The sequence below is a fragment of the Protopterus annectens genome, chromosome 1.part0, assembly GCF_019279795.1.
Source record: "Protopterus annectens isolate FY-2018-M chromosome 1.part0, PAN1.0, whole genome shotgun sequence".
NCBI lineage: Eukaryota > Metazoa > Chordata > Ceratodontiformes > Protopteridae > Protopterus > Protopterus annectens.
The window spans coordinates 1,909,553,191-1,909,625,279 of NC_056725.1; positions in this window are offsets into that span (position 1 = coordinate 1,909,553,191).

Consider the following 72,089-nt stretch of genomic DNA (forward strand, 5'->3'; position numbering starts at 1 on the left):
GTTAGCACATTTATTCCATCCTCCCACCCTAAAGTTGATTTATATGAGGAAAATTACTATAAAAAACCTTTATCATGAATATAAAAACTTGAAAGAAATGACTAAATATAGTAATTTAACTGCAGATGATAAAAGTATATTAAATGTAATAATGAACGATTTAAACATTAGGGTGATGAAACCAGATAAGGGGGTGGTATAGTTCTATGCGATAATTTCCGATATATTAAGAAAATGTATGATATCTTACATCACTCTGGCAATTATACTCCTATCTCAATCAATGAACTCAATATAGCATATCATAGGATAGATTCTTACATTGAGGAATATTATATTGAAGGGAGAATTACCAAAGATGATTATGATTTTTTAAAGGTTCAGTATCCTAAATTAGCCTCTTTTGTGGGTATACCTAAGGTACACAAGGACAGAATTGACCCCCCCATTTAGACCAATAGTTTCTGGAAGTTATTCTAAAACTTTCCCTATAGGGAGATATATTGATGCAAAATTGAAATGTATATATGAAAAAGTACCCCACATAATGAAAAATTCTTGGAACTTCCTTAGGAATTTTCCAACAGATATAGATCTCGATAAGGTTATATTTTTAACCATTGACGTAATAGATCTTTTTTCTTGCATCGCAAGAGACGATGGACTTGAAGCTTTCACTAATAGCATCAGGAAATATTCCAGAATGGACTGAGAAGATATATGTTTACTACAAGAAATGATGTCAATAGTTCTTGACAACAACTTCATTCATTTTGAAGGAGAGCTTTTTAAACAGACAAGAGGTGTAGCGATGGGAGCCGCTTGCGCCCCAATCTACGCTAATTTGGTGATGCTATACTTGGAAGACAAGTTTTTATTTAAGAGTGAATTTTATCAATATGTCAAATATTATTCGAGATTCTTAGATGACATTTATATTTTATGGGGGGCAGATATAAAAACATTAGAGTTGTTTATTCAATTTCTTAATTCTAGTAGTGATTATTTAAAATTCACCTACTTTTATAACAACACAGGTGTACCTTATTTGGATACTTTAATAAAGTATGAAGCATATCTACTTTCTTCATCTATTCATAGAAAAGATACATTTTCTAGTAGTTACTTGCACTATACGAGCTGCCATCCTGAGAAATAAAAAAACAATGTATTTAAAGGTCAATGCGTACGAGTAGCACGTATGACCTCAGATGATGATGATTTAAGGACAGATTTAGAGTATATTAGGAAGCTATTTTTAGAAAAGAGGATATCCTAGTAACATGATGGATACTACAATACAATATATTTTAAATTTACGTGATATTAGATATCAACCATTGTTAGGTAGTAAGAACAGATTTCCAGGACAGGAATCAAGTATATTACATGTCAAGAGGAATATGGAATCTAACAATATTATTAACTTTCAAAAATCATGCGTGGTTCAATATAATATGGCAGTTAGTTATGTTAAATAAATTATACGTGATTCTTGATATTTCATTTTTAATGATGTTCAAATCACTAAGATTATTGGTACAAAACCTAACTTCATTTTTAAAATGGGGAACAATATCAATCAAATGGTAGAAATCAAGAAAGATGTAAAGACAGATAAGAAATTTGCTACAGGTAGGAGTTTAAAATGTGGTGCCTGTAATCAGTGCAAGCACATGTCCCATGAGAGAACAATTTATTTAAATAATGAGTTAAGAAGCTGTATTAAAAGTAAGTTGGGTAATTGTAACAGTAAGTTAGTGGTCTACTTAAGTATATGTCAAAAATGTCCCAGTTTTTACATTGGTAAAACTGAGAGACATCTTAAAAGAAGAATTTATGATCACATGTATAGCATAAAGACAAAGGACAAGAACAATGCATTATACAGGCACATTTTAAATGAAGGAGATGATCATTTTTTTTTTAATTTGTTATTTTAGAAATAGTAAAATCTGACCCAAAAGGAGGGGATGTGAAGAGCTTGTTAAGTTGCAGAGAGATCTGGTGGCAAATGTATTTTGATGCCACCCCCCCCCCTAGGCCTAAATGATCATATATCTATAAAACCATTGTTGTGTATCGCAACCAATAATAAATAACAAACAATCAATAATTTATAATAATAAATTTACTATAAACATATGTGTATTAGAATTTTTAGATTCATTTAGTAGTTTTAGATACATTTAGCATTTTAAGAAGTTTAATTTTATAGTATTTTTATCAAGCATACAGATATTTATTAGAGATATTGTTAACTTTCAGTGGAAAAATTTTCTAATGTAATACATATATACATTCATATTGTAATCTTTACACATAAAATTATATGAACATCAATAATTATTCACTTTGCCATTTAGACATTTATACTATATTTTACTATATATTAGATTTCAAATTAGCATAGACATCAGACGTTGTACATTATATATATTGTTATTAGTGAATATTATTAACACAATATTATTATAGACATGACTATTTCATAACACACAACCAAATCTTGTATAACTTCTGTAGCAGTTTCCAAGTACCAGCAACAGATTACAGTGATTGGACAACATTTGTATCATACATATATACACACTCATCAGTGACTTTATTTGTATTGTTTTTATACGCAATGTCACTTTAAATGTTTGAATGTTTTTGGCGCCAAAAAAGGTATTTAAGTACCGAAATCATTATGTATTATGAGTTCTGAGGAAGCCCTGTTACTGTGGGTGAAAGCGTTAAACTCTTGTGTTGTTGTTTCTTTTGTAATAAATTCCAGTGATTCATTTAAACGCTGGTCACTACTAGTTTGTTCTTGGCCTTGTCGCTTTGGCACTCATTGGTGTACTCGCAGATTTTTGTTACATAGTTACGCAGAATTGTTTTTCTTTCTCGTTGAAATATTCATTCACCACTAAGCAAACCATATAAACATTATGTTTACAATGACTTTGACAGCATAAATCCATTTAGAAAGGAAAGCAGTACACAAAATGTAGACGAAAATAAAAATAAATAAATAAATAAATGCTTACAATATATTACCACTCAAGTTTTCAATAATCATGCGTTCTAATGTCATACATAGTATCCCTAAAATAGTTACTGAGGATGGAAATGATAACGCTACAGGAGGATACTAGATATACAATGAGATATGGGACAGCTAGCAAAAATAAAGAATATAATCAGGAAGTTTCCCAAGCAGTCATGTGGAGGCAGGAAAATAATATATATATACATATATATATATATATATATATATATATATATATATATATATATATATATATATATATATTTATATATATATATATCTGGGTCTAGGACTATTCAATGAAAGTACAGTTCACTGAAACTCAAATGACTGTGCACAAATCACTGAAAGCTCAATTCACTGAAAACACAAAACATATCGGGGGGTGTGGGGGGTGTAGCCCCCCTCACATGTTTTGGATATATATTAAGTTCAGAAAACAGTCATTTATTGGAATTGCAAGTATCCATGTATATAGTTCAAAATATTTAAAATAGGTGGGGCGCTACACCCCCCCTTACTATATATACTAATTCCAGGGTCGCACAACAGTGGGGAAAAGGCCACATATAACTTTCACTGAAATGTGTTTCAGTGAATTGTATTTTCAGTGAATTCAGCTTTCAGTGAATTGTGCACAGTGAAATGTGTTTCAGTGAAATATGCTTTCAGTGAATAGTCCTAGACCCATATAGATATATATATATATATATATATATATATATATATATATATATATACAGATGTATGTATATACAAGTGATTATCATAGGCTGGGGTGAAATAATCCATGAGAAGAAGCGCAAACACCCATTACTCATAAGTAAATAAATGGAGTGAATTGGGCATGGATATGGAGCTTGAGTGTACTATGCAATAACATCAGGGTACCAATTTAACTCACTGATAAAGAAACACATGGCAGAAGAGGGCAGGGATAGGGTCCTAGAGTCTGTGTGTAAATAGCTATAAAGATGAAGTTATTATGTATTATAGTAACAAAAATGCACTTAAAAGCCAAAAAGATGAGCTATGCTGTTTGCTATCACAGCAGTAAGGGTGATTTCTATGAAAACTACTTGGGAAAGTGCACACTTACTTGGTAAAGATGGTATAGATGCAGAATGTCTAAACAAAGACCCAGCACCCAACATTGGGGGCACAGGAAAAAAGTAAGGGAACAAGTCTATGAAAGACATAAAAAATTCTCAGAAGCAAGATGGATAACAAATGTATCAATAACAGAAAAGGAGACAGAATCCCATTCATAAAGCAAGACAAAATTAATACTTGGTTTGTTCAATGATATGACTGGTTTGATATAAAAAGAAAAATATAGGAAAGATGAAATGTAACCAAGTATTCTGCCATCAGAGCCAGATATGAGTACTTTAAGATATCCAAAAGGTCAAAATGTCTCCAAGAGTCATGATACTTTACAACTCCATATCCTTATTTTATTATAAATCAGATTATATACACCAAACTGCCTAAACTGGCAGCTATATGTTTGAATTTCTGACAGCAACATTATATGTAAATGATCCTGCAGTGATGTGTTAACTGTTTGATTACTGCCTGCTTCAGAGAGATTCCTGTGAAACTAAGATGTCATAGCCAGCTGTCCATTCAAACTGGAATGCACATAATGCATTTCTGGGCATTGAAATCCAGGTACATTCTGTCTATAGGTTTGTCTGTTTGGAGTGGGCTAGAAGAGACCATACCTCTCAAATTCCTAACATCTGGACAAAGAAAATAATGTGGCTACAAAGTCCCAAAAAGAGATACAGGTTTTAAATATTGCTCTTCTAAACTTAGAATGTTGTTAGAATAACAGGTTTTGTATTAGCTTGCATTTTCTTAATGATATGAAGTCTAAAACTCAAATGTATGTCATTATTTAGTGACTTCATTTCTCTGTAGCCTACAGAAATCTGGTCAGTTGAGAGGTATGGAACAGATCACCAAATGACTTAAGATAATTGTACAAACTAAGATATACTCTGTCAATAACAACAGAGTTGTGGTGATTTCCAACATGGTTTACACTGCTGACATTAAAAGCAACATTTATAGCCATTTGTCATGTGCTTTTTAATGAAAAATTCCTTAAAAGTAGTTTTGTTACCTAGGCTAGCTTTTTTCATTGCTTTCTTATTTCTTTTTTACTTTATTCTCTGCTTTATACTATCATAGGAGTCTGTAGAGGTGCTATAATATTAAAGCAAATCTCCAAACAGTAACTTGATAAGCTTTGCAGCATAATTTTGTAAGTAGGTGTAAGAGAAAATAACCTAGACTTGAAGATGAACCAGCCATTGCTCTTTCAGACAAATTCTAAGGAACATATTAGTTCTCACTCTATTGTGAAAGGATACCATTTCTAGAAAAATGTGACAATGATGTCTTAATTTATTTGTATTATTGCAACACTATTTAGTCATACACTAGAGTCTACTAAGCATGGCATACTTTTTAGTTTGCTGTTTCAACATCTCCAAGATAATATTTCCAACAAAGTGGCAAACAGTATTAGGCAATGTAGAAGAATATATGTTTTCTGTTACATCATGTGCAATAGAGCATCAGAAACTTAGCATACAGAATACGAGAGAAACTGTTTATAATCAGGGGCATATCTGAAAGTGTTTGTGACCTCAATATTTCACAAAACCACAACACAGCATTTATACTTGCTACTTACCAAATCCCTCCAACCCTCTTGTCCCACCCGAAAACTATAAAAACACATATTTTCTTTGATTCTATAGGTCAGTCATGAATCACAGAGAAAGATTTCAGTACTCATCTTGCAAAATAACAGTTTCCCATAGGTGTCCTAACATTAGTTTCATATATATATTTTCAAGCATCCCTACAACAACAAATCAGTGCCTTTATAATGACATCAATATTTGCTATATACTTACAAATTTTAAGATATAACATGTGAAGACAAACCAACAAACTAAAAACTACACTTCAAAAAGGCCTGAAGAAAAATTAATAAATAAATAAACAACAAACCAAGAACTCCACAGATAAAAAAAAAAACAGACTGCATAATAAAGTGAAAAAAATTGACACATGAAGTACTCTTATTTTCCACAAAAGAGTAAAGCAAAGTAAAAAATGAAAAATAAAAGTGACTTCTATATATTTACCTGGAAATTCATAAATAATTCCAACACTCCTTATGTTAAGAGCTACAATATAAAGATCCTTTGTTAGATATTCAGTATTTTGTGATTCTGAGACACATTAGCCACACTAATGCCTAGTTTACATGCCGTTTAATTGTTGTTAACTACTGTAAGTGCAGATCACAACTTTCTGTGTTAGTTAACACTGGCAGTGGACACATTGTTTGTGCAGTCACCCCCCATACATACTCTTTTTGATCTTACTCAGTGCACAAATTCAAACACATGCACAAATATACTACATTCTCCATACCTGTCTCTGTGTTGTGCACTCTTTCCTGCCCTCGTGCATTACAGGTCCTGGTGACCTAATGGCTAACGCATTAGCCTCCTAAGCCAGGGATTGTGTGTTCAAGTCCCATCTGAGGTGATTTAATCTTATCTCTGTAACACAAGGGTAAGTGGAGCTGCTGTGAGTTAAGCTACAGAACACATATGACTTCAAGCGGTTATTAATGCCAGACATTCGGGTTTCATACTTCTGTCCTTTAGTACACCCATGGTAGTGCAACAGCTGTTATACAAGTGTATTTCTGGGCCAGATCTCCAAAAGAGTTGCTCTCAGTGTAAGTCCATCCTGATTCCAAAAAACTTGTTTTCAGTGTAAGTGACTAGCTTTGTTGTAAGGCCTATAAGCAGCCAGATTCCAGAAGACCTACTGTCAGTGTAAGTGGTCATTTACACTGATAGCAAATATTTTGTAATTTGGTCAAGTTCATATGTGGAATAATCCAAGTTCATCCATGATTTTGTTCTACAATTAATTTTGGTTGACTATTCTTCTTGCACTATAAGGTTGAGAGGTATGCTTAGTGTTCCATCTCCCTCTCTCACATACATGATGAACTGTTGCAGGCATTGAATGATGACCAACATCCTCAATACAGTGGGCAGGATTCACGAAGCCTCTGTGTAAGAGTTATAACTCATACACGGAGGCTGCAGTTAAACGGAGTGATGTCAGCATGCTTTGCATATTCATGAGAGCATGCTGAATCACACCTAAGGCTAACACGGTCCATGTAAGACAGTAGGGGGCGTGTCCGTAGGCCGAGCCCTGTAAGCGGACACGCCCCCAGAAGAGGAAAAGTGCCCAAAGTAAACACCCACAACAGAGTCCACGGAAATGTGAATAAACAGAACACAACACATGCCCCCACAGACTATGAACAGAAAACATATAAATAAACATGTTATATATTTTTTTTAAATTGTAAAGTTGTTTAACCGTGAGTGCACTCGTTTGCGTGGGCGTGCCCGTAGCACAGCTACAGTTAGCAGTCAGTGGGAAAGCATATAAGAACTAAATATGTAAAATAAGCCAGAAAGCAATAGTGTAGTGGTAGAGATGCTGGCTGAAAAGCAGGCATTCATGGTTCGAGCCCCCACAACACCAATTTTTTTTATTTTTAGCAAAATAAGCACGGAACAAGTCCCTGACAAATATGTACACATAAAACCACATTTTATGTAAAATGTAATGAAATAGCCCATTTATATTGAAGAAATGTGAGGTAACAAAAGAATAAAAAATGCCATATGTGCCCATAGCTGAGCTACAGTTTAACAGGGTGAGTGCATCTGCCCGTAGATGAGCAGTGGTTTAACTGGTGCAAAATGAGTGCCCATAGCTGAGCAGTGTTTTAACACGCTAAATCTATGTGCCCCTAACTGAGCTGAGCATAATATGCGTGCTGATAGCCAAATGAGGCTTAAACCAGTGTACCCCATTTGCGCGGAGCTGCGCACCGCGCAAACAAGGTAACCGACGGGCAACATTGAGCAAGCCGTATCAAAACTGCCTTTACACAGACACACCCCTCAGCATGTCTAGACAGTCATGAAAAATAAAAAGCAGTGGCCAGGTTTGAACCCAGGATACTATACACCATAGTCAAGGTACCAAACCACTAGGCCATGACAGCAGTACCTAGAAATGCAATAATAGCTAATATATAGGAATGAATACAAACTGAAGCATGACAATGCAGGTTTACTGAAGATGATACAATTCCAAAATGGCCAATCACAGATATGTGCAGGAAAAACAGACTATATAAGCCCCATAGGCGGGAATACACAGCATAAACGATTGTAGAACTGAACTGCAGGCAGAATGACAGGAGTAGGAGAGGGTAGTTGCTTTCGAGCACAGAAGTGGGGCGTTGAGGAGTCCAGGTACATGGTCTGGCTACTAGTCCACAATCATGAGGCCCAACTCATGCAAGGCCAGGTCCTCTGGGGAGCATACAGGGTTGAGGCGTGGCACCGGTTGGCTCATGATCTCACCAGTGCCACAGGGATTCCAAGGAGTGGTGAGCATGTCCGTCACCACCATGCGGACCTGAAGAGATGCAAGCAGGACCAACTGAACCTTTGGATCCAGGAGGCCCGGCAAACACCCAATGCCCCACTACTGAGTAAGTTACATTTAATTATGTATGTAAGAAATTAAACTAGCTGATACTATGGAGATGTGTATTCCAATATTACTTCATTTATATTACAGCTGCAGGTGTCCGTTCTGCGAACCGCAGAGCCTAAGGCGATAGGCTGGTGCGGTTGCGTCACCAGGCAGGTCAGTAATCCACTACCAGTAACTGTAAAGAAATATAAAAGTATGACAGTCAGCAAAAGAGTGCAGTGTAGTCACTAAGGAATAAAATGTGTAAGTAACAGTGTGAAAGTGTCTGCAACTATTGCTTGATTACAAAAGTGTGTTTCAGCCTGTAAGTTAAACCAAAATATGAAACTGTCTGACATAAATTCTGAAATAAAAATGCCCCACCTGTAAGAAAATAGTACACAACCTGCAGCAGGCTGAAAAGTATAGCTGCAGAAGATGATGAAATCACATGTGTGAAATATATCCCTGTTGAAATACTGAAACATGACAAAAGTGAGACTGCTGGAAAGGATTGTAATAACTACAGGTAAAACATGTCAATAAAGCCTAGAAGTAAGTACCATCCTGAATAGTAAAATGAAAGCAAGTGAGAGAGTGTGAGAAAGTGTCATGAATCCAGCAATACAGTAGTAATAACCCCTGAATAAAGTATACTGCAGTCAAGACAGAATGAAATGCATGTGAGAATCAAAACCAAACAGCGAAATCTGTTCAAAGTGTTGCTGCATCTGGAATGTGTATCCCAAAATCTGGATATGTTGCTCTCAGTCTGCAATATGCAGATAGGATGATTGTCTGATATACCAAACTTCCACACTTGTCTACAGTTATATAAAGCAAATGTAGCAGGATGATGTAGCTGAACAAAGCTAGATATGAATGTGTATGAAGAACAATAAAATGTATATTGATGTTGCAGTAACAGTCCTATCACCAAGTTGAAATAGTTATATAGGAAACTGTAGTTAGAACAGTAGTGTGTATATATCTGTAGCTATTAGAAATGTACAGCATATGTATTGGTATTTGAAGGTGTTAATATTATTTTCTTCACCCCACCCTATAACCACATATAACCCATTCCACGTGAAAATGGTATGTGCAATCACAATTAACACCCCTGAACGTTTGTCCTGTTGGGTCATATATATTTGCATGTCCGCTGATGCATCTGCCCTGTTCATACATCCAAACCTGATGGCCTGTTGCTACCAATTAACCCTGCATGTTGTTGGACTGTGTATTGCTGTTCAAATTATGCATGTGTTATGCACGCTGTTCAATGGTGTGAATATCTGGGTGTTTGGTTAATGGGAATACTAATGCATGCTGTTACAACTAATTGTGAATGGTATTATATGTCACTAACCCAAACTGTCATGACATAATGCAAAACATAGGACGACAGGGAAGGCGGGTTCCAGCGGACCCACCTCTCCCACCTCAGCTGGCGAGTGCACCTGGCACTAGTGCTGAGTCCGGACCCTCCTCCGGTGGCCCTGTGCCACCTGCGGGTGGAAGCACTGCAGGGGATGGGGCTTGCCCCCCCTCTGCAAGTGTGGCCGGAGGAGAACCACCACTCACCCTCCGTAACGTCCGGACTGTGGTGCGTAGGGAGATTCGGGACTCTGTTCTTGAGCCCCTACGCCAGCTTGAGGCATGGGTGGCACAACTAACGGGCATGCCTGTTGCCCGGCCTACATAGCCCCCAGCACAGCCCCATCCTGGGCAGTGAAGGAACAGTGGCAACTGCCTATGGGTGGGGATATCAGTTCCACTGTTGCCATCTGTGGGCTCATGGGCACTGGATATCCAAACCTCCGTCCACGTCAATTGTGTAACCCCCCCACACGTGTCATACACCGCCCCTGTATGTGTCTTGTTTGTCTTGTCTGTTTACCTACCCAACCTACCTCCCCAGCTGTACCGACTTCCTTCACCTGACATACCACTCTCACCTGAAAAAAAAAAGGGCACTCTGTACCCACAAAAAAATTACGCCCCATACATAGCTGCCCATTCCGCACACATGTCTGCTGGACATGGAATCTATCAATTACAATTGGCTGTACAACAAGTATTATTGTTTTCCTGACACCTCTCTCAGGGGTGGAAGGTTTCAAATGTCACACCAAATTACATACATATGCACAGCTGTTGCTGATGAAGAAATGGGCAGCTATGGGCCTTACCTACATCCCTCCTGCAAATCCCAAGCTTGTTTCCCTACTGTCTTACCCTCTTTGTGACCCCTTTTTCACCACTTTCCTGTCTCCCCATTTTCTTTTCTTTCAAAGAAAATAGCGCAGGTGTGTGCTAGAGTAAGCACTGTTAAGCGGTTGTGCACTTCTGTGCGCGGAGCTAACCGCCAGTGTGCATGCGTGAGCTCCGCACGAACCCGTGCTAACCCGGTTACAACTGCCTAAAAGTGCCTTAGTCACTTTGATTAACAGGTCCTGCACTCAGTTCAAAAGCAAAATCCCATTGTCAGTCCCGAACCCAGGACCTTGGAAACACTAGTCTGTATGACCTACCACTAAGCCATGACTCTTATACAAGAACATTGTGCTAAAATAAATATAACATGTAATAGTAGGGATGAATGTCCACCACGACACACACACATGCAACATATGGGAGTAGTAGTATATCACTACACATGTGCCATATATTGCTGACATAGTCTGCTGATATCCTGTTTGTGTTCTCTTCCAGGGAGATGGCACATCAGCGTAATCCCACCTACTCTATAGCGGAAGACGAGGAGATCCACCAGAGCCTGGTGCGAGAGTATGACATCCTGTTTTCCCGCACCAGTCAGAATCAGCAGGAGAGGGCTGCACTGTGGCAAGACCTTGTCCGTAGGGTAAATGATATTGGCACGCATAACAGGACATATGAGCAGGTACGACATCACTGCAGTGATTTAATCCAAAGTGTCCGTCAGCGTGCATCAGATATCCACAGGCAACAGGTTGCCACAGGAGGTGGGGCGGCCACACATCCCCTCCTCACCAGACTAGAGGGGCTACCCCTAAGTGTTGTGGCTCCAGCCCCAGAACAGCAACAGCAGTACACCTGCATTATGATGGAGGCTGGTTCCACACAGCAGCACGACATGGAGCGTGCAGGTAATATGCCATATGTACACTTGACTGTTCTGTACACTGTATCATATTCAATATCAATGGCACAGTTGTGCCCACTGACATTAATCTCATCATTTCTGCAGGTCTCTCTGGGATTAAAGCAAGGCAGGCCATCCATGCTGGTGAGTGTGTTTAACATAACCTATAATAGTCCTGATAATGCTAGTAACAGTAGTGTAACTCAGTAGTGCTCTGTGTGTATACTGCAGGGTGTGCATGTGTGCATGTGTGCAGGTGTGCCTGTGCCCATGTGTGCATGTGTGCATGTGTGCATATGTGCAGGTGTGCCTGTGTCCACGTGTGCATGTGTGCATGTGTCCACGTGTGCATGTGTGCATGTGTCCACGTGTGCATGTGTCCATGTGTGCATGTCTGCATGTGTGCCTGCGTGCATGTGTGCATGTGTGCCTGTGTGCATGTGTCCACGTGTGCATGTCTGCATGTGTGCCTGTGTCCATGTGTGCATGTGTGCCTGTGTCCATGTGTGCATGTGTGCATGTGTCCATGTGTGCATGTGTGCATGTGTGTAGAAGTGCATCACTGGTAACAATGTCTGGAGACTGTAAACTGTGTTTCCTGTCTTCCTCCCACAGGTTCTGGTGCTGCTCTGGTGACCTGCAGCAGGGAACCTGAATCTTGTGCCACGGGTACTGGTAATGATGATATTTGTGTAATGGTACAGGAAGGTGTGTCAGGGTCCGCCATTGGTCAGCCAATTGACAGCACACAGCTGTCAACCCCATCATTGCGCACAGTCATCCTGCCAGTACATCCTTTATCACCATTGTCCCTAGGTGATGGACAGGATACAGTGGGCATAGACCAGGGTAATGTGGTACCTGTGGCACATGCGTCCCCACACAGCAGCCATGGGCAGGGTCCTCTGATGGTACCACACAGACAGCTGCCCTTGGGTTCTTGTGGGAGCATCCGTGGGTGTACTGCCTCTGACCGACGTGCCCAAAGAGGTCTGTCAACCTCAGCTATGTTTCGGACTGTCATGCAGGCACAGTCGCGTATGGAAAGGTACACCAGACAGGGTCTGAGGGAGCTGAGAGCATGTTGCACAGCCATGACAGACAGTATGCATGACATTGCGGATGCTATCCGTAATTTCACCAATGTCATAGACAGACGTTGTGGGGGCATATTACAGCAGTTCCACAACCAGATGTCCATGAGCCAGGGCAATGGTGGGCGTTTGCGGCATCGACATGGCCGTATGCCGGCAACAGCAGCAGCTGGCAGTCGGCACGGACGACAACAGGCTCGCGCACGACCCCATAGTGCCAACAGCAGCCCCAACAATGCTGGGTCTGTGCTGTCATCGGAATGCCCCAGGAGACCACGTGCACGTGGCTCTGGACAGTCCCAACAGGGACCTGTGTCCAGTCAACACACTCCCGCTTCTGATGACAGTACCCAGTCTGGCTTAGTACTGGATACAGTCCGTAGCACCCCTGCCAGGCACAGGTACCATGTCCATGCCCACAGACACTGATCTGTATGACCTGCCAGGTGCAGTCTGTGGCTGTCCACAAACCCCTGTATATGGCAGCCATGAGGTGGAACTGTGTGCATGCATACACACATGCGAAATGTTAACACCTAGGGTGACCACATACATGCACACATCAGTGGCTGACTCAGGCATACCTAATCCACACCCTGTGCATATGATGACACTGTGCCACCTCCTGCAATCTCCAACATCATTGCGGGAACAGGTAAACACATTGCTGATGCACAGGGTGACTACATAGAAGTGTATTAGTAGTATCATGTTGGTAACAGTACAGTGTGCTGCTATGACTGTGTGTTTATCCCAGCATGCCTGCTGCAGTAACTGTAAGAATGTCCTGAATTGTTATCTGCACCCATAGTACATACCAAAGTATAACAGCTGCACATAATTGCATGCCGGTGGTAAGGTTGTCAACAGATAGCCGCATACATGGGTAGCACAGGGGGAAAGCTAATGCAAGTAGTGATATGCAATGGTGGACATGTACAGTAATGGTGTCAAGTTGCCCACAACGACTATGCAATGTGGATGTTCGCGCATGTAGATATGTGTGCAGTACCAATGTAATCCAAATCACAAATAACTATGACATAATATCAGTTCTACCATGGGCATCTGCGCTGTGTATTCCTGGGTACATGTTGATAGTGCCTACATATTTGCATTGCTACTTACTGTTATTGTTAACCCTTCTTTGTTCTACAATGCACTACTTCCAGCCCTGTTTACTGTAGCTTTGTTTGCATTGCATGTTCACTTGGGGTTCCCTGGAACACTGCTTACACCTGCAATGCAGAGTTACAGTGCTTCTGTAGACTCCTAGGGACATCTGCATAGCGTACAATACGTATGTCAACTTTACACATGACAGAACGTCACTGTCTGTCTTGTACGCATGTACGTTGCCTGTGACACATTGCACTTGTCTTACCTGGCATTTACCCACATGTGCAGTCATATATGCCAGTGCTATGAAACAGTAGCGGTACACCCACACATACACACCTTCAGTCTGTTGCTCCCCATTGGCCCTATGTGTTGGTACTCACCATGGCAATCACACTACTAGGGTAGCATGTGCAAAGGTAACCTATGAATCACCTCTATGGTCCAGTTGTGGTTTATGTGAGTCATGTGTCAATGTCACAGCTGCCACATGTATGCAGTCAGCCATCACCCTTGGCCAGGAACGTACAACACATGTGTGGGATGCGACCACACAGCCAATCTGGGGACTGGGCTCTCTGAACCCAGAAATGCCATACAGTGTCAGGTGGCATGTCATATATGCTGCATCCTGGACAAACTTCAACCCCAATCCCTGCTGCTACTATTGATAATACCCCTGAAGATGTTTCTGATAGTTTTGACCAATTCTTTACTGAGACATTTCAGGCCCTAGCTAGCCATCTACCTCCTAGCTCCCCTGGTGCTGAAAGTAGCACCCCTAGAAACCTAATTGCATTCAGCTGCCAACCAGTCGCCACTTCACTTCTCCGTACCTTGATTGAAACAGTGAAACCCACTACACTTTCTGCTGATCAACTCCCTGCCGAGTACCTATCAAAATCAGATGATGCTATTGCTTACCCTGTCTCAAAGGTAATCAAACGAACCATGGTAGAATCTAAATTTCCCACCATCTGGAAAATATATGTAATCCCACTTCACAAAGTAGGCAGCTCTACTGAATTCTCCACTTATAGGCCAATAGCTATACTCTCTCCACTTGCAAAGATTATGGAAACTTTAGTTATAGACAATTCATGCACCACCTAATCCAAAATCGCCTTATGGCAGACACTCAGCATGGCTTCCGTCCTCATCACAGCACTACTTCAGGCTTCCTAGCCTTTACTAACACCATAAACCATACTTGCAACACTAATTATATATCCTCAGCCCTCTTTTTGGATCTTTCCAAGGCATAAGATATGGTTGATCACCAACTTGCAATCCACACCCTGCCAACATTCTGTCTAGATACTGGAGCCTTCCAATGGTTTCATTCCTACCTGCATGGTCGACAGCAGGCTGGCCTCTGGCAGAACAAACTCTCTAACCTTCTACCTAACACCCTCAGAGTACCACAAGGCTCTATACTAGGGCCCTTGCTGTTCTCCATCTTCATTAACGACCTTTATACTGTCATCCCAAAAGTCAGCTGTATCCAATATGCTGAAGACTCTACTCTGATCTGCTCAGCCACATCTCCAGTAGAGTTATGGTCAGCTACCCAGACCACCTTTAATACAATAGAAAACTGGCTTTCTGAACATCGTCTGATCCTAAATCCCAAATAAACTAAACTGCTGTTATTTCACCAACACGTAGGTCTACCGCTTTCACCTTTACCATAGCATCAACTGATGGCACAATAATCTTTCCTGACCCATCTACTAAACTATTAGGTGTCATCATAGACAATAATCTCAAATGTGACCTACATGTTAACCAAATTATCAAAGCCATCAATAGAAAACTAGGGTCACTTTACAGAATAAAAGCCTTCCTAGCCCCTCCAGCTAAAGGTGCCATAGCTCGCTCACACCTTGTTTCAACCCTTCTGTATGCATCCCCTCTACTCTCGAATATGAACAAGACTGTCCTTAACAAACACTCAATTTGCTACAACCACATTGCCAGGTTTGCCACTGGGCTGCCTTTTAGGACACATCATTGCAGCAATCTAAATCAGCTTGGTTGGCTTGCAATACCCAGCCTAATACAGTATAACCAACTGATTATGGCCTATAAAATCCTCTATAATCTGGATAATACTCCTGCACTTCAAATATTATCACCCCCTATAACAATCCTAGACCACTTCGATACTCTAACAAACTACTAATTCAGACTAGCAAATTTAATAACACAGCCAGTGATTCTCTCTTTGCAAACTCTATAAGTAGATCCTGGAACTCACTTCCAGCTGATATTACCCTACTTTCCACCTTAGGTCAGTTTAACACTAGACTCAAACAACATTTGTCACTTAACTGGCTATGTCAATTTATCAAGCCTGGCTAACTCGAATGTGTAAAATCTGTGAACCAGTTTACTCTGCAATTTAATTTAATCCTGACTTGTGCTCAGGGCTAACATTAACCTGTGGAATATGTTTAACTTGCTTACTTATGTAATCTCTGTAAATAATCTGTTTGTAATATGTAATGCTGGTATTATGTAATGCTGTATCTGCTTACCCTTGTAGCTTTTCTCCCCGGGCCTCCCCTGGAAATGGACATGCATCCAGTCAGACTATCCCGGTCAAAAAATGTAGGATAAATAAATAAAATATATTACAGTGACTACAATACAAGTCAGACATTGACATGCACTGACAGCATGCTGAACACACTGGGGCATACGTGGGGACTCAGAATAGCATCCTGCCTGAGCATCACACACCTCCGCAGCTGGCACACAGGCATATGTTCCGTCGGAACAGAGCACATGCCACACATGGCACACACATCACCTGTGCCACACACTCACAGCCTGTAGGGCTACACAACACACCTGCTACAGACGTGTCAGGTACCTGTCTTGGGTGCTGCACTGGGGTCCCGCTCAACAGGCTGTATCTGGTGAAGGTCACAGTGATATGCCTCAGGGGCACTATGGTCCACCACAGAACACATGCATACAGGTCAGTCAGAGGCATGGACACATATGACTCACTCATTGACCATGCCAGTATGGCTGACCTGAGACATACCTCCCTGGACTACATGATAGGGAACATAGAATGGATCTCTCAGCATGTGGCACAGGCCAGTATGAGCCTGATCTTGGTTGCCAACATACCCTCACCAGGTATGCTACCACTATATGTGGGAAGGGTGTTGTATGTCTACATTATGCTCAGTCTCCACTGTCATTCATAGGGTATCCGCTGGCTGTCAATGTGTGCTTACATGCTAGGGAAGCCACAATGATGTGCAAGGGTCATCTTGCATGTGACACCCATGGCCCGATGTATAATGGCAAAGCTCCTTGGTACACACATACTGCCTTATGCTGCAGGACATGGTTTACATAGCCACCTCCGTGGGTATCACACAGGTTAGGACACTAACAGTGCTGCTACACAACAACAGCAGTGTACACCGGAAGATGCATGCACCAGACACTGTCCTCAACACGGTGAACTGCAATGTCTGTGCAGTACCAGATTCCTGATTCATGGCTCACAGGTGTTACCCATCACTGACAGGTTATGCCCCATACCATGCCTGTCATCCCCTACACATGTAACACACATGGACAGGGGGGTGGTATCCCAAAGTACCACAGATACACACACCTCCAGGTTGTTGGCACAGCACAAAGATTCAGGGCCTAATCATGTGCAGCTAACAGTGTGTCAGACTGCCATCTGGTTCATAGCCTGGCACACACAACCCTCCCATACACAGGAAGACCACCTATCCTCCATAACAACACTGGCAATATGACAGTCTCAAGAACTGTGTTTATATGGCTGGACTGCATCCAGCCAAACATTGTGCGTGAGCATTACTGTAGCTACAACACACTAGTTGAAGGGTTCACAGCATATGGTCACTGAATTGCAGTGGAATGACATGTTACCACTACCACAACAGGTGGGAACATGCAGCACCTGTACATCAACTACATGTACACTATATGGCCCAGACCAGATGTGTATGCCCTGCTGTAGGTATTACACCACATACACTCACACTGTATAGAGACATACCACGTGTGGACCCTGCACAGTAAGACACAGTCATATTGGTATACATTGCAAATACCATTTATCCACTCGAGGCATGTGTCAGACATGGTAACTATTGTAGGTCACAGGTATTTATGTGTATGTGTCACACACATACATCATGTGTGCAATGCCATTGCTGGCTAAGGCAATGGCATGCATTGTTATGTACAAAGACTCACACAAGGTCATACTGTGTGACACAACCACACGTGGCAGTTGTGGGTTACCAAAACATACCTATCTGTTCTCTGACAATGGTAATAGACATAGTAGCAGAGTGCACTATTGGCATTACTAGCCAACTAGCCCTGTTTGGCTGTGTGATAGTGTGGTGACATCCCCTGTGTTTACTGGGGGAATATGCAGCATCTGTGTATTGTAGTATTTGCCAAAAGGATCTGTTTTCTTACACTTGCATTTACACATACTATTATCCCCACACACACACACACTTGCAGGATTCATTCCCCTACCTAACTAAGTCATGACACGTGAGAGAGACGCATTAGCGAAGTGCATTATTCGGATTACTAGATAGTCCGTTTTCTCTGGCTGTACTTATAGGGTGCTGGCAACATCAGTATTTTGAAAGGGTAATGTGCATCAGGTAGTGTGATCTCCTGATTGCCAAAACTAACATGTTTTTTATACGGAAATGCACACACACAAACTCCCCACATCCACACACACAAACATGCCATTTTCAGGTTTCAAACTCCTACCTAACTACATTACGACACTTGGGTGAGACACATTAGCAGAGTGTGCTATTCGTATTACTGGGAGGCTTCCCTTCTCCTGCTGTACTTATAGGGTGCTGACATCATCTGTGTTTAGAAAGGGGAATGTGCATCCTGTAGTGTGTTCTCCCATTTTCCAAAAGGGACATTTCCCTCACACAAAATTGCAAACACACTAACCCCCCTCATCCAAACACACACACTTACCATTTGCAGGATTCACACCACTATTTAACTATGTTATGACACTCGAGACAGACGCATTAACAGAGCGCACTATTCGCATTACTGGGAGGCTTCTCTTCTCCTGCTGTACTTATAGTGTGCTGACATCATCTGTGTTTAGAAAGGGGAGTGTGCATCCTGTAGTGTGTTCTCCCAGTTGCCAAAAGGGACATTTCCCTCACACAAAATTGCACACACACTAACCCCCCTCATCCAAACACACACTTGCAGGATTCAAACCACTACCTAACTATGTTATGACACTCGAGACAGACGCATTGGCGGAGCGCGCTAATCGCATTACTGAGAGGCTTTCCTTCTCCTACTGTACTTATAGGGTGCTGACATCATCTGTGTTTAGAAAGAGGAGTGTGCATCCTGTAGTGTGTTCTCCCAGTTGCCAAAAGGGAAATTTCCCTCACACAAAATTGCACACACACTAACCCCCCTCATCCAAACACATACACTTGCCATTGGCAGGATTCAAACCACTACTTAACTATGTCATGACACTCGAGACACACACATTAGCAGAGCGCGCTATTCGCATTACTGGGAGTCTTCCCTTCTCCTACTGTACTTATAGGGTGCTGACATCATCTGTGTTTAGAAAGGGGAGTATGCATCCTGTAGTGTGTTCTCCCAGTTGCCAAAAGGGACATTTCCCTCACACAAAATTGCACACACACTAATCCCCCTCATCCAAACACACACACTTGCCATGTGCAGGATTCAAACCACCACCTAACTATGTTATGACACTCGAGGCAAATGCATTAGCAGAGCGAGCTATTCGCATTACTGAGAGGCTTCCCTTCTCCTACTGTACTTATAGGGTGCTGACATCATCAGTGTTTAGAAAGGGGAATGTGCATCCTGTAGTGTATTCTCCTAGTTGGCAAAAGGGATACTCCTGTCAAACAGTCTTGAACACACACTAACCCCCCTCCGCACACACTGAGCATGTATAGGATTCAAACCCCTACCTAACTAAGTTATGACACTCAAAACGGATGCATTAGCTGAGCGCGCTATTCACATTACAGGGTGGTTTTCTTTCTCCTGCTATACTTATAGGGTGCTGACATCATCAGTGTTTAGAAAGGGGAATGTGCATCCCTGTAGTGTGTTTTCCCAGTTGCCAAAAGGGACATTTCCCTCTCACACACACAAACCCCACTCACACACTGAGCATTTGCAGGATTCAAACCCCTACCTAACTATATTATGACACTCGAGGGAGACGCATTAGCGGAGCACACTATCTGAATTACTGAGCATCTGTTCTGCACCTGTAGTATTTATAGGGTGCTGACATCTTTATTTCTACAGAGGTATGTAGATGTAGTACTACCTGTCAGGTGGGGGATAGCATATATATGCATTTGCAGCCACCTACGTCAGGGTCAGATATGCACATCGCACTGGCAGGTTATGTTCTATACCATGCTTTGGGACCACAGGACCTGTAACACATAACACAACCAGTCCAGAACACCACACCCACATCCAGGACACACACTTAGCTTCCCTGGGAACAGTGCCAGGATATGCAGGTGTTCACATACACCATTCCAGTTGTTAACATCAGGTACAGGCATATTGTGTGTAAGAACTACTCAGGCCTCTACCACTTTACCCTACAGCCACTACAATTTGTGGGTCCATGTGCTATGGCAGAACCACACACCACAGCCACATGGGGAATACATATTGCACCTGTCCATCTGCAACGTGGGTACTCACTGTTCCACACCAGAGGTAGACCACCATTGTTGATATCTGACCATACCCACCTTTCCCTGGACATCCATATCCCATCTCCACCCCCAGGCAAGGTTGTCACTGCACACAAACTGTATTTAGCACAAGCAGACTCTACACTTGTGTAGACTGGGGTGGACGACTTCAGAGGACCCATGCTGGAGGACTATACTGGCCACTCAGCATAATCCTTGACAATTGCATTCTATGAGCATGTGTACGGTTTGCATTGGTCATGCTATCCCACATATACCCATGACTGCTCCACAACAAGACACCTGTCAGCTGTACACCAGCCATATATGCGCCGTATAACAGACAGAGTGACCTAATACATTGCATAGCTGTAGCCCACAGAGGGAGGACATCTGTGAACAGTTCCGGCACGGCACTTCATTCACACATACTCATTACAACACAGTGTTGACAGTGGAATCGTCCAGAGAATGGAGATAGGGCTCCCCTCAGTCTGTTATTGACGGACACCTACTGTCAGAGATCCTCAGCAACCCTCTCACAGCACACACCGACAACATGGCTGTGGCTTAGCACATTCAATCCCTGGGACCTCCACGGTGCCCCTGCTTGACAGAGGCACAGCTCACTAGCCTCACATGTTGCCTTCTGTGATCTTCTTTACAGTGGCACAGTAGCCTACTATCCTGGGGATGCAGATGCCAAGCACACTCTGGCTGAGCTGTCATTCCCTAGGGCAACAAGCCTAGTATTGACCTCTACACTCATATGTTCAATTGTCGGATGCACAATATTTTTTGTGCTGTTCTACTGTTTGCAGGTCTTTATTGCCATAGCATTCCCTGTTCCTATGATCAACTTGTGTATCTGTGGAAGATGTTTGCATATGACGGCGATCCACTATATCACTTATGTCTCTGTGGTCATTTACTGTGTGCACTGGGCTGATTGCTGTGTTGTGGTTGGTTCCTGGATTGACAAGTACAAATACCAGATATGTGTGGCCAACTGCTAAACAGAGATATGGCCTAAGTGTGTGAGCATGCCCAGTTCAGCCTTTCCATGGCATGTTGTCTGACATATGCCTCATTTATCAAAGTGTGCGAGCATGCCCAATGTGAGCTTTCCATATGTTGCACTCTGAAGTCCACCACATATTTGGGTGTGTGTGAACTTCAACAATATCTCACATTTATGGTTGTGTGTTGGGTGTCATGTTGTGTACTAACTGGCCAACTGCTTCATGTCTGCCACAACAGGGATTATACTGTGCCTGCAGGGATTGCATGGGATACTTTGCAGACAGTTCTCAACATACTTTCATAATGGCCTAACACTGTAGTACCGTATAGTGTACTGGTTCAGTACTTTCACTGTGGTGGACAGTATCCTGGGCTTTAGTCCTATGACTGCTTGACATCTTCATAGTGAGCACAACAGACTGTGTAGGGGCCAGTTGTGCACATATGACCATGTTGCAATATGTTCAGATATGGACTACCTACACCAGGCTCGTCCAACATTGCTAGTGTATTCCACAACATGGGTGGACATTGGCAAACACTAGCAATGTTCCCTAGGCCATTTCTGATGCTAGTCACAGGGTGTGTTTGTCCTTTGACACACATTCTAACTGGAGTTTGCCATGACATATGTCATGGTTAGTATACTGTGCTTCCGTCTACCTCTGACATAACAGCGATTACCCAGGGTTAGCCTACCATCTCCCATACACTCATCAGGATTCCTCTTGAGGGGTGTCGATATGTGGCTCTCTGGCTGACCTGTACCAGGAGTTTACTGAAGAGTGGGGGTGCCTTCTGTGTTATGGATCATTCTGTACAGCTTGTCCTATGTATGTCAGTGCTGGGGTTCAGGTCTCTCATGTGCATAGCTCACTGCCATTCAGATTGTACAAGGTGCAACATGTTCATTCATTCCAGGTTGGACATGGCTTCATACATCAGGCACAGCTTTCATGTAGCTGGGAAGAATGGCGGTGTGTGGGGCTGCAGTTTGTTTACTCAGGCAACACATGGCATCTGTTCATGCTCTTTGCTACCCCTGGTGAGGTACTGTTGTGGACTTTACAGTTGATGGAGGTGTCTGCTGCGGTATATCCCACAGGGGCTATTGTAGTCAGTTGTGACGCTGATGGAGGATGGCTGCAGAGCCACAGTGAGTTTCCCTTATCTACATCTGCCAACCTTCATGTTTGGGTGTGTATATGGTACATGTTTCTGCGAACACTACAGCCACATGTTTGTTCAGTGCAGGATATTTATCACCTTTTGTACCCAGGTCTCACATTACATGTTAGGTACCTCATGGGTTAACACCTGTGTGGTAATTTGTGGGCACTTACTGTATATCCATGGTGGTTGTCTATACACAGTTCTGCAATTAGCTTGCTGACATGGCCATGGCTACAGTTGTCTGTTTGTAGGTGGTCCTTTTGTGGGTTGCTTGTGTCAGCTGGGGGTCGGATATGGTGGGCTGTTTGTACTCCTCTGCATACATGTTCAGTCACAGTCCTTCCATGTTGGCCTATACCTATGGGACATATATACAGAACGGGGGGGGCCAAGACCAGGCCTTGTGGGATGTCACTCATATCCGCTTTGTAGTCTGACATGGATGCGGCATGTCTGACCATGTCAGTTCTGTCCTTGGTCTGGTTTGCAACCTCTCTACCGACATAGGGGTATATATTTAAGCTGCTGAACATATCCATACTGAACTCGTACGGTATTGTCTAGAAGTATGTGCACGGTCCAGCTACGCTGTGTGGACCACATTGCCCTCATCAATGACCTTAATGACTGCTTCAAATGGGTCAGACATGTTTAGGGGCAGGTTCTGCAGTTACAACAGCCACACTGTGTAGGGTCCAGTATCAGTAGGTCCACAATAGCCTTCTGTCTGCGGTACATACTGATCCTTTCCATAGCTGTGCAGAACAAGCTTCTCAGGATCCAGGGGTGGTAGTTTGGAGTATCCATTCAGGCAACACCTTTGTTGTGATGGACCACTGTTGTTGTACACTGCTCTTTGGGTACATATCCTGTGGTAAGGCTGACATTGGGCAGTAATGTGATTTGGCATTCCATTATTCTTGGAGTCCATGTTGGCCTCAGCACAGGACACCATCACATACCTTTGCTGCTGTGTGTTCTGCTTTGCAGATGATGGCTGTTACCTCAGCATCTGCAATGTCAGGGGACCATCAGTCTGCTGGGATAGGTATTTTGCACTCGGGGGGGGTGTTTGCACTACACCTGACAGGTTGTATGTTAGCAATATGTGTGTGTGTTTGGTATGTTGTTTGTAATATCTGTGTGATTCGGAGCATATCTCTGGATGCCCAACATGGTTCCTACCATCAGTTGCGTAAGCCTTGTGATTATCCTTAGTGTCCTGTACGTTTTGTATCTTCATAGGTTCATGGGTTCATACTAGGCTATACACCCTCGGCCATTAGTAAGCCTAGCCAGAGTGTGTGTGTCTTTCGCCACCCCTTGCTATGTTCAATTATGGCCATTTATGACGTTCTTCACCGTGCCTCTGTCTGGTCGTGACACAGTGAGGACCCCCAGTATACATGTACGGTCATCCATCCACTTGTCAATATTCCTGTTGAGGGGTGTCAGTGAGGGGCTCTGCCTATCATGGATTGGGATCCTGTTTCTGGGTGTGGGGAGCCTCTGGGTTATGTATCTGTCCCTCCAGCACATCTTATTTCATTATGTGTTGAGGCTGACATCTGTGACTCTCACAGCTCCAATGGCTTTGATTTCCTGTGGTGTAGCATGTCCATTACTCCTGTGTTGGACATGGCCTTGTACTACAGACATACAATGGCTCTGTGTAGGCAGTGTGTGACTGCAGTCAGCTGGGGTGTCTACAGCCAGGCAGCATATGACATAAATTTCACACCCTTTATCCTGTTGGTGGGGTAACTATGAGGTCTTCCAAACCGCTGCAGGTGTCAGGTATGGTACATCCCATATGAGTCATTGTACTAGATTATGGGTCTGATAAGGGAACAGTACAGCGGCACAGTGACCTCTGTTGATGTTGATGTGAATCCTTTCATGATACAGTGTCCAGTATCGACAATCTTCATAGCCACATTGGCATTGTGGGTGTCACATGACAGATTAATGTCGGCCTGTGTCCCTTGGTCCCTGATTACTCCTTGCATACATAATGGTTTGACACCTATGTGGTAATTTGTGTGTACCTTGTCTGGTATTTGGTGGGACATTCATACTGTCCAGTGTCTTCGGATGTCTGGATGGAGTTCTTGTGTGTGAGAGTGTGGTCTGTCGCATGCTACAGACTGTACAGCAGTTTTGACTACAGTTATGTGCACATGGGTGGTCTCCGCTGCTTTGTGCATTGTCAGTTACCTGGCAATATGGGTGTCTGTGCTACATATGGATACTCCCCCTCCTTTGATGTTTTGGTGCAGGTGTTGGGGCCATAACACATGATATGTGGTATAACCTAGTAGTGCTGGTGTGCTATCACTAGGCTTGCAGCAGACTTCTGTAACTGCACAGACATCAATGTTCTCCATAATAGGAAGTGCCTCAGGGGCATGCATATTGCAGTTTACACATCTGGCATTGGTCAGCATTACCCTTATGTTTCCTACCACTTATGTTTTCTAGGGTGGTGGGTAGTCTTTTTGGCTTTGCCTACATATGGCTCTATGGAGGCGGCAAAGGCCTTATCCAGTATCCAGACACACACGGGTAACAGCTGCAAGCCATCCCTGGAACAGCAGCATGGCTTGTCATGCTTGACATCTCAAGCAGACAGACATTAGACCCTCTTGGACTGACAGCTGTAACTGTGCCAGCTGTTAAACATGAGCATTCTGTGTTTGTACTGTGGCATCATTCTTGGTGAGGGTTGGATGCTGCACACAGCCAGTGTCATACCGTCCTGGGGTACATACTCAGAGGGACCATCCATGTCTCTTTTGATGTTGACCAGGGAGGTACATCTCAGGTAATTCACACCAGCATGGACATTGAGTGCATCATATTTCTGCTTGCTTTGGGGTGACCTGCGTACTTGTGTTATGTGGCATTTTGTGGCAGCCTACAGGCAGCTTACTCTACCCTTTCCCTTGTTCAGTCTGGTGAGTGGGACAGCAGTGTGTCTGTCTATACAGACACCTATTATGACTGTATCAGGCATGTTGTTTCTCCTTCTGGCCTGTGACTGTTTGGCACACCAGCTTTGCGTACTATTCTTTGCATGTGCTATGTTTGAAGGTTGTGGTTGCTTGTGATCTGCTTTGGAGGCTTCTGTTGGTGTGGTGTGTTTGTAATTAAGGCCTCCGGGAATATTTGTCTGTGTTTATGTGTTTGGTTTACAGTTGTGGTAGGTCTATGTGGGACTGGGTTTATGGTGTATGTGGTTACCTTCTCCTCCTGACTAGTTTTGACAGTACTGAGTTGGTGGAGCTCAACCTCTGGTTTGGATACATGGATGCATCTATCACATATATTTGTATTTATTGGGGGGTGTTGTGGTTGTCTGTGTACTTGGGACTGGTGTCACATTGCCTCTGGATTCACAGATTCTACCTGTTGTGGCTGGACTTAGTGGATTGTATGTGTGGACATATGTTATTGCCATACTACTGGTCAGTGATTACTTCCCTTTTTATGTTTGCTCTATCATGTGGTAGCTTACTCATTCTCTTGCATGGTTTGGTAATGGCTGGAGGCCAGCATGCCAGATGCCTGCGTGTATGGCATTGTGTTTTGTTGTTATTTGTGATTGCATACTCAAAGCATTCCTGGCTGTGTTCATGGAATGCCTGTATAACATGTTCTGTGGTGTGTCCAATATTCTGCACTTGCACAGGGACTTTTGTGGATTCAACACCGGTTTTGAGGGCTGCAACCTATGCTTTACACATGTTTTTCACTGTGGTATTCTGGCCAGGGACTGGGGTCAGGATGTGTAAACCCACTGTGATTACTCTATGGTCTGGTCTTGCCAGTGAGGGGTACACTTCTCATCTTGCCATCCAGTACACATGTTGCTGATTATCACATCCAGTATGCTTACCCCTCTTGTGGGAGTGGTACATTGTTCCTGGGCATTTTGGTTTATGGAATCTGGGTAATTTTCTCCTACTGTGTTGGTGCTAGTATAATGCTCCCAGTGTATGTCTGGGTATTTTCAGTCAAGCAATATAATGTGGTTTGGGGGGCTTGATATATTCATGTATTCCGACATAGGCCAGGTGCAGGTCCTGGTATTAGGACAGTAGTCTGCAGCAGGCTATACACTGGGAGGCGGTTTTAGCCATTGGTATTTGACCATGGCTAATCCATGCTGCTTCTTGTTGTGGTACCAACATGGGGGTGTGGTTATCCTTGCCATTTCTTGCTAGTCACTCTCCTTTTGTAGCTTGTTCCATGTTTTGCGGCTGTACAGCACAGTATGAGGTGTGACCTGGTAGTGTTAGGGTGCTGATGTGAGCCTTGACCCAGTTCTCTATTACAGGACTGGTATCTACATTCTCCATACTGTGTGCGTTTACACTGCACACATCTTGCTGTTTATACATCTGTCATTGGGTAGCATTACATCTAGGTTCCTATCCCTTGTAGAACCTATGAAGGTGGGTTTGTGTTTTGAGACTTACCTATTCAGGGCATGCTGTGGGTACTGACAGCCTTTGCCAGTATCCATGGGGCATGGCATGATAGGTGCATGCCACCCCTAGCAGGTGGTGCATCATGTCAAGCTCCGCATGTCTTCCCAGCCTGAAACACATTGGGTCCCCTTTGACTAACTGCATTACTTCAGCCAGTTATTACACTTGATCATCCCATCATCATTTTGTGGCTTCATGCTTGGTGAGGGTGGATGTTAGCCAGGGTGCTCAGGTGTGCATATAGTACATGGTGTTACATTACTTAACACATAGCATTCATGCCTCAGGTGGTGCTGCAGTGCTGCCTTTGTTGGATGCGCATATTACACTTCCCTGTACATGTTTGTGAGCAGGTCATGTCATTTTAGGCATCCTTGTTATTATTTGAGTGAGTCAGAGGGGGTATCATTCCCAGGGTTCCTACTGAGCCAGTGTATGTGCTATGCATTGCCTCTTTGCCAAGGCCAGGGAATACTGGGCACACCTCCTTCTGCCTACTGGGGCAGGCTCAGGTTGTTCCTCCTCCGAGTCACGCTCTGCCTGTGATGGCCTTGGCAATGGTGGGGGGCTGTTTGGCCCGGCCCTATGCTGGTCTGCTGCAGCTGTTTTCGCAAGATCATATTATGTAGCATAGCACATATTGACAATTTGGGTACATGTAGTTGGTGTGTACTGCAAGGCTCCACCAGATGTGTCCAGACACTGGAACCGTGACTTGAGCAGCCCAAACACATGCTCTATTACATTACGTGTTTGTGCGTGTGCCTCATTATGGCGTTCCTGTTCAGATGTGTGTGTGTTTATGATGGGTGTCATCAGCCATGGCTCCAGTGCATAACCTGCATCCCCTACTAGGTGTCCGTGTGGGATGTCCCCATTGACAAATGTCTGGTACAGCTGCGTCAAATGCCAGATGTGGGAATCATGGTATCTCCCAGGGCAGCCAGCACACACATTCATTATTATGCCCTGGGCATCACACATGACCTGGCAGTTGATGGAGGGGAAGCCCTTGCGGTTAATGTAGGCCCTACCCCGCTCACCGGCTGGTGCTTTGATGCGTATGTGCGTGCAGTCTATTGCACCCAGTACCTCAGGGTATTCCGCTATTTGCTGGAAGAGACGCATATTGCTGGCCAATACCTCACGGGCATTGGGGAAATATACATGATCACCGACATGTGCTGACATGGCATCCAGGAACTGGTGCAGTACCCTGGAGGCTGATGCCTGTGATATCCCCATCATATCGCCAGTTGGTCTCTGGAAGGTACCTGTTGCTAGTATTCTTAGGCCAACACATACCTTGGTTTCCACTGGGATGGGTTCCCCTCTGTTGGTTCTGTGTGTGAGGCGTGGCCTGCACAGCTCAACAATTTGCTGCAGGAGCTCTCTGTCCACTCTATAGCGCTCTACTATCTCCAGCTTATGTAACCCGTGGTAGGTGACCCTGGGCCTGTACACTCTTCTCCGTCTCCTCACTGTAGGTTGTCTGGCACCATCTGCATTGTCACCACCCTCAGCAAGTTGCCTATGTCTCATTATGACAGCTATGGCAGCCCCTAACATTTCTGCTCTGAGTTCAGCATTTTCAGTTTTCACTTCTATTAGCTTACTCCTGTCTTGCAGTGTCTCTTAAGGGAAACATCCTGCACTACTGTTTGCAGAGTTTTAAGTGCTGGGTTGGGCTACTATTCTGCCTGTGTAATTGCCTGCTTCTAATTGTTTTCACCTGCTAGCTTCAGCAGTTATTCCTGCTAGCTTCCTATTAATTCTGTTGCTTCCTTTTTCCTCTCTGTTTCCTCAGGGGGGAGCAATGTGCATGCTATCTGAAACACGCTCACAGTGGCTTACATGCGCGCACAAGTGCTTACACAGTTCAGAATCTACTTATTCAGGTTAAAACACGCGTACACCCGGGCAAACACTGTTACACGTCTGCCAACAGCCTGCAACAAACTCAGCCTGCCCTACACATGCGCACACCCGCGCAAACAGTGTTAAGCATATCCCAACACGCTCCCACATGCTCAGTCTGCCTTACACGTGTGCACACTGCCCTACTCGTGCTTCATGGCGTGCACACGTGCGCATGCATGCCCAGCAAGAAACTTTGGTGTAAGTAACAGTGTACACCTTCCATTTCTCGACTTTCCATGACTTATCTAGTAGCACACCTCTTTCCATGATCTGTGTCTGTCATCTGTCATGTTACACTGGCCTCCAATGAACTGCATTTCTTTCTACCATTCCCCCCTGTGATGTCACCTATCTCCTACTCTATTCCTCCCCCTTATGTATCTCTTACACTACTCAGACTGTGCTCATTTGCTATGTGACTGCACGATTCAGTATCCGAACCCTCATTTACATGAGATTGCCTACTAATGCTTAGTTACATGTCTTAGACTCAGCTTCCCCCCTTAGCAACCACTACACAGTGGCCATGCTGTTTTTGGTCTGCTGGTCCCTGCATTGTCATTCCATGTATTGCATGAAACCCACATTTGTGGGTTTATAACCTTCATTTTCATGTTTTATACAGCGCAGCCCGTTTGCGCGGGGCTGCGCTAGGTTTAAACATTTTTATTATTTTGGCATCGGGTTATATTGCCAATGGCCACATATTTGGCCAATGGCATGCTGCCTGAGTCATATGCCCCCTTTTTTTGGAGCTGACATGGCTCCGTTGTGGAATTTGCAGAAATGTACTCAGATGTCAACTGAGTGCATTTCTGCAGCTAAAACGTCTCTTACACGGACTGGTTTCTGCTTCGTGGATCGCTAATATACCTCATTTGCATACCTTTCGGATGCAAGTGAGGTATTTAGCATGTCCACGCCCAGTCTGTGTAAGAGACGTTTTAACTGGTCTCTTACACGGAGTTTAGAGCTGTTCCTGGATCACGAGGCTTGCATGGAGTGTTGCACGCCTCTTACACTCTGTGCAAGCCTTCGTGAATCCTGCCCAGTATGTTAAAAAATACCCTGATACATTAGTTTATCAGTTGGTGTAAACCAAAAACGAACTCAAAAAACACTTTAAAACCAAAATACTGTTAATAACACTCTGATAGAGCAGGAAATGTGCAACACAAATTTTTAATCCATAGATTCCATAAAACATTAGCACGTCTGTCCCACATACCTACATGACTCCTTTGGATAAAATATTTAGTTAACACATTCATTTTAAATAGCCCACCAAAAAACAGGCCACATGATTTTAAAACATTTACAACTATTCTTAAAGTGACCTTCATTTAACTTTCTTTTAAACTGCAGTCAAGATAAATTTCAAAATCATAAACCTTACAAAAACATATAAAGGTGCACAGGTTTAGCAGATTAAACTACATAATTAAAACATTAGTACAGCATATAACAATATTCTTTAAAATATGCATTATAATTAACATATATGTGTGAATAAACAAGCAATACTAACCAAAAATATAAAAAAAACTCCCTTACCAGTGGCTCTATCTGTCTAAAGGTTTTAATTTTAAAAGACATGCTACACAGCACTGTCTAATGAGCCCACACCTTTTGTAAGCATTTAGATATAATTGCCAAAATAGTTATTTTGCTACGAAAAATAATGGCCAAACTGCACTTCTATTATTAGGTACAACTTGTTCTAGTACAATAAATTTACAATCATGACCTTGATTACTCAAAACATGCTTAGCACGTGCATTAGTATTCTTATTCCTTCATATGTCATAGGTGTCTTCGCAGATCCACTCTTTTAAAGTGTGCTCAGTTTTCCCAATATAATAAGCCCAGCATCCTTGACACAGGGCTGCATAAACCACACCTTTTGATAAACAGTTAAAATCACTTTTCATTTTATACATTTTCCCATTTATTTCATAATCTTTACCCACCTTAATAAATGTATAATACTGGCAAAAAACACATTTCTCATTCCCCTAACAATAGCATAATTTTCATGCCAAGTTACAGGATTTTCAAACATATTTTTTAATTCATTCCTTTTCTGTAAACAATGTTTTTTTCACTTAGCTTCATCATTTTCCCTTAAAATGGTCCATTTCTTTTCCATAATCCATTTAATCATTTCACTTTGCATATTCTTCTTCTTCTTTCGGCTTTTCCCGGTCAGGGGTCGCCACAGCGGATCACCTGTCCGGTCATGACTGGCAGTGAAGTTTTACAGTTTTGAGTTGCCAGCCCGGCGCCCAACCTTCCACAGAAGGCACACACACACACACACACACACACACACACACACACAGTCACACCTAGGGCCAATTTAGAGTGTCCAATCCACTTACAGTATGTCTTTGGGATGAAACTGGAGCACACTGAGGAAACCCACATGACCAGAGGGAGGACATGCAGACTCCACACAGAAGGCACCCCAGCCAAGGATCGAACCGGAGAACCTCTTGCTGTGAGGCGGCAATGCTAACCACTGCACCACTGTGGCCGAGGAACTAGTAAATGAGCAACTATTTAACCAAATTAAGTATTTCTGACCCAAATGACTTTGAATCCAGTAGTTGATGCAATGTGAACAACCAAGAAGTTCATGAAGGACTTTCTATACCTACTTGGAAGGCCAGCTTGATAATTCCTGAAAGCTGACTGATGACAAGAAGAAAAGCCTCCATTTGGTCACAGCAGCTAAAAATGGAAATTAACTAGATGACCTCAGAGTACTAACTAGGGTATATTTTCTGCTTTTCTGACTGGTGTGACATCTGGGCAACTTATTTTGAAGTGAAACTTCTTAAGGCATGGTATTGAGAGCTCAGAGTGAAACAGAAAGGTGAAATGGAAATGGCACTCAGAATCCGTCCACAGTGCCAAGTGTAAAGAAGGAAAAGAATGGGTTACTTCAGTGGGCAGTGTGTATTGTTCTCATGTCCACAGATATATCTGATACCCTGACAGTTACAAAAGGTCTTGCAAGAGGAGGGGGGACTGTCACTGAAGACTTCTAGGCAGACGATCTGTAAATGTGTACTTTACAGATAGGACATTGCTTGCTGCTGTAAAATCAGTTATTCTAACCCTCATTAGGGTTGTAAATTGAGAAACAGAAAAGAAAGTGCAAAGATTTCTTGTGGGCAGTGTGCATATACTATTGCTACTGCCCACATATATGCCTTGTCCTGCTGTCTGCAAAAGAAGACCTGTCCCTGAAGATCAGGAGCCTTTGCTCCCATTAACTTTACTGGTAAGAGCTGAGACAGGTTCTCTCTAGTTAACCAATCTCTTGTGCTTACTTCAGGTTGTAACAGAACTTACCCTTCATAGTCATCACATTGCCAGTACCGATCCATGTACACAGATGGGTCGCTTCAACTGGCAGCGCATACTGTTCTCATGCCCACAGATATATCTGATGTCCTGACAGTTAAGTTAAAAAACATCTTGCAAGAGGGGGAAAAAAAGAATGTGCATGGTCACCATGCATGGTAGAAATGAAACTTCTATAAGGAATTGTGAAGGATAGCAAATGGAACGGTACAGTACATTTTTATTGGTTGCCATGAACTGGTTGACATCAGATTGATCAAGTTACAAATTGCCAAGTATAATTTATCATGCCTAGGTCTCTTAAAGCAAAATATCAGACCTAAACCCTTTCTTGGGTTGGTAAAGAATACAAGGGAGGCAACTACATACCACCCTGCAAGATCCATCATAGCAAAGGCCATCCTAGAGATGCAGTTGGTTTGTAGTTTTATTATGTCCTTAATGTCTGACCCAGTGATATCTAGTGAGTCTGCACTACAGGTGGTTTTTGAATTACACAGTGAAGATTCTAGCTTGGCTGGGTCTTTCTTGTAGTTTTTACTGAATGGTATGTCTGTCTGTGTATCCTTTCTACACATTAGTTTATGTATTATATGTATACTTATCCAAAGTAGCCAAATCTGCTGGATCATTGTGAAATGAATCATTTGGGCCCAATACTGTTGCATTTCTAGGGCTGGTCTTTGGGAAAGTGGTGAAACAATACCCTCTAGGGGTCATCAGCTGTATGATGTAGCACCAGGATAATTTGAGTGAAACTCTGCATGATGCCAAAGGCAGGGAACATTTGACAGTCCTCAGCAGGAGACTACTGTAATGTTCCAACATAACATTACAAGTATGTCAGTCTCATCTTCCTGTGGGCACAAGCATATTTAGTGTGTGCAGGCATAGTTCAAGGAAGTACCTGGAATCACTTAGAAGGTGCAGCACTGTGGGGCTATGGTTAAGCTATTCCAGGTGCTAGAAAATCTGCTCTTCAAATTTTCCCTTAGAACTAGCTGGTTTCTCAGTAGTAGCAGTAAAATCTGAACCCATGTGACTAGTACTCGCTCTGGAACCTGCTGGAAAGCACTAGGACGCCTTAAACTGATACAAGCACTCAACTCTCCTTGCTAATAAGGAGAAATTAATCATAGGCACTAAGCAGCCTATAACTGCAAAGCACCTTGCAAAGGTAAGGGAAAACAGCTCTTGTACTTTACAAAAAAAGCACCTAAACAGGCATGTCCAATGGTCAGCTTCTGGTGATTTCTCTTGTCCACCTGGTGAATCTGGGCATACTGGGGCAATGCAGCAACTGCCTCATGTACACAGACAACCCTCTCCGCCTACCTCCCAACACTACAACCTGCGATAGATGCACTTACATAGCCAAACAGGAAGCAAAGCTCCCTCCAGCCAAGATTGTGTTAGACAGTCAAGAGAAGAAGGTTAACAACTGCACTACACCTCAAGCAACACATAGCCCTTCAAAAGCCATACCATCAACACCCACACATAGCAACACTAAACACACATATGGAGAGGCCCTTAACATTAACCTACCCAGGCAATAAGGACCTCCGAAGCTGAAACGCAAACAAACACCAGTCAAAACCAAAGTGACACATAGCTCACAACACCAATGTGTCACCCACCAACAGCCCCTAAGGCAAGACAATGTACCCAACACTTTAGTCATAGGTGACTCTATAGTCAGGCACACTGATGTCCCACTCACTAGGCTGAAAAAGGAGAAAATTACAGTCAGCTGCCTGTCGGGTGCTAGGATCTGCCACATAATGCATGCACTCAAGTCACTCCACAACAAATACAAATATGACTCTGTCATTGTCCATGTTGGAATGAATGACTTGAGAAGTACCTTCCTGGACTACGTGAAAAGAGACATGGAAGAGCCCCTGGATTATGTGGCCCAGGCAGGTATGACCCTAGCCCTGAGTAGCATCCTGCCTTCGCTCAGAATGATACCACGGTATAAGGAGAAAATGATTGACTTCAACAATTGGCTAAGCTTCTGGTGTCATTCAAAGGGGATCCAGTATCTGTCTGCCTGGGACTACATAATGGACAAACCACGATGCTTTGCCATGTTACTGGCTAAAGCTCTTGCTATTCCTATAGTGCCTTTTTAGGCAAGGTTCAAAGGACAAAACCACCAACATAACAGATACAAGCATGCAAAATCTGAAGGTAATGCTACTCAATACTAGAAGTCTAAACCTCAAAATGCACTCTCTCAAGGCACTCCCAAAAATGGAGAACATTGATATCTGTGCAGTAACTGAGACCTGGTTCAAGGCTCCAAAGAGCACTCCTGCAATACCAGGCTACAACTCTTATCACACTTTTCAGCCACCAAACCAAGACCGAAACACTACAGGTGGAGGAGTGTCCATATTCACCAAGGATATTCACACCTCCGGGCTAGTTGCCCAGCACAATGCATCTGAAATTTTCTAGGTGCAACTAACACTAGGTAAGACTGCAATCCAAACTGTAGCTTGCTACAGATCCCCCACCATGCCCCAAGATTCTCACTACAACCTTCTAAACATACTGGAAAATATTTAGGTACAACCAAACACCCTAATACTGGGTGATTTCAATTACCCTGCCATTAACTGGGAAAACTACTCTGGTACTAGCACCTTTTCCCAAGGGTTCTTGGAATTCATAAATTCCAATGCCTTGGGTCAACTAATCCATTGTCCCACCAGGGGCTCCAATATCCTAGACCTGGTTATTACCAGCATGGGAGATAGATGCTCCACACCAGTGGTCACCCCCACATTGGTCAGGTCTGACCATAAACTAATCACCCTTCACATCCACATCCCACCCCCACCCCTCAGTAAGGAAACCTCTGTAAAAAACTTCTCCAAAGCCAACTTCATGCTACTCAAGTCAGACGTGACAAACTTCATGACACCCATGCAGACGGGACCTGAAAGTTCAACTACTGAATCCTACACTAAGGCACTGTACATCAATCCAATCCACTGTACATCAATCCAATCCAATCATGCATGAATCATGCCATCCCAAATAGAACCAAGATGCTCTCCTCCAAAAAAAGGAAGCCAATGTGGTGGTCCCTTGCCATAAACAAACTATACAACAGAAGGAAGAAATTGTTGCAGAAAAGAGGAAAATCCCATGATGCAAAAAACTCCCTTACCAACCTCAGTAAGAAGCTGAGATCTCTCAGAAAATCCTCCAAAGCTAGTTACGAAAATAAAATTGCCAAAGATTCCAAAGACAACCACAAGGCATTCTATAGTTATGTGAAGAATCTAAATGGCAATGCTCAGATCTGCTCTGAGCTACAACAGAATGACATTAAATATATTGATCCCAAGGATATTGCCAATATCCTGGCAGATTGATTTAGTGCCAACTTCACCCCCCTCACCCCCTAAAGGGCCCATCTCAATACCAAAAGATTGGCAAATTCTGATAATCACAGCCACACAGGTAGAAACTGCACTCTCCAAAGCTAAGAATACAGCATCCATGGGACTAGATGACATCCCGGGCTGTATACTACAGGAATTGGCACCTCACCTAAGTGTCATGTTTAATCATAGCTTCTCCTCAGGCTTTGTGCCCACTGAGTGGGGCACAGCTACAGTTATCCCACTCCACAAGAAGGGATCCACTCTGGATCCCGGGAACTACCGTCCCTTCAGTCTGACGAGCCTGATCTGCAAGGGCATGGAACGCATTATCATGGAATTTATAAACAAAGTCTTTGGCAACCTTCAAACACTGGACCCCACCCAGTTTGGGTTTGTGAAGGGCCGATCCTGTCTCCTGAACCTGATTGACTTCTTAGAATCAGTCTCCAGAGCTGTGGACAAGGGTAAGGTGATGCACACAGCCTATCTGGACCTCACGAAGGCCTTCAACACCATCCCCCACTCTGGAATCATAGATAAACTTACTAAGCTGGCCATAAATCCCTATGTCACTCAATGGGCTGCCAATTGGCTTACTGACAGAACCCAGACTGTAAAAGTAGCCGACTCCAAATCCAGCTCAAGACAAGTGACAAGTGGAGTACCTCAGGGTTCAGTCCTGGGACCGCTCCTGTTTGGCATCTACTTCTCTGAAGTACAGGCCAACATTAATGGACTCTGGCTAACAAAGTTCGCAGATGACTGCAAACTGGGAGCCATTACTGAATCCCCAAATGATGTGGATATTCTACAAAAGAGCCTTACAGAAACAGATGCTTGGTGCCAGAGCCATGTGTTCAAACTTAATGCCAAGAAATGTATAGTTATCCCCTTTGGGAAAAAACATGTATCCATGAGTTACCCACATAGGTGGCAGTACACTAAACACTGAAAGTGTGATAAGAGACTTAGGGACACAGGTGGACAGTGGTTTCACCTTTGCCACAACAGTCAGGAAATCCTTATATGTAGCACATCTCATCACTAAGGGCTTTTCATCCAGAAAAAAGGAGGTCATTGTCCCACTGTACTCATCCCTCATTAGACCCATTATAGAGTACAACGCCCCATTTGGTATTCACCTCACAAGACATCTGCAACAGCTGGAAAGGCAGCAGAAATATCTCACTAAAAGAATCACAGGTCTAAAGCAGATGCCCTATGCTGACCATCTAAAAAATCTCCAGTTATACTCTGTGGCATATCATCTACTCAGAGGTGATCTCTGCTTAACATACAAGGTCATGTCAAACCCTGAGCTGTTGGACATGCTACACTTAAAGAAATCCCAATCCCACAGAGCTACACGCTCCAGGGATCTAAACCTTGTCATCACAATGAACAAAACATGCTGGAGGGATAGGATCCTGACCCAGGGACTCCCCATACTCTGGAATAGACTGCCCATACATGTCAAGCAGAGCACCTCCTTGGCCCTTTTCAAAAGGAACTTTGATGATTGGATGGGAGATAGGAAATTCACCCTGGGGATCATGTCAGTCACCCTGCTAGACAGGGGTCCAAGGAAGTAAATATTGTGGGAAGAAACATCCAGGGAATTGTTATGACTAGGCTTGTATAGGCCCTATGGCCGATAGCCTAGTACCAACCTATGAACCTATGAACTATGAATGTGAACAAGAAGGGCATTTTCAAAGGTTGTCACATGGTGCTATGTTTTATATATAAATACATATATCTATATATCTATACATATATCTATATATATATATATATATATATATATATATATATATATATATATATATATATATATATATATATATATATATATATATATATATATATATATATATATATATATATATATATATATATATATATATATATATGTATATGGATCACATTCACAGTGCCTATGGTACAGTTCTCCAAACCACATTTTTCCGAGACCATAACACTGAATTTACACTTCTCTGAAACGGCACTTTGCCAAAACGGAAAATAGTTAAACCACAATAACTAATTTTCTCTCATTTTTACAGGGGGGCGCCCACCACACCCCTGCTAATTATATATACTAACTCTGAGTTCACACTACAGTGACAATAGTATATTTGTTCATACATACTGTAGTGCAATCACAAAGTGCCGTTTCAGAGAAGTGTAAATTGGGAGTTATGGTCTCGCCAAAATGTGGTTCGGACTGCGGTGGTGGTGCTGCGGTAGCGTTGTCACCTCACAGTAAGACATTGCCCTGTTCGATTCTCAGCTAGAGCATCTTCTTTATGGAGACATGCATGAATGGGTGTACCTTCTTTGAAGGTTGTGCTTCAGAGCTGGCAACTCAGCACGTAAAAATCTACTGCCAATCATTAGCGGACCAGAGTTCCACTGTGGCGACCCCTAACCAGGAAAAAGCCGAAAGGCACAACAACATACACACACACACACACACACACACACATATGTGTACTATGTGTATATATATTTATATATATATATATATATATATATATATATATATATATATATATATACATATACACACACACACACACACACACACACACACACACACACACACACATATACATAGCTTGATATATATCATTGGTTTCACATGGATTACATTTGCACACATCTTTCCTATGACCATTGTGGTCACATACAATCTGAAAATGTATGGAAAAGAATAATTGCTGGTTTGCATGTTCGTTCCAGCACAGCACTTGTAGTAGGATTCTGTATCACTACATTTGTGGCATCCATTGCTTAAATCTTTTACATAATAGATCCATAGATTCATACTGGGCAAACAACCACCAGAGTCCTTACAAGCCTAGATGTCCAACCCAACCTAGTTTTGTCCCAGAGTTCCTTGGACACCTATATGACAGGATATGTTAGTAAGTAGATAGCTAAGGGTTACTCGTCAGAAACATGGGGGCCAGACCAGGGGTGAATTTGTGATTTCCCATCTAATGATCAAGATTTCTGTTGAACAGGGTCAGGGATGAACTCTGCTTCACATGGATGGGAAGCTTATTCCTTAATGCAGGGATCCTTTGAGACATAAACTGGTCCCTCCAGCAGGTTCTAGTTATGCTGTAGACAAAGTTCAGGTCCTTAGATCTATTGTTTTTTGTTGTTTGTTTTGTCTTGTGGATGTGCAAGAGATGCATCAGAGATGGATCAGAAGAGGCCTTATATACTAGGCATAGATCATCTATCAGTAACCTGTATGTGACCAAGTACAGACATAGGACCTTGGCGATTTTTGTAGGACAGGGTATTCATACCCTAGATTTTCCTGGTAAGGAACTTTTGAAGGCATTCCAAATGTTACAAGTGCCTGGCTAGGTGCATGCCAAAGGGGGTATTGTACTTAATGATAGGAAAGATAAGGGATGAGTAGTGTGGTACTGTTACTTCCTTGGATCTGGATGCCATACTTTTGTTATGAGTTGGGTGACATGGAATGATTTTGTTACTATTTCTTACTATCTTGGCTACATGTTGGTTTAATGCCATATTACTGTCTACATATGTTCGCAGATCCCTACCTATCTGGTCAACTCTTAGGTGTGTTTTATCAATGAAGTAATTAGTTCGGGTGGATGATTTTCCAAATGCATTTCTTTGCGTTGAGTTTTAATCCTTGGCTTTCATAGGATCATAGGATCATAGAAGGTTACTAGGCTAATGGCCCTGGGGCCCTTACATGCCTAGCCAAGAGTTTATCCCCAAAAAGGAAGCCTCAGTCAGCACCTGTCACCCTTGTCAGTAAGGGACAAAGGTGGAACCCCTGGGACAAATTTGTGGTTTCCCATCCACTCATCAAGGTTGCGCTTGAAGAGGGTCAGCGAGGTACTCTGTTTTACATGTATGTGAAGTCTATTCCAGAGATGGGGCTGCCTCTGGCAGATAAACCTGTTTCTCCAGCAGGTTTTGTTGATGTCACATATTAGATTTAAGCCTGTTGCATGGGTAATGTACTAGGAGTTAGATGTAGAGATATGGAGCATCTCTAGTAGGGCAGGGTCCGATATTGCCTTGTAGGTGAGACCCAGATCACCTCTGAGAAATCTGTATGATAGTGAGTAGAGTGATAGTGATTTGAGCCTGTCTGTGTAGAACAGGTGTTCGAGGCCATGGATTCTTTTTGTGAGGTATTTCTGTGGCCTTTCCATTTGGTGCGGATGTTTGGAGAGGTACATACTAAATGGGGCATTATACCAGTAATTTGTTTGTGTTAGACCCTCTTGTAGAATATTGGTGTGATGGTGGCTGTAGATCAGAGTGTAGCATGTGTGTGCTATGTCTTTAAGGAGCATGACAGGATGTGCGTGCATGTATAAATTCCAGACACATGCAATCCCTAGTGTCATTTTGAAGAAGCAGCCAGTGTGTTAGCATGTATGATCACAGCAGTTAGTTTGTATACGAATTACTTAGTCATAGTCAAATAAGCTTTACAATAATGTGTTTGAATAGAATAAAGCTGCTAAAACAGAACCCACGAAGACTCATTTATTCATGTAACAACACGAAAGCGACGGTGGCCATCTATAATAGCTCCCAGTTTACAGTCATCTGCAAACTTGGGGAACCAGAGGCCTTTAACATTAGCCTTGACTTCCAAGAATAGTAGATGCCAGACAGGAATGGGCCTAACACAGAGCCCTGGGGTACTCTACTGGTGACCAGTCTATTGGTGGAGGTGGTCTCACTGATTCTGACTTCTTGGGTCCTATCTGTGAGCCAGCTGGCAATCCAACGGGTTATGCAGGGATTTATGCCCAATTTTAAGAGTTTGTCAATAATACCTGAGTGGGCTATTGTACTGAATGGTTTACTATCAAAATTTTGAGTGTTACACTACCGAATCCATGTACGCAAAGTCCAAACTCCAAATGTGAAAACATTGAACACCGATATTCCGGACTATTAAATGCCACCCCTTCTTGACCCATGTTAACAATTGTTTTTAGGTGCAGAGCGATCAGAAATTTTGTCATTCAATGTTTTTCGGCATTTGGACAATTCAGAAGTATGGATTACGCATACATAGTTCGATGGTGTGACTGAACGGTGTAGTTCACATGACATTTTAATTGTAAACAGTATTGAACACCTTAACCAGGTCAAGGTAGGCAATATGCATCATTTTCCCCTTATCCATAGCCATGGAGACCTTCTTGAAGAAGTCTATCAAGTTAAATATTTAAGACCTTCCCTTAACAAAGCCAAACTGGTATGAGTACTGTGTCTGTAGGTTGCCAATGTCCTTGTTGATCATTTCCATGATGACTCATTCCATGGCTTTGCATATTAGACTTGTCAGACTGATAAGTTTGTAGTTCCAGGGGTCAGTTTCTGGTCCAATCTCATGAAAATGAATGACCATTGCGGCCATCCATTTACCTGGCTTGTAACCAGTTTTGGGGCTGTAAATGAAGAGTGTCTCAAACAATCATGCTAAGTCATGTTTTAGGCTATTTAGGAGGCAACCAGGGAAATTGTCAGGGCCCATTGGTCCAGTGCTTTATGGCCTTAGTGAGTCAGACCTGCTCCCTGTTGATAGTTGAGGGGGATATGCTAGAAGGGATTTCACAAGGGGTAGTGAGGGGTAAAGTTGGCTAAATTTATCAGCAGTACATCACCCTGATCTGTGAAGGTTGTGCCATTTACCACCGGTTCTGCACACTGTTGAGTATTACCTTTATGATTCCTGACATAACTGAAGAAAGCTTGTGATTGTCCTTAGCCTGGGAGGCTATCCTGACCTTGTAATTGGCCTTGATGGACTTTATTAGACCTCTCAGTTTCTTATTTAGTTGAATCAGAGAGCTTTTTTCTCTACAAGAGTTGTTCTTTCTGATTTTGGCCATGAATTTTATTCTTTGGTTATATATACTGTTAAGTTAAGGATTCCATCAGTGTGGTTTGTTTCTGATGTTAGATCTGGGAAAACTTCTGGTAGGTATAGCAGCCCCAATGCCGCCATTTATATGTTTGTAGAGGTATTCTGTAACTAATTCTGCATAGGTAGTTGTGTTCTCTAGGTTTGTGGGAGCCATGAATTTTGACAAACCATCACATAATAGGATGTAGTTTGCTTTAATAAAGTTCCTAACTGTTATGGGTTTAGTTGGGTTTTCCAGGTTGAATTTTATTTCAAGGACAACAGCTTTGTGGTCCAACTTCACCAATGAGGACATTACATGGAGGGAGGGGGGTGCAATGTTGTCTTATGTTGGTGAGTACTAGGTTCAATAGTTTGATTCTCTGGTTGGAGAGTGCACTATGAAGTCCAGGGGGTTTGCATTGATGAAATCCAGGAAATGCTTGTCCCTGTGAGTTAGAGGCAGTGTACATTTCCTTGTCTATAGAGGGGTAGTTAAAGTTTCCCATGAACAGGGTATTTGGTTGGATGGTGAGCACTTCTAGCAGGTCTAGGTACGAGTTGTAAGCTTCATGGGTCAAACAGGGTGACCTGTAGCTGGCCAGTAAATAGTTGGGAACCTTGTCTATGGAGACATGGACATGGATGAACTCCAGAGCATCATCCTGTTTAACCCACTTAGACTTGTATTTGCTGCAAACATAGACTGAGACACCTCTACCTTTTCTGAACATTACAAGGCCTGTAAACAGATAGTCAGGTGTCATAAGCTAACTCAAGTGGATGCTTTGAGGGACCTCTTAAAATCTGTTAATGTTGGGAGGTCCTGCTTCAGCAGGAATAACAGGAGAATATCTATTGGAACCTTTTTTTTAGTCTGGCAATTTGTCTAAGCAATTTTTGTGGGAGACAGCATAGAGACTTTTATCTCCAAACATTAAATGCCCTACAACTTAAGTTTGTAGTTTATCTTACATTTGTCATCCCTTTTTTTCATTAATTTAGATATCTTATGCTTTTTTCTGCATATGTGATATAGGCATGCAGTGTTAATGGCAATGGACCTTAAACAACTGAGGAGCAAAAGTGCCTGCACTTGTTTGAGGCTTATGTGAAATCAAGCCAATGATAAACTGCTCTAGAGTTTCCTCTGCTGACTTCACATAACTTTATTTGTTCACTGTTTTTTACCCAATGGAATGTGATTTAGCAAATAGTAAACTTGAATATCCTGACAAAAGGATCAAAAGGACTGAAACCAGGCAAAATGAGTTCCTCTGGGTGGTTCTCTTGAAAACATACTGTATTTCTTTTTCTGAGGTGTTGAGAAAGCAAGATAATGTTTTACTCAAAACCCTCGTAGTGCACACAGTTGCAAAGTTAGTTGAAGTTAAGGTGTCATTTGTGTTTGATGAAATCGTAATAAAACAGTGAGCTGTTAACATCTGGGGATTTTGTATCATGCTGCAAACTCCACACCCTCCCTATTACATTCATTACACTTATCCCAACTACTTTCTCAGCTGGTCTGCTGTTGAATGTTCTATCTCTGCATGTTTACTGTGGTCAGAATGCCCCACAACTCTCCTTCTTCTCGATTTTAACAGACTTCATGGGGAATCATTTTAATCTCACCTGCTTGACATCAAAGAGCCACCTTTTCTGAATGGTTTAGGAAGGATTTCAGCACGTGTCTCACAAATTAGCATTTCACCAGTGGCTGACTTGTAATTTGGATAAGGTAAAATGATGGACAACTAGATATCTGTACTTTTTAACAGCCATTGCAGTTGTCATAAGGCCCTCCTTCTGATAAATATCTACTGAAAAGCCTTATTTTGCATACTTCACTGAATATTAATAGTTTAAGGGAGCCTCTACTCAAGGGGACTTTAAATTATCTTCTTTATCTTTACACTGTATATTTGACAGGACACCATTGTGTTAAACATGTATGCATGTCATTGCACACATCAGCAGATCACATGTCATACTACATGTGATTGTCAATGTCATATGCCACACATCAGGCAGGTGTACTGTTAACCTGTGCTGGTCTACATGGTGTAGCATAGTGATGTATGCTAACTACTACTATGATTGTGTAATTTGCATGCCTTATGCTATGACACATGCATGCTGTTGTGTGCAACCCAGGGATGTATGATAACTACCATTATTATTGTCTGCGCTGCATGCCTTCTGCCATATCACATGCATGTTGCATGCCTTCTGTCATATCACAGGCATGTTGGGTGCCATAGCGTGTGTCTGTATCTGTGTGCCTGTGTCTGTGTTCCCGTGTCTGTGTGTCTGTATTTCTGTCTGTGTCTATTGTATAGATTGTAATGTACAGTTCTTGTCTACCCCTCACAGGTGATGTAGGTGTGTTGCCCTCCTGCGGTCCATCTGATTATAGTGTCCACACAGACTCTAGCAGTGATGATGAACTTATGATTGAGGCACAGGCAGGGTTCTCAGAGGCTGAATCTGTGCCATTGGCTGCCATTCCACCTATATCCCCCTCATCCCCACACACAGATCCCATGCCTACACATACCCCATCACCAGTGGCCATAGAGGAAGGACAGTTGGTGTGTGGTAGCTTTGAACAGGAAAGTGTGGGTGCTATGGAAGGTGTGCTGCACACCATGGTGTCAGCTAACTGACTGGTAATGCCCCACACAGGCACATGGTCAGTGCAGCTCATAGGAGGACCTCTGGCCAACATGCCCCTACAAGACAGAGCGCAGCAGCTGGTGTCAACAGATGCATGTTTCAGGCTGTAATGGAGGCACAGACACGTGCTGAACAGCACAACAGAGAAGATCAGAGGCTTCAGAGGGCTGCTGTCCATTCTTTAAACAACAACATCCAGGCAATGGTAAATGCTCAACAGCAGATTGCTGAAGCTTTGGATAGATGGTTGGGTGACATGGTTAGAGTCCTTGACCGTGGCATGACAATCCGCGAGTGTGAGCTGTCTGTGTTGGAACATCTGGTAGGAGTGAGGTGTGGGGCATGTGGACATAGGCCTCCTACATCACCTGTTTCAGGTCTATGTGAATGAGCTACCTCACATGTCCGCTCCCATAGTGGGGGGTAGCAGCAGAAGTGCAGCTGGTGCTGTGCTGTCCACACCACAACACAGCAGGCCACGTGCACGTGGCCCTGGATGGTCCCAACAGGGACACGGTTCCAATGGACAAGTGTCATCAGACAGTACCCAATCTGCACCTCTGCCTGGTAGTGCCCGTGCAATCCCTGGCAGGCACATGTCACATGTCCGTGGCTGGACACCGTGAACTGTAAAACCTGGCCTGTACAGTCCACAGCTGTCAATAATACCCCTGTGTAGGCCAGACACATGCCAGAACTGTATGCATACATACACGCACACACCGGAATTATATGTAGGGCACCGCAACACACAGATGCATAACATCCAGAAATGCCCAATTAGATCAAAGGCCCTGACCCACACACATGATGTCATCCAATGGTGCAGCCTAGGCCTCTGGCAAACATTATCACCCTGTGCATATTATGATGCCTGTGCCGCATCCCTAACATCCACACCATCGGTGTAGGGACATGCCCATATGGTCTGATGCACAGGGTGAACAGACTAGGAAGATAAGTATAGTTTACAAGTGTTGAGTACTGTTGACAGGCAGCAGACATGCTATGTACTACAGGTGTACAATGCATTTCATACTGTTAACAGTATGTATCTTGTGTAACAACAGTAACTTCATATTGGTAATGATGTTCTGCTTTCCTCCTTCAGGTCTAATTGCACATGCCAGTGGATGTCAGTGTTTGCAGTTAGTGTCTCATATGTCAATGTGGACTACTCACAGGTATGTATGAATATACCAGCATGCACCTTGTAGCTGCCACATAACAGTGAGAATGTCCCATGTTCCAAACACGTCTACTGATCCAAGAGCATGATAGCTGTGTATTAAGCTACTGTGGCTACAAATGTGACATCCATACTGGGAGACATCACAGGTACAGTTACATGGAGTGGTGAGTTAAGAGAGTTGTCTAGCTGATTACAAGGGTAGAGGCCAGTGGGAAGTGTGATGCCTCATTGGGAAGCAGTAATACACGTTCCCATGACAGGATGCCAACATACAACCGCACCCACACACTCAGGTATTGATACACATGTATTCACTGACACAGTAACACACACTCACACACAGTTGCTACTGTTGAGGTGAAGACCCCGCCTATGTGCAAATCATCATTACAGTACTGTGCACCTTCATGATGCGCCACAGAGAATACACATGTACAGGTAGTCCGTATGGCCTAAGATCGGGGACATCAACATAGATAGAAGATTGCATCGCCTGGATGGGGGGAAGGGTCTTATCAGTTCAGTATGGTAACATACACACACACACACACACACACACACACACACACACACACACACACACACACACACACACACACACACTGTGGTATTCACTATTGAATACACCTATGTCAGGTACATACAGATACCTCACATGTGTGAGATACACGCCCCTGCCTATGTCCTGATTTCTACATTGCAGTGTATACAGATGTCTACACTAGTGTACAGGAGAGTGAGTAACAATTGAGATGTATTCCCCACCATATGCGACATATATGGACACACACGCAACCACACATGCCAGTACTGTGAATCAAACACCTGCCTAGCTCTTGATATGTATGACAGACTTACAGCAGTATTGCACACATTACAAAGTGTACTGATGCTTCCTTTGGCAAGAGTGCTGATATATGCACACAGGAGGTCTTAACTGTTACAAGTATCAAGTGATTTACCTTCGGTGTCACCCTGACCACTGTCTACGCTGTGTATTATGCCCTTCAATTAATGAAACCATTGCTTTCTGGTTACACAGGTTATTGTAGGACCGCTTGTGACACACCTGTGAGCTGTCCGCAGCAAACATCCATCTGCAAAGATGCCCCACCACTTAGTTATTTCCACACATCTGTCCATACCTGAGGTACATCTTTCCATACATTCAGCATATCACCATATACAGTTGGCAATGTTGAGGCTGCATTGCAACTGCATGATGTACTAAGATACACGTCACCTGCATACATCAGCAGCTGCACACGCATGGTATCTGAACACACACCACTACATGTACATGTGTGTAGGTCCTACAATCCTGTCATTTTGGCATGTTTGTAGGCATTGCAATTGGCGGACATGTGTAATGACATACATGACACATGGACTGTTGTATGATATGATAGGTGTAATGGGTGACCGGTACAGAGGGAATGTTACCTCTGTCAACATTGATATCACACCTTATGTACTGTTAGCATTCAGCAGCCATGGACCTACATTTCATGTGCATGTGTGTAATGGCTGTAGCCACCTGTCTGCACAAAGGACAACAACAGCTATTCTATTTACATGTATGTTGTGTGTGTGTGTGGCATGTACATATCCAGGGCAGGTACGTGTATGTCATATCCAAACATGAGGGTGTGTACTGGTGTACAGCAACAGTCATCTGCTATTGCTGTAAATAACCGAGGGCCCCTGGTATGTGTACAGCTGACCTGGTTACAGTGGTATCATTGCATTGCATAACACATGATGCAACTGTGTCAGTACATGGGTACTCTCTACAGTTGATGTAGAGCTTGGTACAGTCCACTGGTCAAGGGTCACATGGTGGTGTACTCTTATATGTCCTACAACATGTATGGATTTGTGTTGGTGGTACGAGGGCATGGTGGTGTCTGAGGTTTACATCATAGAATGCAACATTTGACACTGTGTCCTGCACCTGACTCATCTGTGCCTTTTGTGGGGGTACCGGTCAGTACATGTGAGTAGCCTCTATGTATGTGGGGACACCACCACCTGGAGCGATCCATACCTGTGTTTTGGCCCACATATCTGGTTCTGAGGTATATGGTGGTAGTGCTAATGTGCATTACAAAGCCTTCAGCCAGGTGTTACTCACTGTACAGATGTCAGTACTCCCCAATGTTGGATCTATAGTGAGCAGCTGTGATTATGGACGCTACACATCTAGCACTGGTTAGCATAAGCATACAATGCAGTTGTCCTCTAGGTGACAGGGTGTTATCCTGTGTTTAGGACATTTGCCTTGGAATGGCACTATATGGGCAAATGCAATGTGGGTATTATCCCCACTCCATTAAATCATGGATGCATGTGATATGTGTCAAAGGCCTGTCTACTGTCAGTCATGTCATCCCATAATGACAAACACTGGAAAACCTCATACTTACAGCAGGACATTGACACATTGTGTTGGTCAAGCAGTTGCCACTCCTAGCAAGGCTCATTGTGCTGGTCAAGCAGTTTGCACTCCTAGAAAGACATCACTGCGAGTGGTGGTATTGTGCTTGATATAGGATGGTACATCTAAGGTGACGGTCAGAAGCAGATGTTGTGTAAAAGAACGGTGTCAGATATATGTAGAGCAGCGTTCCTGCTAACAATGGCAACTACTAATACCAGAGTCCATTACAATGTGTTCTTTATGTGTAACTGTAATAGCATGGCCACTGTGGTCTTCCGTGTTTAGAATCAGAGTGCATCCCAGACAGCCCTGTGCTACTAAGTATATGAGCATGCCCAGTGACACCTTGTGTCGGTTGTGTGCTCATATTGTAACCCTGTATAGTGATAGTAATCATCCATTTCACAGATGGGCATACTCCTGGTCAGGATGGATTCCTTCTTTCAACACACTGGTTCACAGGTATGTACATCTTAATTGCCAGCATCCCTGTTGATGTCCACATTTCTAGAAGGTCATAATGACATCAATGAAATGTGCAGTCTGTGTGGCATGACTCATAACTATGTAGTATTGTAATAGTGATCTGTAGATAGGCAGGTGTTCTGTTCCCACCACTGGCTTGTGTGGGTGTGTGTGTGTGTTTGTCCCCATCTGCCTGAGGACTAAGTAATGCTTTTAGACTGCTCACACTCCATACAATTCTTATACCCACCTTTGGCAAGGTTGATGATGTTACCCACCTACAAATACACCTCTGAGAGTGCTGTGCCCCAGCAATATTTGTAGCGCATTCTGTAACTGCGTAATGCTGTAGTGTAATAAAGTAGTTAGGTCAGTGTTCTAGTCCCAGACTTGTCAAGTGTGTGTGTGTGTGTGTGTGTGTGTGTGTGTGTGTGTGTGTGTGTGTGTGTGTGTGTGTGTATGTGTTTGTCCCTGTCTGTCTGAGGACTGAATAATGCTTTTAGACTGCTCACACTTCATACAATTCCTATACCCACCTTTGGCAAGGCTGATGATGTCATCCACCTACAAATACACCTCTGGGAGTGCTGTGTCCCCGTAAACTCGGTAGCACATTCTGTAACTGCGTAATGTGTAATAAAGTAGTTAGTACGGTGTTCTAGTCCCAGACTTGACAAGTGTGTGTGTGTGTGTGTGTGTGTGTGTGTGTGTGTGTGTCCATCTGCTTGAGGACTGAATAATGCTTTTAGACTGCTCACATGCCATACAATTCCTATACCCACCTTTGGCAAGGCTGATGATGTCACCCACCTACAAATACACCTCTGGGAGTGCTGTATCCCAGTAATCTCGGTAGCGCATTCTGTAACTGTGTAATGCTGTAGTGTAATAAAGTAGTTAGGTCGGTGTTTTAATCCCAGACTTGCCAAGTGTGTGTGTGTGTTTGTCCCCATCTGCCTGAGGACTGAATAATGCTTTTAGACTGCTCACACTCCATACCATTCCTATACCCACCTTTGGCAAGGCGGATGGTGTCATCCACCTACAAATACACCTCTGGGAGTACTGTAACCTAGTAATCTTGGTAGCACATTCTGTAACAGCGTAATACTGTAGTGTGTTAAAGTACTTAGGTCGGTGTTCTAATCCCAGACATGCCAAGTGTGTGTGTGTGTGTGTGTGTGTGTGTGTGTGTGTGTGTGTGTGTGTGTGTGTGTGTGTGTGTGTGTGTGTGTGTGTGTGTGCGTGTGTGTGTGTGTGTGTGTGTGTGTCTGCCTGCATGAGAGAAGTACAGTGCTTTGTAGAGTATGCACTCTCTGTATAAATTACATGACCACCTTTGTCATTCCTGCTGTTGTCACCCACCTAGGGATACACCTATAGGTGTGCTGTAACCCAGTATTCACCATAGCATGTGCCCTAAAAGCATATTGCTGCAGTGTGATACAGTAGGTAGGAGTTTTTATACAGGACATGGCAAGTGTGTGTTAGTCTGTCACAGCCTGTGTAGAGGTGGCTGTGAGTGTCTTACCATTGGACATGTTGGAGAGCGGATTTTGTAGTTTTCCTATATGGTGCCCATCTTATGACACATTGGCCACCTCATGAGGAATACAGCTGTCAGTCAGCCACGGGACTGTGTTGGCAAGCCATACCCCTACATCTGGCAAAAGGCCTGGTGAACAAAGTATGCAACCCTACTAGTACCCGATATATGTCCCGCACCCATATGCCATGCACAAACAAACTTGCCTAGGATATCCTGCTATGTTGCTAGTACCATGCACATTGATGACAGATAGTAGGCATGGTATGAATGCAGTGGCCTGCAGAGGACATAGTACCCTGTACAGTGGCACAGTAGGCACATATATGCAGACATTGTGCCTTCACTATGTTCCAAACTGGATGCTTGCAACATACATGGTGCCATCAAATGTGATCCACAGTGGCCATACAATGCTGCATGCATATGCCCTGTATGGACCCATGCCACTGACACCACAGAATACCTGTATCATACTATCAATGAAGGTGCAGGGTCGACCTGCTCACTCTAAGCAGGTTTCGCCACACCAGGCTAGTACTGTGTACACAACATGTGCCTGCCAAACCAGGTACACCTGTACATGTCACTGTACAGTATCGTGAGACATGCACATCCCAGTGAAGGACTATCAAACTCAGACATGGCATGCATTGCAAAGCTATGGCCATACACATTGGTAACTAGGATGTCAGGGCAGATCATGCAGTACCCATCTGTGTGGGACATTGCAGACACTACACCCGTGCACTGCACACCATTGTCGGGTGACGCAATGCCAAGGATTGCCCCTCACCCAGCCTTGTACAGCCATCTTGCACAGCCAACCACTACACACCCATGAAGCAATGCATACATGCATGCCAGTACTGGCACCTTGTGTCTGTGTGTGGGTTATGATGCTCCCAACCACAGTCACTCTCAGTATAACCCTCATTGGCATACCAACAGATGTCAAACACTTTCACATGCCCTAGCCCATGGAAGCTCCAGATATCCCCTGTGGTGCATGTAGTCCTGTGCATTACTGCAGTGTGGCAAACTAACTGGTTAGGTTGTGTATTTTTGACCTTGGCAAAGAGTGTCAATGCGTGTCCATTAGATACTGTGGTTGTGGTGACAATGGCATCCGTTCACATGGACAGCCATGTGTGCCACACCTAATGTATGTCTACTATATCTCTGTTGCAGATGTCACTCACCTACACACATATATGTTCTTACAGAACAGCAACATGTTGCCTTTGTGGCACATGTAGTAATGTCATGCACATGTAATAGTAATGAGTAGTCAGTCAGGGGTTTGACCCCTGTACTGTCCCACCCACACATTATTTGGTGGATGTGAAGGAGTACACCTGCTCAGCAGAAGCATGTGTATTGTAAGTGATGGACATTGTCAGGTGATGGCCTCTGCACCTGTTGCAGTCCTCCTCTAGATGATTGCATGTGGAACAGCTGTGATGGTGTTCCCATAGCCATTTGCATGGTAAACATAGTACACTATCTAGGGAAAACATGTTGGTATTTGGCCATGACAGTCGCTGTGAGTGGTACCTGGATATGGTGTTTTAACACAGCATCACAGATGATATGTGGATGTATCTCACACATTATACACAGTGTAAGTGTAGCTATGCTGCATTGAGACTACTGCCTGTTTAACATGTGTGTGGTAATGGCTATTCTGCATGTTTTAATACAGACATGACAGTACTCTGTTCGTGAGGGACCCCCATCTGTAGGGCCATCTGTGAACTGGTCAGTGTGTGCAACCATTTGTTTCCTATGTTACACACTGAGCACACATCTGTGTACAGCAGAAGCATAGTGTGAGGACTGCAGACAATACATGATGATAGGGATGTGTTAATGCCATTGCATCCCTGACTGGACATGTGTCACATGAAACAGTGGTATGATGGACACTGTCTGGAGTTCTCAGTGACACGCCAATAATGGGCAACTGTTTATAGCTGCGGTCACACGTCTACTACACATTGTACAGATGGCATGCAGTATATATGCATGTGCTCCCTCTGCAAATGTATACCATCTGTTGTGTTGGGTTGATGGTGATATCTATGCATACTGTTGTAGGTAATACTGTATGCTGTTATCTATCACTAAGCCATATGTGGGTTTAAACTGCAACACCATTAGGCTGAATGGGTTGGGAGGTCCCGGCAGATCCTCCTGTCCCACTTCAGCTGACCATGGCACCGGGCACTAGCACATCTGGGGTCCAGCCTTGGACATCAACCTCTGTTGGCTCTGCACCACCTTCTGGGGGTACCACCACTGGGGATGTAACATGTCCCCCCTGGGAGCAGGACCAGACAGGTACATGTCTGCTGACGTGCGGTCCCGGACATGTTGCGTTGGGGGCTTACTAAGGGGTTCCAAAGTCAGATGTGCAAGCTCAAGGGCGGAGTGTCACATTTACAGGGTGATGCTGCCCCTCCTGGACAGCCCCCAGCACTGCCTCCTTTGCAGCTGTTTAGGTGAAGTGGCAGTTGCCCATGGCTGGGGACCTCCGTCCCACTGTTCCCATGGGCTTGTGAATGCCGAACACCCATCCCCGTCCTTGGTGTATCCCCTCACATGTGTCATATACCAACCCTGTATGCTGTCTTTCCTGTGATCCTACCCTACCTATCCTCCATGACCATACCTACACTCCTTCCCCTACATCCTACCCTCACCTACAGAAACATAAGGCCAATCGGCTCCTAGGACAACATCTGCCCTATATATAGCTGTCCATTTCACACATGTGCCCACTGGACACATGTAACCCTTGTAATATGCATCACAACATACTCCTGTTATCCTCACCCCTGTCCCTCAGGCGCACGATCCTGGTATGCACATCACTCCTAAATGGTCCAGGTACACGTGATGAGGATGATCCCATTGTACACACAACACTACCGGTCTCTCTGTGGTTACCCCATTTACCTTTATCATGATGATGTTGCACACAGCACCTTGCAAGAGTACTGTTCACAGATAATGATTGGACAGGTACTGTTGTGTTAATGTACATTACATGCACAGAATGATGTATACGGCTGATGTACAACTATTTGCATTTATGAATGACACGTCTGTCTGAGGGAGTCTTGAGATCACATAGAACAACACCACTACATAATACAGGCATCGCTGGTGTTTCCCATTTCATTCATTTGTAATGCTTTGTTGCCACATAGTATGTTCCTGATATATCTCTATATATGCATGTACCTATATGCTGGATATAAACACTCACATATACATCTACAGGATGGGATACATTCCTATACTGTTGAATGATTGTGCTGTATGATATGTTTGTGGTACTGTCCGTTGTGTGTATATCTGCCATGGCGTATTGGTAATTCACATTAGCTGTGTGTGCAGGGTCCTGGTTCCGACCCTTGCAGAGGACGTTTATTTGGTTGCAGGACAGAACAAGGCCATTGGATACGGAGGGAGTAAGGCACATTAAAGCAGTTGGGAGTGGGTGTGCGTGGGTTTGCACAGTGTTAAGCACTGCTGACCTCTGTTTACAGCTTCTTACACTCGGTTAGCCTCTACATTGCTTTACCAGTGCAATACTCGCATACTGGTAGCCAAACACACTTACACCCTCTCGCTCTCGCACTTGCAAATGCATCGACATCGGTGCTTGCATCTGTCACTCACACCCCTGGGTGGGAGCGAGGACCACAATATTACCTTGTGATGCCTATTACATCAAACTACATGACTACAGTATCAGGAATGGCTGCTCATTAGGCGACAGCATGACATTCAACTGTACGGAATCAGCAGCCTGTCCAGTGAATTAATCATATTATTTGTGTGTTCCTCATACAATCTTCTCCCATCTGGCTTATACATGGGAACCGAGACTCTTCAATACAGACAAGTAATTGGGTTTTGGGAGCCACATCTGTCGGCTGAGTCATGCTACCGCATACCTATTATAGGTTTGCCACCTTTTCAATTAGCCAAGGTGGGACTTTAGGGTTAACACCTGTCCCACTTTGCGAGGGGACAGTCCCTCTTTAGGCAGTTGTGTCCTGTGAAAGTAATCAAGACATAGCAAATGTCCTGAGATTACAAGAAAATATTATATCCTAAGTTTCTTTAATAGTTGCATAAAACAGTTATTTTATATATGAAACTTCTATATGTTATGTGAAGTAGCATAAGCAATTCAAATGTTACTAGAATAAGCTTTTATTTGTGCAAATAAGTAAAATTTTGTACTATGCACAGCTATAGGTATGTTTTGTCCTGGAAAGTCTGACATTTCTACAGAACATGTCCTACTTTGGGCATTTGAAAAGGTGGCAACCCTATAGGGCCTTTATGTAGAGATGTCAGATTTTGCAGGGCAAAACATACCCACAGCCAGTTCAAAGGAGAGTACTTCACTGTTTTGCCTAAATAAAAGGTTATTCTTGTAGCATTATAGTTGCTTATACTGTTTCTTATAACATTTAGGTGTTTCAGATACAAAATAATTGTTTTATGCAACTACTACAGACAATATAGGAAATCTTTCTCCTAAATCACAGGACATTTTCCATAATTACAATTATTTCGCAGGACACAACTGCCCAAAGGGGAGTGTCCCTCGCAAAGGTGGACAGGAGGTAACCCCAACCCTATTATTCTATCATCTTTCTAAGGTAGTCGGCGGAACATGCGCTTTCTCTCACTAGCAGACCTCTCATACGAATGGGGAAGAATGAACACTGAATCAGGGACACTGCATAACAACCTCAGGGACACATTTAGAAGTTTGGTGCTATTAACCTGACACATTGACAGACCCAGACCACATATGTATTCATACACATTGTTTGAGGTACATGCTGTTTATGACTCTTACATGTTGTCATTATTCATTAAGTGTATTCTGCCACCTTTCCTCCTAATATCACTAGTTCTAGGAGGGTTTAGTTGGGACTGAGTTAGATTCTGATTCATAATCATGGACGTCCCTGATAATTGGGGACAGTTCAATTATATGGTCATTATGTGTTCCCCCAATGGGTTACGGACTATCCAGTAGATGTGCTCTTAAGGTTTGGGGGGTATGGGCGTCTGCTATTCCCACATCGGAATATTACTTACATCCACAGGGCAGTCCTAATATGGCTCTGCCAGCCAACACCTGCGCGCCTAGGCCCATAATCACAAACCCATACTTCCCCTACCTGCCACTCCTCTACAGCACTCATCCATACTATGGGCACAGGTGGGGTATAAACACACCCCTACACACGGTCCACTCTCCCCGTGTCGGGGCACATGTCATGCGTTGTGTCAACCCATGTGTTATCAGACTTGCACAACCTACTGGTCCGTGTACAGCTACATCCTGGTCGCATCAGTCTTTACAGGGCTTGGCTACAAGAACTAAATTTTTGGTGTCCCACAAGTAGACCTTGTAGATCTCTCCTACTGGTAGTTTCCTGCTGGTGGTCTGGGAAGCAGTGGTGTATTTACCTTTATTGCATGTTTGCATGTCTCACTGGCCTAGTTGGGGGGGGGGGGGTGGGAGGAAGACGTTTGTTTATTGGACCACCCACCAACATATGCCTGGACTGAACATATGTTAACCATAACTGCTGTATCATATCCTAGGTATATACTTGTGTATATTTACTGTAACATATATATATATATATATCTATTTACATTAATATATACAGATATATCTGCATATGTATGCATACATGTATATTCATATCTTGCTGTCTATATCTATATAAATATATAAGCGTGTGTGTGTGTGTGTGTGTGTGTGTGTGTGTGTGTGTGTGTGTGTGTGTATATATATATATATATATATATATATGATCTAACAACATATGGGTCTATGGTTGTTTGCATATGCATAGAGTCATATGTGGGTATGTATCTGTATTCTTTCTCTGTATGTATACATTCATACTACGGCAAGGGAGAAGCATATCTCTATCTCGTTTTGGGTACATATACACATGCATAGCTCTACTTATATACATCTACATCTGGTTATTCTGTTCCATGCCATATGGATTACACTTTGCTTTATTGGGTCTCGCAGTGGGTGTGGCTGCTCGTTGGGTAATGCCTCTGCCCAATGAACATATTCGCTTGCATCCCTACGGCTGTCCATATTGGCCAACATCAGCCAACACCTGCACACCTAGACCCATAAGTAGCTACCCATAATTCCTCCACCCTCGCCTTCTCGACAGCACCCATCCTTACTCTGGGACCTGGTGGGTTCTGGATTGTTCAGCCCATGGGCAGTCTGGGTTACCCACCAGTGTATTCCGAGTCTGTATACACCGAGGACAAAATTGACGATCTATCGCATTCCTATGGGTTGGCCAGTTTTTGGGGTGTCCCACAAGGGATGCTCCAGTATGTGTTCCATGATTAGAATCCACGGGTTTACTGTGTCCCCCCCCCGGGTGTATCCTGCCTGTGGTCTGGGGAGCAGTGGACACTTTACATTGCTTGTTTGTATAGTTCCCTTGTCCGGCTGTAGGGGGGGGGGGTGGAAGGGCATGCTGCGTGTGTCATGTGTCTTGCCTGGGCTCCTCACTTCCATTGCCATAGCATGCGAACAAATGTCATTCCTTTTTCCTATCATAGCTGTATATCTCTATGTGTGTGTATTTATATACATATATATATATATATATATATATATATATATGTATATATATATATATATATATATATATATATATATATATATATATATATATATATACATATATATATATCTATATATATATATATATATATATATATATATATATATATATATATATATATATATATATATATATATATGAATATATATACATCTGTCTGTCTGTAAACCAATGCATTCCCCGCTCATATGCACTTACACATGCGTAATGGTGTTTATATATGCTTCACCAGCATACTAGTGCCTTATTCATTATGACACTGACACTTCACTCCAGTTATCTTGTAATCGGTATTTAGCATGTTATACAGTGGACAGATGTCACAACATGTTCATGTATGGATTACCGATGGTAATTGGAATGTGATACAGTGTGATTCGGCCCGTCCCTCTTCTGCACAGCCTATTATTCCATCTACTGTCGATATTTGTATGTGCACATTCCTATTATTTATGTCAACAAATGGAATGCATGTGTTACAGAGAATGTACTTCAATATATTTTTGTCTGCATGTGTGCATGCATATATACCTATTACGAACTAGCTGACCTCCACGAGGCGGTCCATTAGAACTGTGCCATCCAACCCTGGCACTCCTGGATCCATAATTGCATACCCATAGTTCCTCCATCCCACCCATGTCGAATTTACACACGTAACATCCATTATCCACTTGTTATCGCAGCCATTACACACCTTTACTCATTGCCCACTCCAGAGCGTTTGGGGCCCTACACATATTTTGTCCCACCTCGTGTATTCACAGGCTCTCCCACCATGTAATATTTGCAGATACATGCCTTTCCTGGGGTTATGGATTATGGCCTTTTGTGATTTACAATTTTTGGTGGTCCCAGCATGGACTACATTCCGTCTGTGTGTAAAGTAGACTTAGCAATTCAATGATGTTACTCCCACTGGTAAAACTCTGCCTGTGGTGTGAGTAGCAGTGCTCTGCTCACTCCTGGGCAGCTTTTTATGACATACGCTGACAGCACTATATAATGCTCTGTATTCCCTTCACATCCCTTGTGTATGCTTTATGCTTTATTGTTACGACGTTCATTCTTCATATATATATATATATATATATATATATATATATATATATATATATTTCTTGTATGTAGATATATATCTATACACACATATATATGTGTGTGTGTGTGTGTGTGTGTATATATATATATATATATATATATATATACATGTATAAATATATATATATATATATATATATATATATATATATATATGTATATGTATATATATATATATATATATATATATATATATATATATATATATATATATATTAAATCTGTACATACAAAAATACATTTCCTATGCTGTGAGCTGCTTACACCCGCGCAGGCGCACTTGCCTATGCTTACTGTGCGTTACATATGTTTACTACCGCTTATTTGTGCTTACTTGCGCCTTATTCATTATGACAGTACCACTTTGATTGAAGGGATCTGGTTAATAGTCCCATGTGATACACACATTCGCTTTTACATGTTTAAATGTCAGCTTTAAAGCAGAGTGACATTCATTCCACAAGGAAAATGATATGTGCTATAGTTCAACTTGAACCATGAATGCCTGTTCATTAGGCGGATGCTCTAACCACTACACTGTTGGTGTTCTGCTTCATTTATATGTATAACCATGGTTCATAGTTACCTGAACACACACCTCAACACTTCACTTACACAGCAGGCATCCATTTTCCTGTTGGGAAAACTGCACTACTACACATGCGTCATTCCCTACTGCTCTGGACAGTGCCGCATGTTGACTCACTCCGAGTATATTCAGACCTCCAAAGCCTATAGTCCTGGCACATACGTGTGTTTGATTGTCAGGGTGTTCATGTGGTCATCTGGTTTTAGGTTTGTCTGACTGGGGACTGGGACAGCCCTGTACCTGTTTGAAAGCCAGATTTAGCATGTGGACAAGGTTACTCCCACTGTTAGCATCCTACCTGTGGTTAGTGATGCAGGGATTTTGGCCACCTCTGGCCAACTTGATATGTCAGCACTAGACAATATGGGTGTTTCACTGCTATATTCCTTTGCATTCGTTATGAATGCTTTCTTGTTCCCATGTTCGTTCTGTGTATGTATATATATATTTATATATATATATATATATATATATATAGTTGCCACCCTTTCAAATGGCCAAAGTTGGACATATTTTTTACAAACGTCAAGATTTTGCAGGCTGACACATACCCACAGCCAGTACAAAGGACAGAACCTCACTTTTATGCCTAATTGACAGCTTATTCTTTCTTGTAGCATTTTAGTTGCTTATTCAGTTTCTTATGAAATTTAGGTGTTTCAGATACAGAATAACTCTTTTATGCAACTATTACATAAATAGAGGACATATTTTTGTCATTAAATCTCAGAACATTTGCCATTTGACACTAAGTGTACAGGACACAATTGCCCAAAGAGGGGCTGTCCCTCACAAAGTGGGACAGGTGGTTACCCTATATGTGTGTGTGTGTATATATATATATATATATATATATATATATATATATATATATATATATATATATGTGTGTGTGTGTGTGTGTGTGTGTGTGTGTGTGTGTGTGTGTACGTACACATGCATACACATCTATATGATTTAATTACTTTGATCATACTGTTGAATGACTGTGCTGTCTGCTATGTTTGTGATAACATTGATGTTAGGTATAACTGCCATGGCTTAGTGGTAAATCACATTGATTCTGATGTGTAGGGTCCTGGTGTTGGGCCTGGCTGACGTGGTATATTGTGTTGCTGGCTGGAACAAGGGCCGTTGGACAAAGGGTGAGTACACACTTTTCAGCTGCGGTTTTCTGTTTAACCGCCAATTCACGTCACGCAAAATCCTTCTACATTCTTACTGTGATACATCACTCCAGTTCACATTTCATTGGTATTATATCATTATACAGAATAAAATTAGCAAGATATGCTCGTATACGGATTACATGTCATAAATGGCGTGTGCTGCAGTTGAACTGGCAACATCTGCTCGATAGTCGGATGCTCTAACCACTACACTATTGGTGTTTTGCTTCATTTATATATATACCCATGGTTCATAGTTACCCGAACACACGCCTCAACACTTCACTAACACAGCAGGCATCCATTTTCCGGTTGGGAAATCCGCACTACTACGCATGCGCCAGTCCCTACTGCTCTTTACCCGTGCCGCATTTTGACTCACTCAAAGTATATTCAGATCTCCAATGCCTATAGTTCTGGCACATACTTGTATTTGATTGTCAGGGTGTTCATGTGGTCATTCGGGTTTAGGCTTGTCCGACTGGGGACCGGGACTGCCCTGCACCTAGTTGAAAGTCAGACTTAGCAAGAGGACATAGTTAGTTCCACTTTTAGCATTCTACTTGTGGTTGGGGATGCAGAGGTGTGCTCACCTCTGGCCAACCTGGCACTAAATATTACGGGAGGTTCCACTGCTGTTTCCCTTCACATTCATTATGACTGCTATATTGTGATCATGTTCATTCTTTATATCCATTCTTCATATCTATATCTATGTATATATATATATATATATATATATATATATATATATATATATATATATATGTATATATATATATTGGTCTGTACATACACATGCATATACACCTACATGCTTATTTACTTGTCCCATACCATTGAACCACCACCACTTACTGGTGCGCATACACGCTTGCATACCTGCTTACGTCTATGGTTGCCACCTTATCAAATGGCCAAAGTGGGGCATTTTCGGGACACACATCAGATTTTACAGGCCGACACATACCCATAGTCAGTACACAGGTTAAAACTTTACTTTTTTGTCTAAATGAAAGCTTATTCTTGTAGCAGTTTAGTAGCTTATTCTGTTTCTTGTAACATTTAAGTATTTTACATACAGAAATAACTATTTTATGCAACTTTTACATGAAATATGGGACACAATTATTTCCTACAATCTCAGGACATTTGCCATTTTATTCTTTTTGGTCAGGACGCAACTGCCCAAAAAGGGACTGTCCCTCACAAAGTTGGACAGGTGGTAACCTTACTTACGTCTGCTTTAAAGCGCCTTAATCTCCCTATATCCGAGTGCCACTATGCGAATGTGAAAGGTATATATTCCCAATAATACACGTGGGGAGACATGCATCATGGTCAGGTATTTAATCCCGGGTCGTAGGTTCTGCAGGACTGGCTGGAGGCTGAGCAGGGCTGTGGACAACTACTGCTCATACAACTTGTGTCCAGATGTCTACAGGACTGGACATCATGTCGTGACACCAAGTCTAATGTTTAGAACAGATACTTATCCCATGAGGGATATCCAAAAATTGTGGGGACCAATGACCTCGATTCTTTTGGCTTAATAAAAATGAGGTAGGGTTATACATGCAAGGGATAAATAGTTTGCAATCCTGAGACTGCCTAGGGTGAGACTGCCTACTAGATATGAGTAGGGGTCACTATGTACAGATATGGCTGCGCCAAGCAGCCCGAGTATGGGTGGTTTTGGTGGACGTTTAGGAAAGGGGGGTGGTGTGCTGTGGAGGGGATGATGGGTATTCAATTATGTATCCAGGTTTGTTTGGGTTGGATGACTCAGTTCATCAGACCATTATGTGGGTGTGAGCCAGTAACGTTTCTGTACATGTGTATCGCACATTTTAATGTTCATATGTTTGTGGGATTGTGTTCTACAGTATGGCCTGTCAGGTTGTATTGTGGATGTGAATGTTTGTTCTTTGATTTTCTTTCTGATTCACCCACTGCTCCCTCGTACACCTCCAGTTCTCCTATTGTGCATCTGACCCAGTCTCCCCTTGTCGAATTATTACATTACCCGTCACCCCCCACACCCATATTTCACACACACCATCCATCCCTTCTCTGGTTTATGACCCATGGCACAGTCAACAGAACACATATTGTACACTACATATCTCTGGTACCAATATGGTTGTGAGGACGACCTTAGCATTTTTGATCTTCCACATGCTGTACTTCATGCACATAGGTACATGCAAATACTTATCTTTCATGACATGGTAGGTAGACCCAGGTAATACCCATTCATCTTTGGGCTGTCCAGACAAGGACAACTTGGACCACGAATGGGCAGATATTGAGCAAATGCTCTGACCATTGGTAGGGTTGCCACCTTTTCATATGACCAAAATGGGACATTTTCGGGACACACATCAGATTTTACAGGCCAACACATACCCACAGTCAGTACAAAGGATAGTACTTTAGTTTTATGCCTAAATGAAAGCTTATTGTTGTAGCAGTTTAGTTGCTTATTCTGTTTAGTTTATTTGCTTATTCTGTTTCTTGTAACATTTAGGTATTTTACATACAGAAATAAGCATTGTATGGAACTATTACATAAAATATGGGACATAATTATGTCCTACAATCGCAGGACATTTAACATTTCTAATGGTTTTGGTATGGACACAACTGCCCAAAGGGGAACTGTCTCTCACAATGTGGGACAGGTGGTGACCCTAACCATTGGGCTAGGCTTAGCAAATGGTAGCGGTGTGCTAACACGCTGCTTTTCACTTCCACTTGGTATAACAATCAACACTACAATGGAATACGGGCACAGGGTTTTTAATGTCATTTGTTCGAGGGATGGGGACTCAATATTCAGCTACATGACTTTGTGTTTACTCTTTATTTTGGTGTTCACAAAACTGTCTTCTATGCTTTACATACATTTCCGTATCTACGGACACTGACAGGAGTGATTATTATTAGAGGCAGGCTGTACTAGTCAGCATTTTAGGTTGCGCGTCTGCAGCCATGTTCACGCCTCCGTGCAGCTCTTAGACACGCCCCCTGCACTCACGCACGTTTCCTATGCACGTGGACGTTGCGGCAGTGCGCCTTCATTAATATGCATGTGGTGCTGCTGCTGCGCCATCTCTACGCTGCACGTTTGGCACAAGGCTAATGCCGTCCTTGCGCCGAGCTTCATGAATCTCAGGGCTTGTTTTTTCTGCATGCTTTTCAACCAGTCAGTGATTCCAGTGGACAATAAAGAATACTTTTTGCACATGAGTGGGCTACAAGCTCATAAAATGTACACAAGCAAATACATCTAACATTTACATATTCAGACTTTATGATTTTTTCCTCCCCAAAAACTTTGGAAGGCTGTGTTCTGATAACTGACATTTCTGATAATCGATGTGCAGATAATTGACTCTCTACTGTAGTAAATGAACCCAAACACATAGGCATGCACATATACACTCGGACATACGCACATGCATACAAACTCACATACAGATACAGAAGCACATACCTATTCACCCCCCACACACACGCACACATATTCACATATTTGCACACAAACACACACACACACACACACACACACACACACACACACACACACACACACACTCATACACACCACATTTACTTTCACATGCAGACACGTGAAGGAGATAATGGTGGACACAGACTGAGGTGCTTGAATCCACTCTACCATTAAAGAATTCATTATATGCAGCATGGAGACAAGAGCTTGTAGAAAATGTGCACTATTGGCCTGGGTATCAACCTCCACCATCCACACTCAAGAATAGTCTTTATACGGATCCCTTCCACCAAGGCGATTCTTTGGCCAAGTTCCCCAGACCCTTTTCTCACCACTTTGTCTTGAGTTTTATTGATGTCTAAGCCTTCCTTATGCAAAGAAACTGCACTGTATATAAACTTTACACACACACACACGCGCGCAAACACACACACACACACACACACACACACACACACACACACACACACACACACACACACACATGTATGCAAACACACACAGACACATTAACGTCTAGAAAAGGCTGGTAATACTATCCAATACTGCAACCTTTTTTCGCGATCCAGCAGATGCACCAAATTATCAAACTGGGGACCTCCTTTTACTCTTTCATGCTTGTTAAAAAGTCAAATAATTGTAAACACAAATGGTAATCTGTCACGCAGCAGTCTGGTCGGTTAAAGGTGGACAACAATAGGTTGCCACTAGTTAGTCATAAATACCGTCTTATCATTTAATAAATAATTAAACAATATCAAGTCACAATATTTTAAAGTGAATAAATAAAAATACTTACTTAGAAAAGAATGAGTTAGGTAACATAGTTAACAGTTAAGTTTACAGAGAAATATGGAATTGCACATAGAAACAGGAAATACTTATTCTGAATAAATAAAATATAATGGATAAAAGCATCTAATGCCTAATAAACCTTTTCTTCTGTCTCTCAGTGAAACAATTACTGCACTAAATACAGCAACTGGCTTTCATAGTATATCAAGCTGAGACTTAAGTCTAGAGAACTTGCAAGTCACAGGCTGCAAGGAAGTTTTCTACTGATGTCTTTCTTTTTCCGCTGTTTTGTTTTTTATCTTTTTGTGCAGACTACAGATGCAACTGAGTAAAGTCTCACATTTATATACTAATGCAGTCATTTACTTGCACTGGCAAGTTATATGTTTAATAGAACTAATCTCACATTTATATACTAATACATTCATTTACTTGCACTGCTAAGCTATATGTTTAATAGAACTAATTGATCTTTTAAAACCCATTAGATTCCTGACATAGAAAAAGTAATAGTTATTGTAAACACAGCGTAGAATAATTACATTTTTACTTCATATGTATTATTGCTGTAGTTTCCAGTAGAAAAAAGTTTAAAATCTTCAGTTAAGCTTTGCATCTTTTTTTTCATTTTATATCAGAAAATCACAAATTCTTACATACTTTTATGCCATTATAGAATGTACATTTTTCAGATTAAATCACATATTTGCCTGCTGCAGCTTTACAAAGCATGAATACAACTCACAAATATAGTATATTCTGCCTTAGAATGCTTATTTTCACATATCCCCTATCTTGACCTCAACAATTTTTTTAAACACCCTCAAAAATGATGTTGAGATAAGAATTCACTGTCTTGGTACAGTGTTCTCTTTCCTGACAGGCCAGCTACACTGGCATTAGCAGTACCACTCCTTAGCTGGACAGTCATGTTATAGGACTTCAGTCCTCAACTCCTTCTGAGAAGCTTTCTATTTTTTTTCTCATTTGCCGTGTATAACTACTGCAAATGTTTGTGGACTATTAATACAAGAAAATGTGTATGAACTATAAATACAATAGACTTTACACTATACCAGTAGGGTTGAAGCTTTTGAAAGGGAAATTGGCTAGGCTTAAAATGGCCCACATGGCAGCTAGCCTAGTACTTGTCTATGAACCTATGTTGAGCCCATACTATCCCCAAACACTTCTTTTCTATATCTGCACAGGATTTCTCCCTGGGTCGAATTGAAGTCTCTGGCTAAGATGCAATACGGTATGCTCTTCTTGCTCTCTCTCTCTCTCTCTCTATAGGAAAACCAGGCCAAGAACCGCCTCAATACCATGGCCTGACCATCAGGCAGATTATAGTTATTAGAACTCTACAACCCAGACTGGAATATATAGCACCACTAACCTCTTTATTTTCAACATAGTGCTTCTCTGCAAAAACAAAGAAAAAAAAAATCTTGAAATGTATTCATCTTAGCACAAATTTGGAAAACCATTGCACGTAAAATAAAACTACATGGTTTACAATACAACGCAGAATACCTTTTCTAATAAATAAACTAACTCACTTTTAAGCTTATACAAGATCATTACTGCCCTCATCTTACAAAATAAACACTATAAATAGGAACCACCCCTAATCCCTTGGAGGCCACACAAATAGTACATTGTATAGTCCATCATTCAAACTAGCTAATATGAAAAGGACTTTCTTAAAAGTCACTCCAGATATCTGGAACACATTTCCTGACAAAATTAGAGAGATCAATATGTTATACAAATTCATAAAACCTTTTAAAAAAATGCCATAATAAATTATCTAGTTGTAATTGTTTCTCCAAACCTGTCTAACTTCAACATTCACATACTTAACAGGACAGTTAGAATTTCAGTTATAATTTTTCTCATTTCTTTCTTTGTTTCTGTCTTTTTTTCTTTCTTCATTTCTTTACTAAAAGAAGCTATAGTATAAGAGACAGATAATTGTTGATTTACTTTTTATGGGCTTTAAATGCTGTTTTTTTTTTACTTTGTTGTGCATATAGTAGCCATTGTTATAAATCCAGGTTTACACATTTATCTCTTTTATTATTTTATGAGTAACTTATGTTGTATGCCTTCACTCTTTTTAGTTGTGAACTTGATTTTGTATTTTATACTGCTTTTTGCATAACTTAGTGGATTATTGCTTTCTTGGCCTGGGTAGTACCTGAAAGGATATTTAGACCAAAAAAGGATGCAGCCCCTTCTGGTAGATTGGTACAGCAGTTGTCTTTAGACAACCTAAAACTATTATAATGTTAGCCTTCATAACTGTCATCTGTGACTTTTGTCATTTCTCATCTCAGTGGAAATTGGTGCTGTAAATAACCCTTTGGGTTACATTGAAAATGTTATTCCAAAGGCCTGGGCATGTACTAGATTTCATGGCTGTCCCCATTGATGTGGACCTGCCAAAATTATTTACATTGTCCCTCCATGGGTTGTCTTACTTTTTTTCCAAATAACTTGTTATTTAATTTTTCACACAAATACTAACAAAACAGAAATAGATACCAACAGGTTTTAAGAATATTATAGGAAGAAAAAATAAGTTAGAACAACAATTGATCACATAGTGCACTACTAATTAATGAAATTACAAAGTAACTATTTTTACTATATAAAGAAAACAGTCAAAAAGTGCCTATAGCGTAGACCAATGTCATCCTACAGCCAAAGACATCTTTCACAAGTAACACTGGTCATCTAAGGAAGTCTGATTACGGAGACGAAAACGCGTGCACTGCAAAGGCGTTTCTGTGTGCTTTTTACCTGTGATGTTTCGTGTGTATTTGGAATAAAATTCAGTCTGGAAAACTACCTCTGTGTTTTACTCTATGCTATAGGCACTTTTTGACTGTTTTTTGGTGATTTTAGAGTGCCTTTCCACTGTACTTTTTCTTTTTTTTTTTATTTGCACTATATACAATAAACAGTGTGTCTAGTATTATGAAAAATGTCAAGAACTTTGCAAAACAAAATGAACTCCTATTAGACCATGAAAGAATAATAAGGAAACTTTCTAAGTAATGAGGAATGAAGAAAATATAATAGCAAATGGATATATAAGAATTAAACATGTTAAATATAAACAGAAATGTATTATAAAGTACATTTATATAACTTATACAATTATTTAAATTTTCAAAGCTTTTCTTGTAATAAAAAGTAATATAGTAAGCTTTAAGATATTTAATAGCCATTTTCATAAAATTTCTCCATGACAAATTTAGACCATTGGTTCAGTTTTTTAGTAATATATAATTTAATAACCATAAAGATTGTTTTTAATAGAAATAGATCTTTCCTTGATATATCAGCAAGAGGTATGTGTAAGATCATGATTTATTTACTATATATAGTTTTACTGTAACCCATAAGTTGTTAGTAGCTTTAAGATTTAACCAGATTTGTTGTGTTTACAGCTCCATAAAATATGAATCAGATTTTCTTGAAAATAGCTACATAAAATGCATGATAATGGGGTGTTAGGGGAAAAATGTTGCATTTTTTAGGGGCTAAATATGCATTATTAAGAATCATAAATTGTGCATAAAATACCCTTTTAAGAAGAGTGTATTTATTATTTAGTATGATTGAGTTATGTGATAAATCACAGGTGATATTAGGAAGTTTATTAAATCAATAAGGAGAGAATAAATAAGTATTATTATATTTGACTTCAGTAATTAATTTATAGATATTAGATATAGGTTTGGTTGATTGCAAAGAGGAGTTTATTTGCTTATAAGTATCATAGCATGTGTAATTGAAATTGGATGGGTCAAATGCATTATTCAATAAATAACAAATATTATTTAAAACTAGTAGGTATCTTTTGGGTATGTTAGAATCCTTTCTTTCATTTTCAGCTGAAAAAGATTTAATATTTATGGAATCAATAACGCACAGTTTTGCAACAAGAGGAAAAGAGGAGAGGTCTAATATTTGATTGTTAAGTTTCAGATTAGGATTTTTATTTATTTTGGTTGTATGAAGGTAAAACTGAAAATATTAAATTTTAAAGATTTAAGAAATGTCTGCAATAAATAATAGTAAATTTTGATATTTTCAGGTTTTTAAAGGTATGGTGATTTAAGTAAGGTAAGGCTTGAATATTTATTTGATAAGTATTGGGGTAGTTATGCCAAATTTTACACCAGAGTTGTTGTCATATTTGAGGGTTGAAATGTATGTTTAGAACTTTGACTAGTCTTGTTGCATTAATAATTTTATATATATATATATATATATATATATATATATATATATATATATATATATATATATATATATCGGTTAGACCAAGACCTCCCTTTACATTAGGTGCAATTAATTTTATAATATATATAAACTGATTAAGGAGACCATATACATTTAGTAAGATCAGAAGTCATATTATGGAAGAATTTTATAAATATATTTTGGAATGTAACATTGAACAGAAATAAAAATTTGAGAAGAATGTTCATTTTAATTACTGCTACTTTAGATAGGAAGGATACATTTAATTTGTTCCATCTATTTAATATCCTGTTTTTTTTTTATTCCAAGCATTCATTGTGTTATTTGTAAATCAATTTGATTGGCCAAGGTTGAAATAGATGCCTAAGTATTTAAAAAATGTGGAGACTTTAATGTCATAGGTTATAGCACTGGATAAGTAGAGGTAGTTATTGTTAAGAGGGAATGTAGTAGATTTATGAAGATTTAAAGAGCAGTTGAAACATCTAGAAAAATATTTATAGTTAGGGCTATTTCAGGGATATCTGAACTCTGGAGAGTAAAATATATTATTGAGTAATCTCTAAATGCAGTAAAAGGTATATAAATAATGAATAATTTTGATGTGTGGACATATGTATTTTGAATAAGAGCATAGAATAGTGGTTCAATGTATATATTAAAAAATGACAATATTGAGTAGCCCCATTTAAAACAGGTATCAGATTAGAAAAAATCTTATTTATGAAAAGTTCTGTAAAACTTTTATCATATAAGTTGTTAATAACTTTAATAAAGGAAGCAGGGAATTCTAGGTGTTGCAAAGGTAAGACAATCAAAAGCTTTAGAAATATCTACAGCTATTGTAAAATGTTTGCAATTTACATTTTTAGTGAATGACTGAACAAGGTCCAGTAGGAGGGTATTATCTGAAGTCTGTTAGAACTGAGGGAAGAACTATTAGCAAGAATAGATGTATATATGTTTAGAGCTGTATTAATAAGTGATATTGGTCTATAACTAGCTGAAGCATCTTGGATAATGATTATGTTTTAAAATGAGAATCATTTTGGAGCCACTAAGATATACACCAGATATGCCTTAAGTTTTAATAGTATTAAATAAATGTAATAAGCTAGGGGCAATTTAAGATATGAAACATTTATAAAATGTGATACAGTAACTATTAGGTCCAGGAGTTTTGCCCAATTTAAAAATTTTAATAGTGTCCCTAATTTCATTTAAGGTGAGTGGCATAGCTAAGAAATTAGATTGGGTAGAAATAAGTTTTTGAAACTCTATTCAATTTAAGTAAATATATACATTTTTCTCACTCAAGTCTGTGTTGCGATGATTATATAGTTGTGAATATATTTCTGTAAAGATCTGAATTACATCTTTAGTTATTTAACAGCTGTTTTTTATAGTTAATAGTTGATATAAGTGGGGTGTGGTAGTCTTAAATCCAAACTAAAACTGGTATAGTAGCCAGGAAACCAAAAGAGAAACCAACTGTTTAGCGCTTTCATCCACCAATTTTAATATGTGAACTTCTTCAGAAACAAATATGCAATTACCCAAGTTCCTTAAATACAAAACAATACAGGAAATGACATCAAATCAATTGTTACTTATATCAAATATTATAAATATAATGATAACATAAATCTAAATAAAATTCAACCTTCTAATGATAAATAAAACAAATTAAAAAAAGTTGAATGAAATTAAACAAATGTTGATACAGAAAAGTAAAAAGAAATCTGAAATATATAATGTATGTTTGTAAGTGAATGAAAGCATTTTAAATAAAACTAAACTATCTATATATTAAAAAACACTTTAAATTGATAGACTCATTAAGAGCAGGTGATTTGTCAGCACCCAACACAAGTTGCCACAATGTCTCTTTGCACTCCAAAGCATTATTTAAATCTCCACCAAACTCACCAATATTGATTTTTTCTAGTACTGGAAATTCAAATTTCTTAAAGTTTATACAAACTGCTGCATGTTTGCCCAAGGAATTAAACTTGTCTTTATTTTTTATGGCTAGATTGTGTTCATAAATTCTCTTTTTCAGGACCCTTTTGGATTTGCCTATATAATAATGTTCACATGACACACAACTCGCAATGTACACTACATAATCTGAGTTACAGTTGTAATAACCTTTTGCCCAGATGGTGTAATTCAGGGACTTAATGAATACACAAGTACTATTACTGATGAATATACACTATCTACAATTTTTACATGCATATGTAGCCCTCTTGATGCTAACAGCTCTGATGTTGTCATGGTGTCTGTTGTAGTCTACCTCAAGTATAGATTTTAAATTGACTACCTTTTTATAGGTTAATGTGGGTTTAACTCCTAAAGTGCCAACCAACTCTTTATTGCCTAATACTACCTTCCAATTGTTGATTATTATATCTTTGATAAACCGCATTTCATTGACTATGGGTAAAGAAAAAGCGATGTTATAAGTGTTGTGAATGTCACAATAGGTAGGTCTCGAGCTTATACCAATTTGACCAGACAAAAGGATTGGTTTAGCAACTCTCTTCCTTAATAAAATGACTTCTTGCTCTATATCATGAATCCATTCTGCTGTATAGCCTCTGCAAAGAAATAAATATCGTAAAAATGTAATTTCCTTAAAAAATGTGTTGTCATCTGTGGTGAGCCTACTCAACCAAATTATTTGGCCCTTGACAACACCTTTTTTCATATGTAAGGGATGCAAACTGTCCTTGTGTAAATATTGATTGGCAAAAACCTCCTTTCTATATATTTGACTATTAAATTTATTGTTGATCTTGTCCACGCTAAGCAGTACATCAAGAAAGGGAATACTTTCTCCAAAACCACTCTTTTTGAACTCCAAAAAGTGTGTAGTTTGGTTCAAATCATCCACCAAACCAAGAAATTCTTCGGACGTACCAGTCCACACAAAAAGTAAATCGTCTATAAATCTGAAGTAAGAAAGTACCTTAACAAACCTGGGGTGATTTACAAAAAATTTAAGCTCCCAATTAGCCATCACCAGATTGGCAAATGCTGGTGCCACTCTTACCCCCATAGCTACTCCCGAAATCTGTTTGTAGATGTGTTTTTCAAATCTAAAAAAAATTGTTGCCCAACACAAGCTCCATAAGACTACAAACAGTGTTGACTGTAATGTTGTCAAAGTCTGTGTGAATAGTTAGGTACTCCCTAAGATATTCCAACCCCTCTTCCTGTTCGATAGATGTGTATAAGACTTGACGTCAAGTGTAGCAAAACTGATAGATTCTAAAGATGTGTTTAAATAATGTAATTCTTCCAATAAATGCCAGGAATCCCTGATATAACATTTGGATTTCTGCACAATTGGGTTTAATATATAGTCAAGCCAAACAGATATATTTTCTGTCTTAGAATGTTTTGCTGAAATGATAGGCCTGAAGGGTGGATTACACTGATCAATGTGTAGTTTGGGAATACCAAATAAAGTGGCGAGTTTTGGATGCTCAACCAAAAGGTACTCAT